The sequence below is a fragment of the Nicotiana tabacum genome, chromosome 7 (genome assembly GCF_000715075.1).
Source record: "Nicotiana tabacum cultivar K326 chromosome 7, ASM71507v2, whole genome shotgun sequence".
Classification (NCBI taxonomy): domain Eukaryota; kingdom Viridiplantae; phylum Streptophyta; class Magnoliopsida; order Solanales; family Solanaceae; genus Nicotiana; species Nicotiana tabacum.
The window spans coordinates 146998999-147071087 of NC_134086.1; the positions used below are offsets into that span (position 1 = coordinate 146998999).

Below are 72089 nucleotides of genomic sequence, written 5' to 3' on the forward strand. Positions count from 1 at the left end.
GTGTTATATATATAACACCCATATATATATATAATTATATTATATTATATATATATATATATATATATATATCAGAAAAGTAAGAAAAACTTAGTCAAGAGGTAATTTAATAAATATTAATTGTCCTTGAATTCTTTTTCCAATTTACTGACTTAAAAAGATGGAAATGGAGTTCCCGAAAAATATAAGTCCACCTATATATAGTAATATTTTTCATATTAAAAAGTTTACCCATTTTGCTAAAACTAAATTCTACCTTGTGGGGCACCATCTATCAACGTGATCACTAATGTGTGTTTTGCATAAGAGAAAGTACTTATGAGAAAATGTGTCAAAGAAAATAACTTATATTGGTGTCTGATTGTAAAAATAATTTTAAGAAAATATTTATTGATAGTGTAACAAAATATTAACCGATTAGTATAAACTAAATATTATTGATAGCGTAAAAAATCTTTATATTATCAAGGTATGTAATATGAATTCCTTTTCATTTTCTTTGTATTCATTAATTTGCAGGAGTTGATTGAATAACAATATCCTACACTCACTTAATTCAAACCCAAACCATAAATTACGATTAGGATTCTCCGATTGGCGGTTGAAAGTGTAGAGATGTACACACATTGCTGTCGACGAGACCATTTATATAATTGATGATGAAAGAACCTCTTTAAATATTTATTTATACTAAATTTGTACTTATTGTCATGAACGAATAAATTTTACAAGGATGATTGTTTTCCAATTTAAAACACGTGCTTTTATTCACTTCCACCCTTTTGTATTATTCCATTTCGCATTTCCCTTTCATAATACATACTATATCTCTTTTGTTTGGTGCTGAATTTAGAATATTAAGTCAAGTTGTGTAGATCTACTCTATTAGATTCATCATTCTCTGGTGATAATTGGTGCAAATAATAGGAGGTAACCGTCTTTCTCTTTTTTACCCTTCGCTCGATATCTTTACTTGGACACTCAATTTACCGGCGGTGAAAATATTCATCAACTATTACAACTCACTCCTCAAAACAATATTCTTTACTAATTTAAAATTATTTATCCACCACCTCCGCTTACAATTTAGGACTTAAGAGTTAGTGTCACATGTTGTCCTAATTTTCTTCTCATATTTAATTTTTCTATTTGTTGAAGAAAAGAATGACATATTTGTCATAATTGAATTTTCCTTATTTTAGAACGAAATTATAAATTTATCGTATTTGGCTAGTCCTTTTTCTTGTAGGAAAAGGTTTGGACTTCCATAAATTGAGGATCATTCTTTCTCATTTAATAGTATCCACAATGTAGCATGTCATATGGGGTTTGAGAGTCGTGTTTAGGGGGAGAACTTTACGGGACAAGTGTTAGTGTGTCACTTGTGTTTGCCTCTTCGTGAGGTTGTTCTCTCGATATTCTGTATTCTCTTTTTATATAGTGGATTGCTCATTTCCGCCGTAGATGTGAGCTAGTTGACCGAACCACATTATATATGTTTGCGTCTCTTTTGGTATATTTCTCTTTTGTTGTCTGATTTATCGTCGTTCAAGTTTGCTTTGCTACCTTCCGCATAACACCTGATTATTTTGGTCCTAACAGTTAGGACCACTTAATTTAACTGAAAGATCCAAAAATATTACTCCCATGTTTTAATTTACATGACACACTTTTCTAAGTAATCCGTTCAAAAAAGAATGACATAGTTCTACAATTGAAAATAATTAAATTTTAAACTTTTATTTTTACTCATTTTACCCTTAATAAAAAGTTTTTATAGCTACACAAATGTCATGCCGCATAAATTAAGATTTTATCCCTTAAATTTTTAAGATCATAAATTTTAAAAGTTCTTTTTTTCTTAAATTTTATGCCGAGTCAAAGTATCTTATCTAAATTAAAACAGGAAGAGTATAAATCTTCCTAAGTCCCACCAATATTTATAGTGTTGTAGCACAATATCCTCCACTACTCATGGGTATTATCGAATATCCATTGGCAAACATAGAAAACTTCCCGGCCCCATTATTGACTATTTTTTTATAGAGTATATACATTGTTTTTGGGTTTACATATGATGCTACTTGTTTTTGGGTCCTGACCAAGTCGATTTCATGTTACAAAGTCCCATTTTATTGCTGGAGGAAGGGATATTTCATCCGAAACAATTCAATATCCAAAGCTCGAACTCGAAATCGAAATACTTACCACTAGTACCAGAACCTTGATGGACATTTTCTCTTCGTTACTCCATCTATATATATTTTCTCCTAGCGTACATAATCTTACACCTCATCACACAGTCATATTACACAAAGTCATTTCCTCTCTCATTGTTTGCATCATTTCCTAGAGAATAGAGAGGGAAACAGGAGGGGAAATATACAAAGAGAATAGACTGTCGTGTTATTGTGTGCTTATCTCTTGCTCATAGCTCTAGTGCTCGATAGTGCCGAAATTCAAAATCACTTTTCCTTTCCGTCTTGTCATATAGTGATTGATACCTTAACGAAAAACCGTTACTTTAAATTCCCCGCTGATTTGAGCAGCCTTTTTTTCGTTTTTAGCCACTGTTCATATATTACAGGTACTGTATTTTGAAATACCCATAGATTGTTTTACTTTTTTTTTTTTGTCGGCAAAGATAGAGTCTTTTTTCATGTTTGTTATGACCCTTTTTTGGTCGGAATTTGAGCTGTTGGCCGGAGAGCTAGCCGCTTCTGTTTTTCAATGATTTTTGACTTGATAGTTCATATTTGTCATAAACTTTCTTTGATTCTTCTTTGGCTTTTCTTGGATTCTGAAACCCCTTTTTCCCTTTCTCTATATTTTCCATATTTTGAAAATTCTTTTGCTGGACCTTTCTTTAAGTAGCTTTTGGAGTTGGTGTGATTTTCGTGGTTCTATTTTTTTTTTCTTTCCAATTTTCCTTCTTATTTCGAAAAGAAAATCTTATATGTAGATCTTATGTCGTGTGACTGATTATACGTGTAGCTGATGATTCCATATGTTCCTAGTGGAATTAATGTATGCTACAAAAGAAATATTCATATTTTGTTCAATTTGAGTCTAGCAGTACGAATATAGATGATTCTTGTAACCAATTTCAGCTAGTTTGAGATTGAGAAGAAATTTTAATTGTTGTTGTACGGTTAGTTGGGGTAGTCAGTTGCTTTCATTTCATTTTATCTTAACTTTTCACCTTTATACATGTATCTTCTTGTTTTTTGTGTCTTTGGATATGTAGTTGCGAAATTCCATGGAGACTTTTATGAGAACATCAAATTGATGTGTTCTTATTTTATTTTATTTTAATTTTTTTTGTCTTTTTTGACTAAGTTCTACGTGCTGACCAAGTGGACCAATGTCAATGATGTGGCATTTTCCGTCCATGGGATTGGGATATAGGAGAGCTATATATTATTCAAAAAAAATCTTCAACAGCTTCCATGAACTTTCTCCTTTTCATATTGGCCAATCTTATGGGTTGTTATTACCATGAGGTCACATGTTCGAACTGTGAAAATAATCTCTTGTAAAAATATAAGATAAGGCGATATAAAATAAATCTTTGTGATCCGATAATTTAGTGCACGAGAATGCCCTTTATCTGGGCCAATCCTGCTCAACTTTGAACTTATTTGTGTTCTATCCTATACGCATACTACACCTCTTTCTCTCTCCCCCAAGTTACATCCTTTATTTTACAGTAAGTTAATCTTCATGATTAATCTTAAACAAGTACTAATAGATTGATATTACCCTGTTGAAATTGCCCTTTCCTTCTTTTTGATTGGTTTTTCTTTTCTCTTTTGGAAGTGGTCAACCCTACTAGTTTGGGATTAAAGGAGCTTAATTTATGTTATATATGCTTATGAATATTGCTGATTGTTACAGGAAGAGACAGTGAAGACGGTGGAGAAGACAGATATGAAATTTGATCCAGAAGAAGTAATTGAGGAATTTGAAGCGTTGACCAAAGAAGCCGGTAAAGTTCAAGAAGAGACTCTTAAAAAGATTCTAAAAGAGAATGGAGGCACAGTTTATCTACAGCAATGGGGTCTAAATGGAAGAACTGACGCTGAGTCTTTCACAGCTCGTGTTCCTCTTGTCACTCACAAAGATTTAGAGCCTTACATTCAAAGAATTGCTGATGGGGATCTTTCCCCTGTTCTCACTGGAAAACCCATTACAACCATCTCATTAAGGTATCAGATCTTAACTATTTTCTCCATTTTATGGACCAATATTGCACCTTATTCACAAACTGTCGTCCGTCCTCTCTATAACAACATACTTGTATAACAGACATTCACTATAAAAGTCAAATTTTTCTCGGAACCGATTTTCATGTTACGTTATAATATATATCTTCTATAACAACACTTCACTGTAGCAATCAGAAAATATCGGAACAAACAAAATTGTTATAAAGAGATTTGAGTTAGTTGCAATCAACTCTGTGAAAAAAGAAAGGAGGATTCTTGGTACTTGCATGAAAGATTTTTCTTGGAGGTGGGATGCCATAAAGTTGACAATTTTTAGAAAGTTTAACAGAATTTTTTTTTTTGTTGCAGTTCGGGTACAACACAGGGAAGGCCAAAGTTTGTACCTTTCAATGATGAATTGATGGAATCCACATTGCAGATATACAAAACATCTTTTGCCTTTAGGAATAAGTAATGTAGTTTTTGTGTATTACCTTAATAATGCTTTGCTGTGTCATTTGTCATACGTGTTGTCTTTTTCCATTTTTGCTTCTCGGTACTATATGCAAAAGTGGGCCTGATTCAGGAAATTATGTTTTTCAACCCTTCTACATCTTCTTGAAAGTGAATTCATTTTGGTTTTCACCTTGTCTGTCCATCTGGAGTTCTAAAATTCACAACTTTTTGTTATTGGTTATCTCATACTCCGATCCATTTTAATTTATATGACACACTTTCTTTATTGGTCTGTTCCAAAAAACAATGGCATATTTTTATAGTTGGAAATAAATTAGCTTTAAACTTTTCATTTTACCTATTTTTGGCCCCACAAAGCTTTACCCTTTATACTTTAAGACCATAAGTTTTAAAAATCTTTTTTTTTTAAACTCCGTGTGGAGTCAAAGATTGAAATGAAGGAAGTACTACCTTTATTCTTAGCTAGCGTTTGGATATAGATTTGATTGAAACTTGAAAAAAGTATTTTTGAAGTTGTGTTGAAAAATAATTTTGAAAGTTGAAGTTGTGTTTGGACATACATTTTATTTGAAAAAAATTTGAAGTTTTGTGAGTGGAAGAAAAAGTTTCACTCAAAAACTGTCCTAAACCAATTTTTTGGAACTTGAAATTTTTTGAATTTTTTTTCCCAAAAACATGATCATATTTCATAAATAAACAATATTTTCAATTTTTTTTTGAAAAAATAAGCCAAATTCTATGACCAACGGGAGCTTAGTATTGATAATTCGAGTTTAATCAACAACAATAACAACCAAAGATAATTAGAGTTTAATCCTGAAGGGTAAAAGTTCACATGATGATGTATGTGGGGACATATTCCCAACTTTTGTCACATTTTCTGGTAACTAACCAGGAGGGAAAATTGTTCGAGAAATAGGACGCCATGTTCCTTTTATTAGTAATTAGTAATTTGTACTCGTTGGTTTCTTGTTGCTTTGCCTAATGTTATGACTAATCATTTCTCCTTTTTTAAATTATTATTTGTATTTTTGCAGAGAATTCCCAATTGGGAATGGGAAAGCTTTGCAGTTCATTTACAGCAGCAAACAGTTCAAGACAAAGGGAGGTTTAGCAGCAGGAACTGCAACTACCAATGTATATCGTAATGCACAATTCAAGAAAACAATGAAGGCAATGCAAACCCCATGTTGTAGCCCTGACGAAGTTATATTTGGTCCTGATTTTCACCAATCTTTATACTGCCATCTTTTGTGTGGCCTCATTTTTCGAGACGAAGTGCAAGTTATCTCCTCTACATTTGCTCACAGCATTGTCCAAGCTTTTAGAACTTTCGAACAAGTATGGGAAGAACTTGTTGTAGACATAAGAGAAGGAGTCCTGTCTAGCCGAATCACGGTCCCTTCCACGAGATCAGCAATGTCGAAATTGCTGAAACCTGATCCAGAACAGGCTGATACCATTTTTAGAAAGTGTTCGGGATTAAGCAATTGGTATGGTTTGATTCCTGCGCTCTTTCCAAATGCCAAGTACATATACGGAATCATGACGGGGTCCATGGAACCTTACCTCAAGAAATTGAGGCACTATGCAGCGGAGCTACCATTACAAAGTGCAGATTATGGGTCTTCTGAAGGATGGATTGGAGCAAATGTCAATCCTAAGCTGCCTCCTGAACTAGTTACTTATGCAGTGCTTCCTAATATTGGTTATTTTGAATTCATTCCTCTTAGGGGGAATTTAGACGGCCTTGAGCCTACACCAGTGGGTCTTGCTGAAGTTAAACTTGGTGAAGAGTATGAAATTGTTGTCACCAATTTTGCAGGTACTATTTTCTTCCTCCTACTATCTCTATTTGATCAAATTAGTTTTTTTGTCAGTGACTTCTATGAATTTATGATCCATACATAATTTTGTTATCATGATACCATTATTGAGTCATAGGGTCAGTGATAGGTCCAGAGCCTGACACTTACTGACTTATTTATTGCCCACCATGATACAGTTAAGATAGTACAGTAGGTTCTTAGTAGGATATTTTATACTCCATATATTTGAGAAGTGGTAGCTCAATCTTGGTATCCGTTTTCTGGAACTATTTTAGGAAAATATGATTATATGAGAAGTGGTAGCTTAATATAAAAGTATGGTTTTAGAAACTTTTTTTTATAACTATATACATGTATGCTGCCCTGCTCATCTTTCGCTGTACATATTTGTGCTTATCCACATGCCTGCATGTGGGTGCCGTTCATATTCTCGTCCTCTTCCTCAATGTTGTTAAGCAGGTTTATGAGAGAAGTGCTAATTAATTAGCAGTACTTAATATTTTACACTTGTTGAAGGAATAGAAAATTTAAAATGGTACTGCATTCTGCCTTCAAATATTAGTTGTTTTAGGTGCTTCATCACTTGTAAATCGTAATATATATATACATTTATTAATGCACGTTACTTGGTCTTTCTTTTGTCTTACTCTTATGTATTCTACTAAGAGTAGGTGATTACCGTTGAGAGCAATTTTATTAATCTGTTAACTTTAAAGAAGGGAAGTGTGACTTTGAAGGAAAAGTAGTGAGGAGTTTCATCTATTTTCATGGCTTTAAATTCTTGATTTTTTCAAGTATTGGCCAAAATTTGAACAAGTTTTTACATGTAATATGCAGGGTTGTATCGTTACAGACTTGGTGATGTTGTGAAAATAAAAGGATTCCACAATGCCACACCAGAACTGCAGTTCATTTGCCGCAGAAATCTTTTGCTAAGCATTAATATTGACAAGAACACTGAGAAAGATTTACAGCTGGCCGTGGAAGCAGCAGCTAAGCTCTTAGTAGATGAAAAGTCAGAGGTAGTCGATTTCACGAGCCACGTGAATGTTGCAGCTGATCCAGGGCACTACGTGGTTTTCTGGGAACTCAGTGGTGAAGCAAGTGATGAAACATTGCAAGAATGCTGCAATTGTTTGGATAAATCGTTTGTCGATGCAGGCTACCTGGGCTCGAGGAAGGCTAATGCCATTGGAGCACTTGAGCTTAGAGTTGTGAAGAGAGGAACATTCCATAAGATATTAGATCATTTTGTTGGATTAGGAGGTGCTGTTAGCCAGTTCAAGACCCCAAGATGTGTTGGTCCAAACAATAGCACACTGCTGCAAATACTGTGTAATGATGTTGTTAAGAGCTACTTTAGTACTGCCTTCTGTTGATGCTGAACCTAAATTTTAGCTTTTAGCGATGTATCATTAATAATTGTACAAAATTGAAGATTTTTATAGAAAAGAAAATGAAGCTTAGTTGTTGGTTTTGGTTAATGAAGCTTATGCATTGTTTGGACTGACAAAAGAAGTTAGCTATGGAAAGTGTACCGCTTATGCCGGTATAAGTTATGTCGGGATAAGTTATGGTGGGATTGTGTTTTTTCAATGTTTGGTATGTTGTATTAAGAATGACAATTGCATAATTTCTAAGAAGAATGTATAAGTTACACCGATGCTAATTACCCCACCCTCTATAAGGTATAAGTTATCCCGGTGTTAAAATTAACACCGGGATAACTTATACCTAGTTTGCTAACCAAACAGAGTATTAAGGTGATATTAAATTTTTATATCACATATATACCTTCTTATACCTCATACCAAACGACCCCTTACACTCTTAGCCAAGGACCAATATACTCTAAGGGCTCGTTTGGTATGAGAGATAAGGGATAATTAATCCTAGGATTAAATTTGAGATGAGTTTATCCCTCGTTTCGTTGGGATAAAATCGTGGTATAACGGGTATAACTAATAGCGGGATTAGTTATCTCGAAATTGTAGTGTTTTTTTATTCTTATGAGAGGGTGAGATAATTAATTATGCAGTAATGCATTGAAACATCTAAACTATCAAATTACAGTTGGCATTTAAAGTTTTTTAACATTGCCAGTACTTAATAAAACTATTAGGTAAATGCTGGTGCATATGGGTGATTCACTTCTGGGACAAATATGATGGCATAGGAGCATAAGTTAGACTACACATAAATTGTAGGCCAAGAAAAAAATAGGGAACGATGATGCTAGTGATTCCACACAAGCTGCGGGACCTTTGCACTATAAGTCGTAGATCTCCTCATGGCGGCTAGTGCTTTATGCCGTTTTTATTAGTTTAGTGCCAACTTTGCTAGGTATAAGTAGGGAGTCTACTTTAACTTAAATATCTTAGTGTGACCTCATATAAAAATTGAGAAAGACTGAAAATATGATTTATTTGTATTTAATATTGGAATTACATATATAGGCATGCATGCTACTTTTTGTAAATGTACAACCATGTATTTAAGAGAACAAGACCATAATAAGAAAAATAAATTATTTTTAGGAAAGGAGTTCTTGGTCTAGTTGGATATATAACGCGTTACAAAGGTAAAAAGTTGAAATAAAGCAAATAACTGATGTTCCAAAGATCAATAAGTTAAGAAATCTTACTCAATAGGCTTTCGCGGAATTTTCCTTGTTTTGAACCCGAAAATTGTCAGTGGCTCGACGATCTTTGTTCTAAAGGTTTACGAGGTGAAGCTTTTGCCAGATATTCTTTTATTATCTGTAGATAGTAATAGTCAAAAGGATAAACTTCAACAAACTGCCAAACAAAGATTAGTATGATGTGGTAGGAAGGTAAAAAGGTGAAATAAAGTACTAATTAATGATAGGTGTTGGCGTGTTGCAGATCAACAAGCAAAAAAAATGTGACAGTAATAGTAAAAAGGATAAGCTTCAACAATCTGCGCAGGCAAAGATTAGTACTTAGCTGATATGGTTGCTAAAAGAAACAATCTAAACATTCATATCTATTTTATTATAGTAATCCATTATAAAATTAGCAGATCTGTCATTTTTCACAACAAACATTTAGCACCTAAGATTCGGGCAAGTTCATTGTTGCATAATAATAAATTAATGTAAATAGGTGCACCTATTCTTTTAAAGCACAATATAAAGCACTGTATTTTGGGCAATTTAGGTATTTAATCCTCCAAGTTAAGCAAAAATAACTCTTAATCCAAATCCAAATTACGTAATTCCCATATAAATAATAAGTATGTGGCAAGGTTCATAGCTTTAAACTGTCACAGAATCTGAACAGAAATTGTTCAACATGCCAGCAGATAATGGTACTCTCTCAAATAAAAACTCCAAAATAGAAGAAGAATTTGATGAAGGGAAAGAAGATGAAAAAGAAGAAGAAGGTATGAAGACATGGGATTGTGGGAGTCCCTTATATGACTCCTATGAATTGGTAGCTCTCAGCCATTTGATTGATAGGCATCTTATGGCATTACCATATCTTAGTGGATCAAGAAAAGAGACTTATGAATCTTTTCAAAAGGCAAAATCAAGAATTGAAGAGGTTACTGCTTCTAAGAATAAGCTGATCAAAGGGTCTTTAATGGTGAGGTTTCACAATGGTTCAATGGAGAAGATTAAAGAGAGAGATGTTGATAATGGAGAAAGAAGAAAGAAGATGAAATGGGGGATTGTTAAAATTTGCAGCAGGATTATTTCATGGAAAAAAGTTAAATAAAGATCAGTGAATTAGGTATATGCTTAATCTATGATCATTCTCTTTTATTATGTTATTTCTGTTATAAAGGGCAGTCTGATTTTAATTAATCAACATGGAGCAAACTTATCAATTGAGAATTGGTTTTTCCTAAAATGATCTGATTTTTATTTCGCTTTTATGAGCATGAATATGGTATGTCTGTTATGTTCGGAATTTGTGGGTATCTCAAAAGGAAGTGTCTTTTTATTTTCCTGTACTTTCTCTCATCTTGAAATAGTTAAACTAGCCGTTGGAAACTAACCGTAATTAGCCGTTGGAAACTAACCATAATTAGCCGTTCGAAACTAGTTATTGGAGTAACACCTATATAAACATAGTCTTTGGAAAGCTAAAGACATACTTTCTAACATAACTTTCTGAATCTTCTTCCTCCTCCTATATATACGCTGAGTTTCTTTCTTGAATTTTTTGATAATAATTCTTTTCTCAGTTTAGTAACTGGAAGAACCTGTTGAATCTGGGGGCATAAGCCTAATTTTATTCTTTAATATGTGGGAGAAATATCTTAAAGACATAATTCTTGACATACCTCAAGCTTTGATAACTCCTATTCTCCCTAATCAAATTTCTCCAACATGTTATATCTTACAATAGTATTTTAGTTCAATGTCTTACATATAAAATCTTGGGCTTGCAAATTTGAAAGAGGCTTAAGTAAATTGTTACTCCATGTTGTTTGGTATATGGGATAAGGATAATAATCCCGGAATAAAATTTGAGATTAACTTTATCCCATATTTAGTTTGGGTATTAGCTAATTCTGGAATAACTTTTACACTAAAATGGTGGAATTAGAGCCCGTTTGGATTAGCTAATTTGAAGTAGCTGATAAGCATTAGGTGCTGAAAAGCACTTTTAAGTGCTGAAACTGATTTAATAAATAAGCAGTTACGTGTTCGGGTACAAGTGCTGAAATTGATAATAAGTTGTTGCAGTTTTTGATAAAAAAGTGTTGATAAGCTCTTTTTCTGTTAAAATGACTTAAAACCCCTTAGAATTGTTTACACTTATAAGGGCGTAATTGCTTTAAAATTTTAGATTCCGATTCAAATACAAAATATTCTATTTGTCATTTTATTTTTAATACAACTGTGCTTAGATAAGATAATTTTTATGATAAATATAATTTATTTTATAATAAGCATATAATCATAAGTTATAATAATTAATAAATTGACAAAAGTTTCTCAGTAAAAAATAAACCTAAATACGAAAAAATATTTGGGGCAATGAGTATCGATGTAGGAGTTTTGTTCTTAAAAGGAATGTTTTAAGGATAAAATAATAAAAAATTTGATCAAACTTAAAGTGTTTATAAGCTAAAAATTCATAAGCTGGGGTGACCAGCTTTTGACTTTTGGCTTATTTTTTACTAATAAGCACTTTTAACTTTACCAAATGTGTAGATAAGCCAAAAAGTACTTATAAGCTAGTTTGATCAGCTTATAAGCTTAGCCAAACACCCTCTTAGTTATTCTATATAAAAGATGGATAACTAATCCCATAGAATATCCCACAATTGTACCAAACGAATCCTAAATATATAATTAAACAACTACTAGGTTGAAGTGCTAAATTTATATCAATTTCGAACTAGATTAATAAGATTACATGAATTTGTTGCTGATCCTAAAGTTCCCAAGTAGAGCCTAACTCAAAGTTCTTCAGTTTATTGTCAAAGCTTTTTGGGGTTGACACGTGTTTTTCATTTTCTCTTTTTTGGTACTAAAAAAAGTTCTTATTTCCGATTCATGCAACAGTGCATATTTTTTCAGTGTCTTAGGCTGCTTATATAATTACAAAATGTCGGTGCTTAATTATGATATACATAATAAATGATTTGATTGATCACTAACGGGAAATAGACTAGTTTTGGCTAATATTGACCCCATCTGATAATCCAGATACCTTGTTTTCCACAGAGTTCCATTGATCAATTATAGTTCAATGAAAGATGAGAAGCAGGCAAAAGTGCTTAGTTTTGTAGTAAACATTTGAGACAAAACAGATTGCAAGTTGAAATGTCTAGATAAGGAACACACTTTCATGTGTTCATATGTGTTTTGTTCTTTGGGGTAACATGGGTCCAATGTGGATAACATGGTCCAATGTGGTCAATTAGGATTTCAACAACTCAACACTTCCACTACTTCGTTTCAAGATCTCCAAGATATGAAGAAAAAAACATATCAATAGTAAGTTATAACTCTGGTAAAAAATATTTGAGCAAGCGGTATGATTTTCTCGATTAGATTCCTCCTCCTTCCCCAATATTTACTGTATCCATTTAAGAAACAGGTCAAAAAGAAGTATAGAATTAGAGACGTGTACACAATTTTTGGGACATATCTGAAAACGATATGTTTACTTAGGTATGTATGGAAGCAACTTATGCGACAAAATGAACATTTATGGCCAGTAAAAGCATCGCCTGGCGAGGTTCCTACATTTTTCCAGCATGGGTGTTGCGACCAAAAACACTCACGCAAGTGCACGTGATCGTCAAGTAATAAAGTAATGAGTAGAGTATCGTTCATTCAAACTCAGTTAACTTATCGATTCAAGAGATTTTTCACAAAATATAGAAGTAACTAATTTACTACCTAAAACTATCAAGCAATGAATTAACTAGAGATCAACCGAACAAATAACAATTTTGAGTAACAATCAGTAGAAGAGAATATTCCAGGGTCACGGGTTAGCTAACAATCATGTTGCGTTCTTGGCTTAAGAAAACTAATTGATTTATCTGGATTGTTGATTGACATGGTTGATATTACTCATAAGAATCTGTTGAGTCTTTACTCGTCTATTCAAGTTAACTTAATGCCTATATGTCTATGGAATTAAGATTAATAAGAATGCATTTATAATTCATGTATTTCAATTAAGCAAGGCAATTAGGTATATGTCTATCCTAATTGCGAATCTGTTCCCCGATGCCCAGGTTCAAGAACTTGCTCTGCTTAATTCTATATGCAATCTAGAGTTCCCACTTTCGAGTTCAACTCTAAATTCGTAGATAGTATCTCACTGTTAGCTACTCAGCAAAATAATTAAAAACAGAATTAAATAAACAACCCAATATGATAAAATCAACTTCGTTAAATTAAACCTCAAACAACAACATTCATGTTTCACCCATGACCCTAGAACAATAGGTTTTTAGCCACTCATAATACTAGCAAACAATTACATAAGTTTTGAATAATTGAAAATATTAGAAAAGATGAAGAAATCTGAGATGTTCTTGCTCCCATATGTTTCTTGTGTGTATTTTTCCTCCAAAGTGGCGTCTCATCTCCAAAGTGGCGTCTCATCTCCAAAGTGGCGTCTCATCTCCAAAGTAGCGTCTCTCCCTTCAAAAATAGGCTTAGTCTTTCTTTTATACATGCTGGATAGGTCTAGGGGTAAATAAATTGAGTCCCGGGCAAAATAGGACAAAAATCACGTCAACGGTGCCCAGCCCGGTGCCAGGCGCCCACCAAGGCGCTGCCCAATTTTCAGTTCTTTTTCCAGTGCCACAGGTGGCGCCAGGCGCTGCCTGTGGCACCCAAATACACATTTTCCCGGTTTTGTTCGTTTTGGCTCAAATCTTGTGCTTTTCGTCCCCAATTGCTCCCGAATCATTCCTACAAGTAAAAACACTTCAAATTAATATAAATCATAGCATTTAACATCCCAAATTCATGAAACAAAAGTAAAATATGAGGCGATATATATAGAAATATATATACTTTAAGCTTAACATCAACACCCCACACTTAGACTCGTGCTCGTCCTTGAGCAATGGGACTATCTAATAAACCCCCAACTATGTACAAGTCTCAATCATAGAGGAGCACCTTAACTTTTTATCACACATTATACCCTTGACTATTATCAATACCGGCACACATGCATGAACACACAAAATTTCATATTCTTCCCGTTTAAGCATGCCCAAGTATAACATTTCAATTCAATCAATTCCAACAACTTATTTGTCACCACCCAACCTAAAAAGCCGACTTGTAACTACTAAGCACCCTCAATTTATGTACTCACCCAACAAGAAAGTTTACAACATTACCAATCATTCATGAGATCATGTGCCTTCACCAACAAACAAAGAGTGAAGATAGATTAGTCCACACACTCAAATATACTTTTGAATGTAGATTAAGGACATCACACAATTGAACAAAATTCGCTCACTCGCACAAAGAATTCATATGCATCTCATGGCCGTACCATAAGCTTGCCCGTAGTGTATATCTCTACTAATTTAAGCTAGCCAAATCTAGGATCAATTAAGACTTTAAGGTTGTAATATAGGCTAAGGGACGGGTATGATACATTTAGAAATAGTGGCTAACCCTCCTAGGGACTTTAATTCACTACATTCATGATTCAAGCACATATTCTTCTCAACCAATACACTTGCCATATACAATATAGCCCTCTTTTCAATTAAGCACTTCTATATTTCTACTAGCACAAATCAATAAGAATTGGAGGTGTGTATTTTCTCCATTATTTGAACTATCATATTTTTTTCCTCTTTTCTTGCAATTTTTCTTTTCCTTTTTCACCTTTGTTCTTTTCTTCACACACTCCATACATTAAAGTTCATCGGCTAGTGAATTTTAATTTCAACCTTAGTGCACCAACGATCCCTTCCATGGTTCCACTCGAAAACTACTCCCCAATTTCTCACCTTACTTTTTTTAGCGACTAAGTTCCTTAGGAGGTAAAGGTTCAATCAATATCAAATTAAGAACAAAATAGGGGTATGACTTGTAATATGAGTGCCAAAAGAAAGGCTTATAGGCTCAAAGGGGCTAGCAACGGAAATTTTATTTTTATGTGACAAGCACATTTAAAATCAAGCAAGAAAATGCCTACGTCATCTCCTAGATTAGCACAACTTACAATTTCGCTTCAAGTAACACACGGGGCAAGTTCTAGACTACACAGGATAGCACAAAAATCACAAATCCTCGCACAGACATTGCACATGACTCAATTAAAACGATTATGTTCAACTCTCAAGTCAAGCAAGCACACATAATTGATAAATTTAAGTAATATTGCACTATGTGGCATACGAGTCAAACAAATGAGAAAAGGCGTTACAAAATAGGCAATTTACTTTACTTAGGCTTCACAATTCAAACCAAATACATGGGAAAATAGAATGTATGTCATAGCCTATGTGCCAGCATCAGTTATGTCAATGAGTATCTCATAGCGACTCGGTTTCTTCCTACACTAATCCTAAAAAAAAAAATAAAGTACCCGGTTCGAGATACATCCTTGGAAAAGAACCGGTGCTCAAAGAAAAATCAAGGAATACTACCTAACTATTCTAAAAAACAAAAATTTGGTGTTTTTAAATCGGACTTTTATCCCTCAAGAAAATTGTCCAAAAGATCCATCGTCGGGAAAAGTTCGGGCTTTTTAAATTTTTTTTCTTTTGTATTTTTTAGGCTTTTTTTTCTATTGATTTAAAGCAACTAAACTACACTAGACTAACTACACTAGAACTACTAAAATAAACAAATTAAAATAAGTTGATACAAAATATACAACTACAGCACAGGTAGTATTCATCTCACCCAACACTTAAACTATGCATAGCCCTCGATGCAAGTAAAAATGAAAAACAGAGTAGGGTGGAAAAAAAACTCCCTGTTAATCAGAGTCCACCTCCCCCAGCAGCTCTAGGCTCATCATCATCCGGTCCTAGAAGCACCAAAGTCATGGGCCCTGTAACACCATTCCCATCCTCAGTGTCTAAGCCCTTGACAGAGTTGACGTCCTCCGATGAGTGAATGGGGTTGCCAGGTGCAATTTCCAACATCTCCTTGGACGTGCTGGACAAGTCATCGCGTAAATGCATACGCTCCTCATCAGAAATACCTGCCCTGCTCATTAGTAAGTTCAACGAGTTATAAATGTACCTGTTGAAGTTCTCCTCTCGCTTCATCCTGGCTGTGGGGGTGAGTTTTGACGATGTCTCCATCGGAGATGTGATGTCCATAAGCCCAGACGGAGCCTCCACCACCTCATCATGTTTCGGGGTACTCCGGCACTCCTCGAAATAGCATATACCGAGTAACTAAATTTCCAAAGAAGAACCGCCTAATTTGTCGCCCAAATCTCGTGTGGGCCATCTCACTAAGTGTGAGCACGTGATTTTTGCTTCACGAAAACTACTCTAAAAGAAATCAAAGATAAAACAAAATTCTCTTAGTGTGCAATTTTTAGGATTTATGTGGCATTTATGGATAATTATTTGTGTTTTGTCCATAAAATGTTTACCTTGTTGTAGATAATTGAAAAAATACAAAAAAAAAATACATGTTGCATGCATATTTAGGATTTAATTATGCATTTAGGAATTTATTAAACCATCATTTGGCTCTAAAAGGAAAATCACAAAAATATGCGTTTATTTCTATTTGTTGTCATTGGTTGATTTTTATTTTAAGGTTTTAATTTGTGTGTTAATTGTTGTAAGTGTTAATTAATATTTGTGTAGTTTTATTTTTGATTTTACAATTTAATTAGGAATTGTTTTTAAATTAAATTAAAGAAGGAAAAGGAAAAAGAGTTGAAAATATAAGAAAACCGAACTGGGCCAATTCTGGACCATTTCAGGCCCAAAATCACACCCCATGCCTAGGTCCAATCCAACCCGTCCCCAGCCTCTATCAAACGACGTCGTTTCAAGCATCTCAATCTGGACCGTTGATCTCAGATGATCAAACGGTCCCAAAGCTGTGACCAAACCCGACCCCTGACCCATTACCCGGTTAAGCCCGACCCCCCCTATTTAAACCAAATGACGCTGTATAGTTTAACCCCTTTTATCCTGGTCGTTGATCTTAATTGATCTAAAGGCTAAGATCGAAACAACCCCTCCGTATATAAGGCCAATCCTTACCCCACACCCCCAAAGTCATACCCACCCTTTCCACCTTCGTCTCTGATCTTCAGAGACCAGACATGTCTGCCACCTCTAGCCACCGTGCACCGCCCACCGGAAATCGCCTCATGACGGTTCCGGTGGTCCAAACGATCCCAAAATTACACCATAGCTTCCCCACGACATCCTCTTTCCAAATATGGTATTAGTTTCCCTCGAATCCATACCTGATGTCTCGAATCTTCAATCAAAGAGTCCGTCTGAGACCTCACTTGTTCTGATGACTACCAAATTAATACCCCTAAGCTATTTGACCACCCTCATTACAGATCCAGTACCCGTTGGCTTCGAATCTTCCTGAAACTCCTCGAATCTTCGTTTGAAGATTCGAGCCAAACATGAACCTACCCCGATCTGTTCCAAATTCATACCAGGTGACCCCCAGACCTCCCTCATACCATAAATGACTTTGGTTCCATTCAAATCTGCCTAGAAATGTTCGAACCCTAAATCGAAAAAAAACGGAACCCTAGAAATTCCAAATCATGGAATCCGTCCAAATTAAGTAAGGATTTGGGGTTTAATCGACATTAATCGAAGTGTTCTTAGTTGAGAACACTTCGACTAAGGTTTGTTCAACCTCAAAGTGTCCAAATCCGAGTTCGAGCCTGGGTCCGTATAGTTCTGAGGTTTTGAGGTATTTTTCTTTTCCCTTTATTCTGTATTTATGATTTTTCTATCTATGTATCTGTTTAGTTTAGTTTTATTGATTTTCCATGCTTTTTCAATTCATCTTCTCATCTCCAATAGACCTTTTTATTTGGTCCAAATCTGTCATTCATTTATGTTTGCTGTAATTATTATGTGTGTAATCGATTAATAAGTTGCGTCGATTAGTTAGTTTCCAGTTAATCCATGATTCTGTCAATAACACTGAAATTACCCGAATTGCCTATTTCTTTGTTGCTGATTTGCTCAGTGTCAGTTGTAATACGTAATCGACTAATTAAGTTTCGTTGATTAGTTCGTTCTTATAGTTTGAATCATTCGGCATTCTGTTGTTTATAGTTTTCAAATTAGTTATCCGATTAATTCATATTCTATTTTGATTAGGAGCATTGTTCTGAATCCCTGGAACCTATATATTTGATGTATTTTCTGCCTTAAAGTACTAGCTGAATTGGTTATAGCTGTAATCAAATCAGTTTTGGGTTAATTGTTAGTTAAACAGATTTCAGAATTAAGATTCTAATACAGTTGAATAGTTGTATTAGGAGGCAGTAATATTAAGGGATTTTCAGGGCTGATTTGGGAATGAAATAGTAAGGTTTATATTTTAGTGTTAATGCTTTGTTAGTGGGGTATTAATTAATACACTAATGGGGAACCAAAGGGAATGGGGGGGCTGATAATAAGGAAAAGTTTGCCTTAGTGGGATTTAAAGTGAAAAATCAGATTTTAGTGGAAAAAAATCTGATTTGAATAAGGAAAAGGGTCGGGTAATATATTTGAACAGGGGGCAGATTTGTATAAAAGGGGTTGGTGTAAGCACGTGATTTTTGCCCTATATGAGAATTACTCCCAAAAAAAATCAAAAATAAAATGATTTTTCTTTGGTGTGCAATTTTGTGATATTTTGAATAATTATTTGTATTTGTCTGTGCATGTTTATTTGCTAAATTAATAAAAAATACAAAAATATGTCGAATTTTGCATGTAGGATTTAATTCTACAATTGTTAGTAATTAAATTTGTTTTACAAAAATTAAAAATTACAAAAATAGGCATCGTTTGCATTTTTAGCATTTAATGTCCAAATATACAATTTTATGCTTAATTAATACTTAATTGTGCGTTAATTGTTATTGGGAGTTAATTTGCGCTTTTATAACTTAATTTAGTTCTCAATAATAGTTTAAGTATTTTTATAATTTAGTTTTAGAAAAATAAAAGAAGAAAAGAAAGCGAAAATATAAAGAAAGTCGGAATTAGGCCTCTTCTTCAATTTCAAGCCACAGGCCCAAAAAATGGCCCAATATTCCCTACGACCCAGTCCAATTCGAACTGGGTTGACCCAGTCCATAACCCAAAAGACCAAACCCCTTTGTCTTACCTTTTACAACACAAAACAAAAGAAAAAAGAACAAAAAACCCTAAAAAATAAGAAAAGACCCGCCCCCCTATCTTCCTTCTTCTTCTATTCTTCATCTTCCCAAAAGCTCCAAACTCCATCAATGGCTGCCCTCAACCAACTGCTTTCGCCTTCTTCTTCCTCGACCAAACGACACAAGTCCCTCGATCTCCAACGACCCACCATAACACCGTCGCTACCATAGCTTCATCTCTTTTGTCAAGCTCAAAGATTGATCGACCATGGCTGCCCTTGCATCGTCTTCTTCAACCACCCAGCTGCGTTGGTGATCCAAACAAAAGCTAACGAACAGCTCGTCGCCATTGTTGCTCCTTCTGCTTCACCATCCATCGCGACTTCATCTTCGTCGTTCGACGTCAAGCTCGAGTTTGAGCTCGACGTCCATGGCAGCCCTCAACCGCACGTCCAAAAGACCAGTTGTTCAAGCTTTTCCTTCTCCGACCATGGATGACCCTAGCTGCCTCGTCTGCTGCTGCCCGCGCTAGCTTCTTGACGTAACCAAACACGTCGCCGCTACTTCTCCTCCTTCCTCCGAGCTGCTGCTGTCGCGGTGCTGCTTCCCGTTCCACCTTCTTCTTCACTTCCGGCTGCTGCTACTTCTGTGTCAACCTCGCCGTCCAGCTGCTGCCTAATCGAACAACCATGGCCAGTCTCCATCGTTGCTTCTTTTGCATTCAGTTTTCTCGCAAACAAATTAACTGCTTTCGTTCATCACTTCTGCCGTCGTTTGGTGGAGTTCTAGTCGAGGTCGTCGAGCGTAGTTTTGAGTTCGTCAAGTTTACAAGGAAGGTGAGTTCGTCGTTGAGTCCGGACAGACTTATGCCCATTCGAGGTTTGTCAAAACAGTCCAATTCGTCGTTGTTCATCTCCGGTTAGTAGTTTTTTGCGTTTTATTTTGTCCGTATTTGGTTTTGATATTTTCGAATCTAAAATCGACAAATGTTTGTTTTGTTTATCGTTTGAATTAATTTTTAGTTCATGTTCATGTGTTGTTTGTTAAATTAATTTTTCAGATTCCAAATGAAAGATTAATTAATTGTTTTTCATGTTTATTTCGTGTTCGTATTGTTGTTTAAGTGAATATTTGTTGTTGTTTAAGTGAATATTTGTTAGTTTAATATTTGTTAGATTCAAATTGAAATTTAATTAATTGTTTCTTCAATTTGTTTCATGTATTTGATGTATTTTCCGGAAATTGTTAATATTGTTAAGTTCAAGTTTAAATTCATAATTGTTTCTTCTTAGTTTTTGTTTTGTCATTTGCCTAAAAGAATTTAGTTGTAATAAGGGAAGTATGTTGGTTTTAGTCATTTGAATCCGTCGTTTTTATTTTTAGATTTAATTCATGTTCATATTATGTTTGTTTGATTTTGAATCCGAAATGATTATAGTTTGATTTCTTGTTTACCATTTGTGATTATTTCTTGAATTGGTCTCATAATCTTGTTTAAAGTTTAATATAAGAATTGTTTGTTGTAATGTTGTTAGAGTGTATTTTAAGTTCAATATGATTGAATTTAGAAATATAAATATACTTGTTTGTTGTTGTTGTTGAATCCGAAAATAGGATTGTTTGTTGCTAAAATATTGTTCAATCAAATTTTAGTTGTTCTTTGTTGTTCAATTTGTATTCATGTGATTTGTTGTTGAAATGTTGAAGAAATCATGTTCATGTGATTTGTTGTTGAAATGTTGAAGAATTCATGTTCATGAAATTTGTTGTTTGAACATTGTTAGAAATTAATCATATTGTCCATATTTTGGTTAAGTTTGATTAATTGATGTGTTATAGCTGATGGGTAGTTTGGTAATTTATAGTACTTTCGGGGGTAAAATAGTAATTTGCAATAGGGTCGGAGGGGTAGTTTAGGAATTGTACATTTTGTAATTGTTTATTTGAAGCATGGGGGACAAAATGAAATGGGGTGGGTTGTGATATGGTTATTTAATATAAAGGGGGGACAAGACAAAATTTAGTGGGGGGAATCTTGCATTATTTTATGTTAGGCATGGGGGACAAAATATAATGGGGTGGTGTGATATATTTATTTAATGTAATGGGGATGAGTGAGAAGATAATGGGTTTGGTAGAGAAAGGGATTGATTTTAATTGATTAAAGGGTAAGGATTATATATAGAGGTCTTAAAAATCAGATAGGGGGACAGAGAAAAAAAGGAGAGATTAGAGAAAAAAAGAGCTGAACATTTATTCCGAAAAAATATTGAAACTCTCAAGAAAAGAAAAAACATACAAAGAAAATAAAAAATAAAAAGTTGAAAATTAGAAGAGAAAGTAGTACACACCTGATAAATATTCTGGTATACAGGTGTAGAAATTAAGGGTTGATGATTAACTAGCCTTTCAAAAATCTGAAAATTTCCCTTGGTTTCTGTCCGTTATTTTCGGCATTCCTGGATTTATTTTGAATTTTTCAAATCTGTCACTGGGATTTTCGTTGACTGGTTATTGCTGGTTATTGTTGTTGTTGCTGTGTTATGTATTACGTTGCTGACTTTCTTCTTCTTATATTGACGATATCAGGTACACAACTGTAATTTTGGCATTTTGTAAGCTGAAATGAAGAATGGAGTGTTAAATTTTTAATTTAGTTTTTTTTTTTTTTTTTGTATTGTATTTAGGTTATTCATGTATTATTATTCTGTAAATCACTGTCATTTGGCATAACTAGGCATATTATAGCGACATATTAAATAACGCCTTAACCAGATTATTAGGAAATATATTTAAGTCTGATTACTAATTAAAACTGTTTGATAATAAAAATAGAAGAAATAACGTAAAAAATGGCATTATTGAATCAGTTTGACAAAAATTGACTAAGTTCCTTATTCATAAGGTTTTTCGTCAACGATAAGTTAATCAGAATCATGTAGTTAATTTCAGTTAAAACATGAATTAGTTTGCGAATCAAGTATTAGGACATGATGTGAATTAAAACGAAGTTAGTTAATGTTAAATTGTTTAATTTTTTAGAAATATGGTTTAGTAATCAAGTTTTTTTTTTCTTTCAATTTTCAGTATTTGTAAATAATTAGTTTCAATAAGCTTAATTCTTACTAACAATTTGAATTTTAATCCAACTATGGGATAATTAGTTTTTTTTTTTAATTGTATTTTTTGACAATTCCATGTTGTATTTATGATTATAATTTTTATTACTTTCTTTTAATATTTGTTTTTCTCTTCTATTTAATATGTTATTTTCAAGAATGTAGATATTGATTTTATATTTATAGACAAACTTAGTAATAATAAAAAGGTAGTCATTAAAGGATATTCTTAAAATAAGGAAGGATTTCGCTAAAAATAAATAGATGTAAATAATACAAAAATTTACAGGATTCTCCAATCTCATTTATTTATTTAATTATTTTAAAAAAAATTACTTAGAATTTGGGATGGATTGTTTAGTGAATTTCACTTCCTTCCCCAAAGATAATGACGCGCTAAACTCTTTAGGCGCGATTTAATTAATTTACCTTCTTAAACTCGGATGCGCATTTCATGCGACCCAAATCTAAATCCTAAAACATTGAATAAAAATGTGTTCCGGATTGCGGGTGCATTTCATGTGACATAATCCAAAGACATGTTTTAAACGATGTTCACAATTTATTTTTTAAAAATAATAATAATAATAAAGTGGTAAAAAGTTAAAATTGGCACATCGGTTCATAATTGTATAAAAATCAGATAAATAAGCCAAATATGACAATTGAGCGACCGTGCTAGAACCACGGAACTCGGGAATGCCTAACACCTTCTCCCGGGTTAACAGAATTCCTTATCCGGATTTCTGGTACGCAGACTGTAATATGGAGTCATTCTTTTCCTCGATTAGGGATTAAAATTGGTGACTTGGGACACCCTATATCTCCCAAGTGGCGACTCTGAAATAAATAAATAAATCCCGTTTCGATTGTCCTTTAATTGGAAAAAACTCCTATGCCCTTCGCGGGGTCGGAAAAAGGAGGTGTGACAGCTCTGGCGACTCTGCTGGGGAAACGGACCCAGAATCTCTGGTTCAGGGTTCAGAATTCGAGCTTGGAATAATTGTTGTATTTGGCTTCGTTTGATTTTGTTACATGATCTGTGCTTAATGTGCTAATTAACTGCTTTTACCGCTTTGATCTTATGTGAACTGTATATAAGTTGTGCCGAAACCCATCTCCTCTCTGAGTCTTCTAAATCATGAAGAAGGGTGCACTTCGTGTGACTTCTTTTCTGTATAGTGTCTAAATTCTCAATTTAGAACGAGGTTGGATAAGTTGCAAAGCCGGTGAAACTTCTGTTTTCCCGGTACGCTGCCTCCCCCTCAGCTCGAGCTGTCCGCTCGGGTAAGCCAGGTCTAGAACAAACACCCAAGTTCTGAACCTAGAATAACTCAGCTTCATGCCGGATCCCTAATAGGAACGCTTATTTGCATCATGTGCATTTTGACTTAGGGGACTCAACACAGGGGTTGAGTCCGTCTAGGGCTAGCAACCTGAAATAAAGACCATCCTGATGCATCTTATTTGTTTTATGTGCATTTATTTGCTCGGTCTTGCATGTTGACCGGCTTCTGAGTCTCGGGAGTGTAAAATAATAATAATAATAATAATTTAAAATAAAATAAAATAAAAATAGCAAGTGGAGAGTTAGATGATTAATTTAGAAAAATCAGTGTCCAAGTACTGTCGAAATGCTTTAAAAAAACATATATATTTTTACTTTTAGAATTGTTTGTTTGCCTAGAAAGCACAAATTGTGTAGGAATAAGTCTTTTATTTTAATTTGCTTTATTTTCAAAAAAAAAATGAAAAAGGAAAATAGTTTTTTTTTTTGCTATAAAAGAAAAAGGAAAAATTTGTTTGTTTTCAAAAATTAGTTAGTTTATAGCCTGAACTACGCGGGTCTGATTCTCACCGGATGTGAGATCAGAGGCAAACCTCTTTGGTTTCGGCTCACCGTATTCAAAAAAAAAATCCAAAAATATTTAACATTACTCACTTCTTTAGAAAGTTTTTCTTTTAGACCTCAATTTTTTTTAAAAAATAATAATAATAATATTTCCTTTTAATCTCAAAATCCCAATTATTTGTTTAAAAGATATTCAAAAGAAAATTCAAAAATATTTTTTTCTGTAGTATTTCTTTCATAAATTCAGAATAATAGTTCAAAAATATTTCCTTTCTCCTTAAAAGTTTTTTCAAAAAAAGAAAAAAATTAAAATCCAAAAAAATATTTCTTTAGAATATAGATAGTTTTTAAGTCAAATAAAAGTTTTTCCTTCTTTAATCACTATAATAAATGTGCAGGATGAGCACAAGTCAAAACGAACCATTCTCAGTCTGTAGCGAGGTCCCTTTGCAACTCCACATGGTGTGGAATGATATGGGAAAAGATAGTATAAAGATAGTGGAAAGAGTTTTGGGAGGTTTTGTCGATCTGTTGAATATCAAGCCAAGGACAGATATCATCGAGGCTCTAATACCGTTCTGGGACCCAACCCGCAACGTGTTCCGTTTTGCTGACTTTGAACTTTCACCTACACTAGAGGAAGTCGCCGGATATGCGGGGTTGAATGGGAAACTAAGAGGGCAGTATTTACTTTCACCAAGACCAGTATCTCCGCACGCGTTCTTGGATTTGCTAAGCATTAGTCGGAAGGTGCAGAATGATGATTTGTCGAAGGGATGTTGTACTCTCCAATTCTTGTATCAACGGTACGGAATTCCTCAGGGTTTGGAAGAACCAAACCTCGGATTAATTCACACTGGGAACAGAATCAAGTGGGAAGCAAGACGTACTTTGGCATTTATCACAGCATTTCTGGGAGTTGTGGTCTGTCCCCGCAAAGATAAAAAAATAGAGATAGGCCTTGTAGGGATGGCCGATGTTGCAATCAAAAGAACCGACAGTACTGTGGTTCCTTTGATTTTGTCCGAAATCTACCGAGCTTTAACTATATGCCGAGAAGGAGGCAAGTTCTTTCAGGGATGCAATCTGTTACTCCAGCTGTGGATGCAAGAACACCTCCATCACCGAGTGGGATACATGAACCACGGGTTGACTAAGAGAAACTGCATTAGCGGCTTTGAGAAACGAATGACAGGCGTCATATTTCCTGAAGGCGTCGAAGCATGGCTTGCACAATTGAGGTCAACAACAGCCGACCAAGTTGAATGGGCATTTGGGTGGTTGAATGATACTGAGGTAATATACATGGCGGCCGAGGAATGCCATGTTCTTTTGATGGGACTTCGTAGCATCCAGCCATATGCTCCTCATCGGGTACTGCGCCAACTAGGAAGATTTCAGGTAATTCCCACTGATGAGGATCTAAGCAAGCACGCCATTGAGTTGAGTCCAGGAGTCGTGTTCCCCGAAGGAAAAATTAGAAAGCTGTGGCACGAATGTAGATTCCTTGAACCCAAGACTATGGTTCGAGAGCTGGCTAAGGGTGAGGTAGACCCAAAATACGATGTTTGGTTCGGGAAAAGGTTCCAGATTCGTCAGAGGCTTGCTAAAAGAGCTCACGTCCAACAATTTACGGATGATTCGCAGGAACAGTGGGGCTGGTTAGTGAGAGAGGAAGGCTACCGGGTTGAAATCGGGAAGCTGAAGCGACAAATTGAAAGGCTTATGTTTGAAAACAACGTTCAAGTAGCCTCAGAGCAGGGTGAGAAGAACAAATTAGCCAAAGAAAACCAAGCACTGAAAGCCTGAATTCGCCAAGTCGGTAAGAGTGATAGCGACCGACAGAAACGTCGCTCTGATGAAAGGTTGATAGTGGAATTGAGAAATCAAGTCAGTCAAAGCTGAGAAGACTTGGAGAGATCCCAGGCTTGTATAACAAGAATGCGGGTCAGGTGGGCCACAGTTACAACATCACGGAGAGAACACCTATGGAAAGTAAAAAGGGACTACGAAATGAGTGTTGCGACATTGAGAGAGATAAACTCCATTCTCAATAATCGGGTCCTCAAACAAGCCCAGGATGCTAGAACAGATAGAGAACGCTGCTATGAGTCGATAGCCCGGATGGAAGAACAAATGGAGAGGTTCCAAGAGCAGCTCATTGACAATACTCGAATATTGGGACTAAAGAATCAACGGATAGAACAGCTGTGCATAGAGAGGGATAGAATCAGGGGTAGGATCAATGATATAGGGCGCTATATCACCACGAAGTGCCTAACATGTGAAGAGATGCCTCGTGATATCCTTTTTGCCTCAGTCATGGGTTATGTCCATCAGATCATGGAGGAACTAAAAAGCTTGCAAAGAAGCCTGGCCCCCAAGCCCGCGGAAAGGCCGAATGATGCCTCGCGGGCACCAAAATTCAAAGCTTTAATGTATCCCTAGTTCAATCTTGCACTTGTTTGTTTTTCGAGTCTGTTGTCTACCCATATGTTTTTTTTCAAACATTCTCAAAAAAAAAAAAATATATATATATATATATGAAGTCTGTATTTTTTTTGTGATGGCTTGTAATAGCATTATTTTGAGTAATAAAAAAAAATATTTTGTCTTATAGCACGAACTACGCTTGGTCTGATTCGTGCGGGGTCACGATACGTAGGCAATATCTATAGGATTCGACCGTAATTATAAAAAAAAAAAAAGGAAGAATATATATTTATATATATATATATATATATATTTGTCAGAGCAAAAATAAGCCGGGATGATGCATGCGGTCAGAGCAAAAGCATGTTAGAAATGATTAACTGCCTAGGAGCATTGCATCCCCATAACGTGCAATTACAATATCTGTTAAGACTCTAACACTGACAAGTTTGTTGTTTTTCCAATCAATATTCAGTTAGTTGTTAGAGCGTACTGGCACCGTACCATTATCAAACAAGATCAAAAGGTCCTATACCAGAAAGCATGACTGGGTCAGACAACAGCGTTGAGTCAGAAAAAACGGCCAATCAGATGCTGAAGGAAGCCCTGGAGAAAATGGAAAAAATGAGGCTAGAAATGAATGAAATGCAGATAGCCTTAGCTAGAGCCCAGAAGGGGCAAGAACTACCCGTTACTCCTACCCTCCAACCAGTACACACGCCGGAATACCCCTCTCCCGGTCCTTCAACAAGTTTCCCAAGCCATCACTATTATCAGGGAAGAGAGGCTTATGATTCCCAAGCTCCACCACCCACTCAAAACCCTCCTCCACCAAATGTTCCCGTCTTTGTGGCACCTCCCCCAGCCCCATTGCACAGATCATCTAGTGAGCCACTATTTCAGGCTCACGATACACAATATTACCCCCTTGAACTCACATTCAAAGCACCCGAGCCACATACCTATAATCCCCACTTTGAGGTCCCGGCGGAGATTGAAAAGCTGGCTAAGAGCCTAGAGCAGGACGAGGTGATGCGGAAATTTAAAAGCCTGGAGCAATCCTTCAGGAACATACACGGGTTAGGTAACCAGGTCAGCGTGGCTTACAAGGATCTATGCCCTTTCCCTGACGTTCAATTACCAGCAGGGTTCAAGATGCCCAAGTTCGATTTATACGAAGGGCATGGCGATCCTATGGCACATCTACGGGGTGGTTTTTGTAGCAAAATGAGGGGAGCAGGGGGCAAAGATGAGCTATTGATAGCTTACTTTGGCCAGAGTTTGAGCGGGTCGGCATTAGAGTGGTATACAAGACAAGATCTGAGCAGGTGGTACACCTGGGATGACTTGGCACAGGCTTTCGCAGGACATTTCCAATACAACCTTGAGATAGTCCCAGACCGTCTCACATTGCTAAAGCTCGAGAAGAAACCCGGAGAGAGCTTCCGGGAATTTGGGTTCCGATGGAGAGAACAGGCAGCCAGAGTTGATCCCCCAATGAGAGAAGGAGAAATGGTGGATTACTTCTTACAAACTCTCGAGCCAACTTACTTTGGTCACTTTGTGACGTCAGTTGGCAAATCATTTAATGAAGTGGTGAAAATGGGAGGTATGATAGAAGAGGGACTTAAGTCCAACAAGATCCTGAGTTATTCGGCAATTAAGGCAACAACTCAGGCCATTCAGAGCGGCACGGGAGGTGCGCTAGGGAAGAAAAGGAGAGAGGAGGTCACGATATTAGAGGCCGACAATTGGTCCAGATCTAGAGGTCATTCCCCTCATTACCAACCCAGACCCCATCGTCTAAACTACCCACACATTCCAAATTACCCTCCACAACCCTACTACCAACCACAAGAACAACATTTCACCGTCCATCAAGCCCAGACATACACCCAACCTCCGGTTCGCCCACAATGGCGCGCGCCGGTTCCCCACAATACATACCCACCTCCACATAACACATACCCACCACCACAAAACACCTATCCACCACCAAGAGCCTACAGGAACCCTCCAGGGATGGGTTTCAGGGGAAATCCGGCCGCCAGAAATGAAAGATTGCAGAGGCAAAGAACTTTTACTGAGTTGGGGGAAACTTATATTGCCTTGTTCCACAAATTGAGGCAGTTGGGTTTATTAAATCCTGTTGAGCCTAGATTACCAAATCCCTTACCCCAAAATATGGATCACTCGGTAAGATGTGAATATTGTTCGGGAGCTCCCGGACATGATACCGAGAAATGTTGGAGGATGAAACATGCAATACAAGATCTTATTGATACCAACAAGATCGAGGTACAGGCACCGGAGGCACCCAACATTAACCAGAACCCATTGCCAAAGCACCCTGAAGCCCACATGATCGAGCTTGTGCACGAAGGAGGGGAGCCGAAGAAACCCTCACAGACAGTGATGATGATCCGTGCCACTCCGAAAGAAAAATCGATCGATGAGGAAGCAGGGGTACAGTTGAAGGGGGAAGATGTCAAGCCAGTGGTGATATTGGGGAAGAATCCATCTGCCGCTACAAGGAAACCAGAACCAGCCAAGTTGGTAATAACGGGAGCATCATCTGCACCCGTGGTTGTTGTGAAGGGGGTCTGCAGGGAACCGGTCATCATAAAACCAGTAGTCCAAACACCAGTGATTGATAGCAAGGCTGTGCCTTGGAAGTATGAGAAGGCAGTGGTGATGTACAAGGGACAACAAGTGGAGGAGAATAGTTGTGAGGCGCAGGGACTGACTCGATCAGGACGGTGTTTTGCTCCGGCGGAGTTGAGAAGACCCAATCCAGCTGCAACAAAGAAACCTGTGTCAGAAGAAGAAGCTGAGGATTTCTTAAAGAAGATGAAAGTGCAGGATTACTCCGTGGTCAAACAGTTGAAGAAAACACCGGCCCAGATCTCACTGCTATCATTACTAATCCATTCGGATGAACATCGTCGGGCCCTGATGAAGATACTGAATGAAGCTCATGTGCCCAATGAGATTTCTGTAAATCACCTGGAAACGATTGCCAACAAAATTTTCGAGGTGAACAGGGTAACATTTTCAGATGATGATCTGCCAGTGGAGGGCACGGAGCATAATAAAGCTCTCTACCTAATTGTCAAATGTGAAGATTCGGCAGTTACTCGGGCATTGGTGGATAACGGCTCAAGTGCCAATATTTTTCCATTATCCACCCTGAACCAATTGAAGATCGACCACGGAAGAATCCACAAGAATAGCATTTGCGTCCGAGGATTTGACGGAAATGGAACAGCCACCGTGGGGGATATTGTACTTGAGTTGACCATCGGTCCAGTCCAGTTTACCATGGAATTCCAGGTATTAGATGCTACGGTATCTTATAACCTTCTGTTGGGACGACCGTGGATCCATGCAGCCAAAGCAGTGCCATCCACCTTGCATCAGATGGTCAAGTTCGAGTGGGATAGACAAGAGGTCGTGTTGCACGGCGAGGACACTGCGTGCACCGTAGGAGGCGCCATTGTACCCTTCATAGAGACCAATGATGACAAAGGTCCCTGGGTCTACCAGATTTTTGATGCAGTGTCGGCAAACAAGATCCCCGAGGGTGAAATCATTCAGCATCCTAGGATAGCTTCCGCAACGGTTATGATGGTTTCAGAAATGCTGGGTAATGGGTTTATGCCAGGAAAAGGCTTGGGTGCTGAACTTCAGGGAATTGTTCAACCTGTTTCCTTGCCAAAGAATTTGGAGACCTTTGGGTTGGGGTTCAAACCGACTGCGGCAGATGTAAAGCGAGCGCGGAAAATGAAGAAGAAAGTTTGGTTTCTTCCCAAACCTGTGCCACGTCTCTCAAGATCTTTTGTTAGAGCAAGCGCCAAGGGGTCACCGGTCCCGAAAGTTCTCGGGCCATTGATTGGGATTGACGGGGATCTGAATCAGAGCTTCGAAAGATTGTTCACTGATGTCAATATGGTAGAAGTCGGAGAGGGTTCCAGCGGAACAGACATACAGTTTATGGGGCCTGAGGCCAAAACCAACAATTGGACGATTACTCTTCTTCCTACTCGGGGAGAGTCCTGGTAGTAGGCTTTGATTTTTGCTTTCTTATTTTTCGGATTATTCAGGGTATAATCCAAATCTTATTTTGTCTTGTAAAAGTGTGAACCCTGTTACCCCGCATTTTAATAAAATTCTTTTCTTGTCTCATTTTAATTTTGTTTTATTCTTTTCTCTTTCTGAACAGTTCTCTTTTTACTGGTTCTAATGACATGGCATGCACGACGGATCTTCGACCTAGTCTAATAAATCAATCTGACTCTGATTTAATGATACAAGGATCGATTATGACGATGAGTCTGAATATGATGAGGATAAAGCCTTCGAAGAAATAAACCGAGAACTATGCCAATTTGAAGAGAAACCCAAGCCTAATCTGAATGACACCGAGGCTGTAAATCTAGGGGATGCGGATAATGTCCGAGAAACCAAAATCAGCATCCACATTGAGCCTGGCATCAGGGAAGAATTAATCAAAGCACTCACTGAGTTTAAAGATGTTTTTGCATGGTCGTATGACGACATGCCGGGTTTAAGCACCAAGCTAGTGGTTCACAAATTGCCCATTGACCCGGCATGCCTTCCCGTCAAGCAGAAACTGAGGAAGTTCAAGACAGATATGAGTGTGAAGATTAAAGAAGAAGTAACCAAGCAGCTGCAAGCAAAGGTTATTCGGGTCTCTCGATATCCTGATTGGTTGGCTAATGTGGTGCCAGTACCAAAGAAAGATGGGAAGATCAGGGTATGCGTCGACTACCGTAATCTGAACAGGGAAAGCCCAAAGGATAACTTTCCATTGCCCAATATCCATATCTTGATCAATAATTGCGCCGGGCGAGAAATCGACTCCTTTGTGGATTGCTACGCTAGGTATCATCAGATTTTGATGGATGAAGAAGATGCAGAGAAAACAGCTTTCATTACGCCATGGGGGACTTATTGTTATCGGGTAATGCCATTCGGTTTGAAGAACGCTGGGGAAACGTACATGAGAGCAATGACTACTGTGTTCCATGATATGATACACAAAGAGATCGAAGTGTACGTAGATGATGTGATCATCAAATCCAAGCGTCAGGAAGACCACGTAGCAGACCTTAGGAAGTTTTTCCAAAGACTTCGAAGGTACGACATTAAGCTCAATCCAGCCAAATGTGCATTTGGTGTTCCATCTGGAAAGCTGTTAGGATTTATCGTCAGTCGGCGAGGCATTGAGTTGGATCCATCAAAGATCAAATCCATCCAGGAATTGCCGCCACCGAGGAACAAAACAGAAGTAATGAGTCTGTTGGGAAGGTTGAACTATATCAGCAGATTCATCGCTCAGCTCACAACAACTTGTGAACCCATCTTTCGATTGTTGAGGAAAGATGCCGCGATAGAATGGACGGCAGAATGTCAGGAGGCATTTGACCAGATCAAAGGTTATTTATCCAATCCACCTGTATTGGTTCCACCTGAGTCGGGGAGGCCATTAATCCTTTATCTAACGGTCCTGGATCATTCGTTTGGTTGCGTGTTGGGTCAACACGACATCACAGGAAGAAAAGAGCAAGCCATCTATTATCTTAGCAAGAAGTTTACAGTCTATGAGAATAAGTACACTCAACTTGAGAAGACATGTTGTGCTCTAACTTGGGTAGCACAGAAGTTTAAGCATTATCTGTCGTCACATATTACTTACCTTATTTCACGTCTGGATCCATTAAAGTATATTTTCCAGAAGCCTATGTCCACAGGAAGATTGGCAAAATGGCAGATATTACTCACAGAGTTCGACATTGTCTATGTGACGAGGACGGCCATGAAAGCCCAAGCATTGGCCGATCACTTGGCTGAGAATCCTATTGATGAAGAATACGATCCTTTGAGGACGTATTTTCCAGATGAAGAAGTGATACATATACAGGAGTTAGAACTGAATGAAGAACCAGGGTGGAAGCTTTTCTTTGACGGGGCTGCTAATGCAAAAGGAGTTGGAGTAGGAGCAGTACTTATTTCAGAAACAGGACATCACTATCCTGTTACAGCTCAGCTACGTTTCTATTGTACCAACAACATGGCTGAATATGAGGCATGTATTTTGGGCCTACGATTGGCTGCAGACATGGATGTTCAGGACGTCTTGGTCTTGGGAGACTCGGACCTCCTAGTACATCAGATCCAGGGTGAATGGGAAACACGGGATTTGAAGCTTATACCATATCCACAATGTTTGCACGATCTGAGCAAGCGATTTCGATCAGTGGAGTTCAGACACATCCCGAGAGTTCACAATGAGGTTGCCGATGCTTTGGCCACTTTAGCATCGATGTTGCACCATCCAGACAAAATCCATGTTGACCCATTGTATATTCAGGTTCGTAATCAGCATGCCTACTACAACATAATAGAAGAAGAAATGGATGGCGAGCCATGGTTTTATGATATCAAGGAATACCTCAGGATGGGAATATACCCGGAGCAGGCAACCGGAGATCAAAAGAGAGCCATTCGACGACTGGCAAATGGATTTTTCCTCAGTGGAGGAATGTTGTACAAAAGAACCCCAGATCTGGGATTGTTGAGATGTATTGATGCAGGTCAAGCCACGATAGTGATGACAGAGGTACATGCTGGAGTCTGTGGGCCCCATATGAGCGGATATGTGTTGGCAAAGAAGATTCTGCGAGCGGGATATTATTGGCTCACTATGGAGCATGATTGTATCAGTTTCGTACGAAAATGCCATCAGTGTCAGATACACGGAGATCTGATTCATTCTCCACCAACGGAATTGCACACAATGTCCGCACCATGGCCATTTGTAGCATGGGGCATGGATGTCATTGGGCCTATCGAGCCGGCAGCTTCGAACGGTCACAGGTTCATTCTGGTAGCCATCGATTATTTCACTAAGTGGGTTGAAGCCAAAACTTTCAAGTCTGTAACCAAGAAGGCAGTGGCGGATTTCGTCCATTCACATATCATTTGTAGATTTGGGATCCCAAAATAATAATCACGGACAATGGTGCTAATCTTAACAGCAACTTGATGAGAGAAGTATGTGAACAGTTTAAGATTACACACCGTAATTTCACCCCGTATCGGCCCAAGGCGAATGGAGCAGTTGAGGCAGCCAACAAAAATATAAAGAAGATATTGAGGAAAATGATTGAAGGATCCAGACAATGGCATGAAAAGCTACCATTTGCGTTGTTAGGATACCGCACTACTGTTCGTACTTCAATAGGTGCGACTCCTTATTTGTTGGTATACGGAACCGAAGCAGTAATACCAGCAGAAGTTGAAATTCCTTCCCTTCGAATTATCGCTGAGGCCGGGATTGACGATGATGAATGAGTCAAAGCCCGACTAGAGCAGCTGAGTTTAATGGATGAAAAAAGATTGGCAGCAGTATGTCATGGCCAGTTATATCAGAAGAGAATGGCAAGAGCATACAATAAGAAGGTGCGTCCCAGGAAATTTGAAGTAGGGCAACAAGTATTGAAACGGATCCTCCCACATCAGATTGAGGCAAAAGGCAAGTTCGCCCCGAATTGGCAAGGGCCGTATATTGTGACCAGAATATTATCCAACGGCGCTTTGCGTCTGACAGATGTTGAAGGAAGATGCGTCGACATGGCTATCAATTCTAATGCAGTCAAAAGATATTATGTGTAATTTCTTTTGTTGTTTATTTGTTTGTTTGTACTTAGTGCTTATCGGATAATGAAATGACGGAGGCAATTCTTTCTTCTATCCAAACACTTTTAACCTTTGCTTTACCCCTTTGAGCCATACTTATCTTTTTATACCCCTCTCTTGGAATCATTAATGAAAAAATATGAAAAAATATATGAAAAAAAAAATTTTGAAGGTCGCAAGAAAACAAAGGAGTCAGTGAACTGCGTTCGACCTGATTCCTCAAAGAGGATACGTAGGCGCCTCATGTCTCGGTCAAAAGGTAACAAAAAAAAAGGAAAAAAAAATCAAAAGAAAAATCCCCCAAGCAAGAAAACTGGGGCAGAAATTATGTTTCTAAATTTTGAAAAAAAAAAAGAATTTGATTCCAAGAGTTGTAATACTTTACCCATCGAAGTTATTTTGAATTTTATATCCTTTTCTTCTAAAACCTATATTGATGTCCAAAAAAAAAGACCTCCCGATCAGTATCCGAGAGGTGTTAAGACAGGCAAATGAAAACCAAGAATAAAACGTCGATCCTCCACTGCATGAGGATCATGAGTTGAAAAAATTGATAGCCATAAGAATTCCCAGCAGAGAAAAATCTTATCGGCAACACTCCAATTCCAAACTGAGAAAATAAGATAAGAGAGTCTTATCGGCGAAAACCTTCACAGGCGCCATAAGGCGACGTAAGCTGAGAAATAAAAAATGAGAGAGTCTTATCGGTGAAAACCTTCACAGGCACCATAAGGCGACGGGAGTTGTGAGAAATGAGAGAGCCTTGTTAGTGAAAACCCCGCGAAGGGCACTATAAGGCGACAAGATAGATTGACGGAAAAGATCCGCATTTTGCGAAGAATTGGGCACCTATTTATCCCCAGCAAGTGAAGACATCAGAAAGTTTGATAGACACAAATAGACTGGGTTGATTAATCCGGAATGCACAACATGATCGTTGGAATCGGTTATATCACCCAGATAAGTTCATTTTTTTCCATCATTTGTTCAGAAAGATTTTCTCATTTTTCTATCTTTTTATTTCTTTGTTTAAAAGAATTTTTCTAGAAATTTATGTTTTAAGGAAGGTCTTTCAGAGCTTACTACCAGTTGCCAAAATGGTACAACATAAAATGTGAAAAGGGCAATCCAGAGACAAGGCAATAAGACAAAAGACGTTGGTTGCCAGGCCGAATAATACTGTCCTAAAATGGCAAGGAAAGTACGGGGAAGAGCCGGAAAAAAAACATGTTGAGGAAATTGTGGGCCAAGTTCCAAGACGATCCCCAGAGGACTCCAACCGAATATCGACCAAGCTCCGAGGTGGTCGGACAACACAAAATGGGAAGGGAAGAAAGGAAAATCCATCTTCGGCAAAATAACCTCCAGAAATTTTTGAGATACAAAATGGTGAAGGGATAAATGGAAAAACCATCCCCAGCAGAATGTTATCCCCAGCAAATAACATCATCCCCAACAAGTTTTGAGAACGCCGAACAGGAATAAGGGAAAGGGAACAATCATCCCCATCAGGAGTGACATGACCACTTGCCATATTTCAAAAAAAAAAAAACTAACTAAATTTTCTTTGATTTGAACTGGAAAATAAAGTGTTGATGATGGCCTAAAGATACGCCATAAGAAAGATCGCCAGAATTGGGGCAGAAAATTTTCTGCCACAAGTGGAAATTTTCTCGGAGAATCGAGGAAACAAATTCAAATTATTCTTTACCAATTAGGCGCCCACCAGTATAATGCGGGAATACATTTTATGTTTTCATTTCATGTTCTAGGTCGCCCACCAGTATAATGCGGGTATGCATTTATGTTTTCATTTCATGTTCTAGGTCGCCCACCAGTATAATGCGGGTATGCATTTCTCTTTTCATTTCATGTTCTAGGTCGCCCACCAGTATAATGCGGGTATGCATTTATGTTTTCATTTCATGTTCTAGGTCGCCCACCAGTATAATGCGGGTATGCATTTATGTTTTCATTTCATGTTCTAGGTCGCCCACCAGTATAATGCGGGTATGCATTTATGTTTTCATTTTATGTTCTAGGTCGCCCACCAGTATAATGCGGGTATACATTTATGTTTTCATTTCATGTTCTAGGTCGCCCACCAGTATAATGCGGGTATGCATTTATGTTTTCATTTCATGTTCTAGGTCGCCCACCAGTATAATGCGGGTATTCATTTCTCTTTTCATTTCATGTTCTAGGTCGCCCACCAGTATAATGCGGGTATGCATTTCTCTTTTCATTTCATGTTCTAGGTCGCCCACCAGTATAATGCGGGTATGCATTTATGTTTTCATTTCATGTTCTAGGTCGCCCACCAGTATAATGCGGGTATGCATTTATGTTTTCATTTCATGTTCTAGGTCGCCCACCAGTATAATGCGGGTATGCATTTCTCTTTTCATTTCATGTTCTAGGTCGCCCACCAGTATAATGCGGGTATGCATTTATGTTTTCATTTCATGTTCTAGGTCGCCCACCAGTATAATGCGGGTATGCATTTATGTTTTCATTTCATGTTCTAGGTCGCCCACCAGTATAATGCGGGTATGCATTTATGTTTTCATTTCATGTTCTAGGTCGCCCACCAGTATAATGCGGGTATGCATTTATGTTTTCATTTCATGTTCTAGGTCGCCCACCAGTATAATGCGGGTATGCATTTATGTTTTCATTTCATGTTCTAGGTCGCCCACCAGTATAATGCGGGTATGCATTTATGTTTTCATTTCATGTTCTAGGTCGCCCACCAGTATAATGCGGGTATTGCATTTCTCTTTTCATTTCATGTTCTAGGTCGCCCACCAGTATAATGCGGGTATGCATTTCTCTTTTCATTTCATGTTCTAGGTCGCCCACCAGTATAATGCGGGTATGCATTTATGTTTTCATTTCATGTTCTAGGTCGCCCACCAGTATATGCGGGTATGCATTTATGTTTTCATTTCATGTTCTAGGTCGCCCACCAGTATAATGCGGGTATGCATTTCTCTTTTCATTTCATGTTCTAGGTCGCCCACCAGTATAATGCGGGTATGCATTTCTCTTTTCATTTCATGTTCTAGGTCGCCCACCAGTATAATGCGGGTATGCATTTCTCTTTTCATTTCATGTTCTAGGTCGCCCACCAGTATAATGCGGGTATGCATTTCTCTTTTCATTTCATGTTCTAGGTCGCCCACCAGTATAATGCGGGTATGCATTTATGTTTTCATTTCATGTTCTAGGTCGCCCACCAGTATAATGCGGGAATACATTTCTGTCTTTTCATTTCTGTTCTAGGTCGCCCACCAGTATAATGCGGGCATACATTTCAGTTTTTCATTTCCAGGTCGCCCACCAGTATAATGCGGGTATACATTTTCATTTCATGTCCAGGCGCCCACCTGTATAACGAGAGGAATACTTTTCAGTCTTATACTGCAGATTTTGAAGTCAGTAACCCCACCGGAAGGCAGAAGGTTACAACACGAATCCCCAGCAGGAAACAATAAAAATCCCAACACCGGAAGGCAGAAGGTGTCAACAAGAAGTCCCAACGCAAATTCAAGCGCATGAGTCAAAAGAAAGAAAAGACGCGTCTTGAAAAATGGTGTGTGTACATTAAATCATGCCCAACCTAATAAATCTGATGAAGATAATCGTGTCCCCGGAGGAACCGCCAAAAAGCTTAATGAAGAAAGCCATGTCCCCAGCGGACCGAACAAAATGATAAAAACTGGTATTCAAAAAAGCCAAGGGCCAGAAGTCTTGGTAAAAAGGCACCAGAGGAAACACAAAATGACAAAAAGCAAGGCAACCGGAGCAAGGGGGAAAACAGATAAGATTCTGTAATTTCTAGCTTAGTCTAGCTTCTTATTTTTTAAAGCATGGTGTAATAAGGAGGTCAGTAAACAGTAAAAGTAGCATGCAACAGCAGTAACATTGCAGTCCCATGGTAGTCCCAGCTACCAAAGCTTCCTGAACTACATTGACCTGATTCCTGTTTAGCCCAGGATATGTAGGAAACCTTTGAAGCAAAGGTTCGGTCAAATCTTTTTAAAAAAAAATGCTTCAACGGAGTACTCGGAAGGGCAAAAATCGCTCGCTTTATCTTTGCACGAAAACCCTTCGTGTCTTCGGGCAAAGAGGGGCAGCTGTAAGCACGTGATTTTTGCCCTATATGAGAATTACTCCCAAAAAAATCAAAAATAAAATTGATTTTTCTTTGGTGTGCAATTTTGTGATATTTTGAATAATTATTTGTATTTGTCTGTGCATGTTTATTTGCTAAATTAATAAAAAATACAAAAATATGTCGCATTTTGCATGTAGGATTTAATTCTACAATTGTTAGTAATTAAATTTGTTTTACAAAAATTAAAAATTACAAAAATAGGCATCGTTTGCATTTTTAGCATTTAATGTCCAAATATATAATTTTATGCTTAATTAATACTTAATTGTGCGTTAATTGTTATTGGGAGTTAATTTGCGCTTTTATAACTTAATTTAGTTCTCAATAATAGTTTAAGTATTTTTATAATTTAGTTTTAGAAAAATAAAAGAAGAAAAGAAAGCGAAAATATAAAGAAAGTCGGAATTAAGCCTCTTCTTCAATTTCAAGCCACAGGCCCAAAAAATGGCCCAATCTTCCCTACGACCCAGTCCAATTCGAACTGGGTCGACCCAGTCCATAACCCAAAAGACCCAAACCCCTTTGTCTTACCTTTTACAACACAAAACAAAAGAAAAAAGAACAAAAAACCCTAAAAAATAAGAAAAAGACCCGCCCCCTATCTTCCTTCTTCTTCTATTCTTCATCTTCCCAAAAGCTCCAAACTCCATCAATGGCTGCCCTCAACCAACTGCTTTCGCCTTCTTCTTCCTCGACCAAACGACACAAGTCCCTCGATCTCCAACGACCCACCATAACACCGTCGCTACCATAGCTTCATCTCTTTTGTCAAGCTCAAAGCTTGATCGACCATGGCTGCCCTTGCATCGTCTTCTTCAACCACCCAACTGCGTTGGTGATCCAAACAAAAGCTAACGAACAGCTCGTCGCCACTGTTGCTCCTTCTGCTTCACCATACATCGCGACTTCATCTTCGTCGTTCGACGTCAAGCTCGAGTTTGAGCTCGACGTCCATGGCAACCCTCAACCGCACGTCCAAAAGACCAGTTGTTCAAGCTTTTCCTTCTCCGACCATGGATGACCCTAGCTGCCTCGTCTGCTGCTGCCCGCGCCAGCTTCTTGACGTAACCAAACACGTCGCCGCTACTTCTCCTCCTTCCTCCGAGTTGCTGCTGTCGCGGTGCTGCTTCCCGTTCCACCTTCTTCTTCACTTCCGGCTGCTGCTACTTCTGTGTCACCTCGCCGTCCAGCTGCTGCCTCATCGAACAACCATGGCCAGTCTCCATCATTGCTTCTTCTGCATTCAATTTTCTCGCAAACAAATTAACTGCTTCCGTTCATCACTTCTGCCATCGTTTGGTCGAGTTCTAGTCGAGGTCGTCGAGCGTAGTTTTGAGTTCGTCAAGTTTACAAGGAAGGTGAGTTCATCGTTGAGTCCGGACAGACTTATGCCCATTCGAGGTTTGTCGAAATAGTCCAATTCGTCGTTGTTCATCTCCGGTTAGTAGTTTTTGCGTTTTATTTTGTCCGTATTTGGTTTTGATATTTTCGAATCTAAAATCGGCAAATGTTTGTTTTGTTTATCGTTTGAATTAATTTTTAGTTCATGTTCATGTGTTGTTTGTTAAATTAATTTTTCAGATTCCAAATGAAAGATTAATTAATTGATTTCATGTTTATTTCGTGTTCGTATTGTTGTTTAAGTGAATATTTGTTGTTGTTTAAGTGAATATTTGTTAGTTTGATATTTGTTAGATTCAAATTGAAATTTAATTAATGTTTTCTTCAATTTGTTTCATGTATTTGATGTATTTTCCGGAAATTGTTAATATTGTTAAGTTCAAGTTTAAATTCATAATTGTTTCTTCTTAGTTTTTGTTTTGTCATTTGCCTAAAAGAATTTAGTTGTAATAAGGGAAGTATGTTGGTTTTAGTCATTTGAATCCGTCGTTTTTATTTTTAGATTTAATTCATGTTCATATTATGTTTGTTTGATTTTGAATCCGAAATGATTATAGTTTGATTTCTTGTTTACCATTTGTGATTATTTCTTGAATTGGTCTCATAATCTTGTTTAAAGTTTAATATAAGAATTGTTTGTTGTAATGTTGTTAGAGTGTATTTTAAGTTCAATATGATTGAATTTAGAAATATAAATATACTTGTTTGTTGTTGTTGTTGAATCCGAAAATAGGATTGTTTGTTGCTAAAATATTGTTCAATCAAATTTTAGTTGTTCTTTGTTGTTCAATTTGTATTCATGTGATTTGTTGTTGAAATGTTGAAGAAATCATGTTCATGTGATTTGTTGTTGAAATGTTGAAGAATTCATGTTCATGAAATTTGTTGTTTGAACATTGTTAGAAATTAATCATATTGTCCATATTTTGGTTAAGTTTGATTAATTGATGTGTTATAGCTGATGGGTAGTTTGGTAATTTATAGTACTTTCGGGGGTAAAATAGTAATTTGCAATAGGGTCGGAGGGGTAGTTTAGGAATTGTACATTTTGTAATTGTTTATTTGAAGCATGGGGGACAAAATGAAATGGGGTGGGTTGTGATATGGTTATTTAATATAAAGGGGGGACAAGACAAAATTTAGTGGGGGAATCTTGCATTATTTTATGTTAAGCATGGGGGACAAAATATAATGGGGTGGTGTGATATATTTATTTAATGTAATGGGGATGAGTGGGAAGATAATGGGTTTGGTAGAGAAAGGGATTGATTTTAATTGATTAAAGGGTGGAGATTATATATAGAGGTCTTAAAAATCAGATAGGGGGACAGAGAAAAAAAGGAGAGATTAGAGAAAAAAAGAGCTGAACATTTATTCCGAAAAAACATTGAAACTCTCAAGAAAAGAAAAAACAAACAAAGAAAATAAAAAAAAAAGTTGAAAATTAGAAGAGAAAGTAGTACACACCTGATAAATATTCTGGTATACAGGTGTAGAAATTAAGGGTTGATGATTAACTAGCCTTTCAAAAATCTGAAAATTTCCCTTGGTTTCTGTCCGTTATTTTCGGCATTCCTGGATTTATTTTGAATTTTTCAAATCTGTCACTGGGATTTTCGTTGACTGGTTATTGCTGGTTATTGTTGCTGTTGCTGTGTTACGTATTACGTTGCTGACTTTCTTCTTCTTATATTGACGATATCAGGTACACAACTGTAATTTTGGCATTTTGTAAGATGAAATGAAGAATGGAGTGTTAAATTTTTAATTTAGTTTAATTTTTTTTTGTATTGTATTTAGGTTATTCATGTATTATTATTCTGTAAATCACTGTCATTTGGCATAACTAGGCATATTATAGCGACATATTAAATAACGCCTTAACCAGATTATTAGGAAATATATTTAAGTCTGATTACTAATTAAAACTGTTTGATAATAAAAATAGAAGAAATAACGTAAAAAATGACGTTATTGAATCAGTTTGGCAAAAATTGACTAAGTTCCTTATTCATAAGGTTTTTCGTCAACGATAAGTTAATCGGAATGTAGTTAATTTCAGTTAAAACATGAATTAGTTTGCGAATCAAGTATTAGGACATGATATGAATTAAAACGAAGTTAGTTAATGTTAAATTGTTTAATTTTTTAGAAATATGGTTTAGTAATCAAGTTTTTTTTTCTTTCAATTTTCAGTATTTGTAAATAATTAGTTTCAATAAGCTTAAGTCTTACTAACAATTTGAATTTTAATCCAACTATGGGATAATTAGTTTTTTTTTATTGTATTTTTTGACAATTCCATGTTGTATTTATGATTATAATTTTTATTACTTTCTGTTAATATTTGTTTTTCTCTTCTATTTAATATGTTATTTTCAAGAATGTAGATATTGATTTTATATTTATAGACAAACTTAGAAATAATAAAAGGTTGTCATTAAAGGATATTCTTAAAATAAGGAAGGATTTCGCTAAAAATAAATAGATGTAAATAATACAAAAATTTACAGGATTCTCCAATCTCAATTATTTATTTAATTATTTTAAAAAAAAATTACTTAGAATTTGGGATGGATTGTTTAGTGAATTTCACTTCCTTCCCCAAAGATAATGACGCGCTAAACTCTTTAGGCGCGATTTAATTAATTTACCTTCTTAAACTCGGATGCGCATTTCATGCGACCCAAATCTAAATCCTAAAACATTGAATAAAAATGTGTTCTGGATTGCGGGTGCATTTCATGTGACATAATCCAAAGACTTGTTTTAAACGATGTTCACAATTTATTTATTTTTAAAAAAATAATAATAATAATAATAAAGTGGTAAAAAGTTAAAATTGGCACATCGGTTCATAATTGTATAAAAATCAGATAAATAAGCCAAATATGACAATTGAGCGACCGTGCTAGAACCACGGAACTCGGGAATGCCTAACACCTTCTCCCGGGTTAACAGAATTCCTTATCCGGATTTCTGGTACAAAGACTGTAATATGGAGTCATTCTTTTCCTCGATTCGGGATTAAAATTGGTGACTTGGGACACCCTAAATCTCCCAAGTGGCGACTCTGAAATAAATAAATAAATCCCGTTTCGATTGTCCTTTAATTGGAAAAAACTCCTACGCCCTTCGCGGGGTCGGAAAAAGGAGGTGTGACAGCTCTGGCGACTCTGCTGGGGAAACGGACCCAGAATCTCTGGTTCAGGGTTCAGAATTCGAGCTTGGAATAATTGTTGTATTTGGCTTCGTTTGATTTTGTTACATGATCTGTGCTTAATGTGGTAATTAACTGCTTTTACCGCTTTGATCTTATGTGAACTGTATATAAGCTGTGCCGAAACCCATCTCCTCTCTGAGTCTTCTAAATCATGAAGAAGGGTGCACTTCGTATGACTTCTTTTCTGTATAGTGTCTAAATTCCCAATTTAGAACGAGGTTGGATAAGTTGCAAAGCCGGTGAAACTTCTGTATTCCCGGTACGCTGCCTCCCCCTCGGCTCGAGCTGTCCACTCGGGTAAGCCAGGTCTAGAACAACACCCAAGTTCTGAACCTAGAATAACTCAGCTTCATGCCGGATCCCTAATAGGAACTCTTATTTGCATCATGTGCATTTTGACTTAGGGTACTCAACACATGGGTTGAGTCCGTCTAGGGCTAGCAACCTGAAATAAAGACCATCCTGATGCATCTTATTTGTTTTATGTGCATTTATTTGCTCGGTCTTGCATGTTGACCGGCTTCTGAGTCTCAGGAGTGTAAAATAATAATAATAATAATTTAAAATAAAATAAAATAAAAATAGCAAGTGGAGAGTTAGATGATTAATTTAGAAAAATCAGTGTCCAAGTACTGTCGAAATGCTTTAAAAAAACATATATATTTTTACTTTTAGAATTGTTTGTTTGCCTAGAAAGCACAAATTGTGTAGGAATAAGTCTTTTATTTTAATTTGCTTTATTTTCAAAAAAAAAATGAAAAAGGAAAATAGTTTTTTTTTGCTATAAAAGAAAAAGGAAAAATTTGTTTGTTTTCAAAAATTAGTTAGTTTATAGCCTGAACTACGCGGGTCTGATTCTCACCGGATGTGAGATCAGAGGCAAACCTCTTTGGTTTCGGCTCACCGTATTCAAAAAAAAAAAATCCAAAAATATTTAACATTACTCACTTCTTTAGAAAGTTTTTCTTTTAGACCTCAATTTTTTTTTAAAAAAAAATAATAATATTAATATTTCCTTTTAATCTCAAAATCCCAATTATTTGTTTAAAAGATATTCAAAAGAAAATTCAAAAATATTTTTTTTCTGTAGTATTTCTTTCATAAATTCAGAATAATAGTTCAAAAATATTTCCTTTCTCCTTAAAAGTTTTTTCAAAAAAAAGAAAAAAATTAAAATCCAAAAAAATATTTCTTTAGAATATAGATAGTTTTTAAGTCAAATAAAAGTTTTTCCTTCTTTAATCACTATAATAAATGTGCAGGATGAGCACAAGTCAAAATGAACCATTCTCAGTCTGTAGTGAGGTCCCTTTGCAACTCCACATGTGGTGGAATGATATGGGAAAAGATAGTATAAAGATAGTGGAAAGAGTTTTGGGAGGTTTTGTCGATCTGTTGAATATCAAGCCAAGGACAGATATCATCGAGGCTCTAATACCGTGCCCAGGATGCTAGAACAGATAGAGAACGCTTCTATGAGTCGATAGCCCGGATGGAAGAACAAATGGAGAGGTTCCAAGAGCAGCTCATTGACAATACTCGAATATTGGGACTAAAGAATCAACGGATAGAACAGCTGTGCATAGAGAGGGATAGAATCAGGGGTAGGATCAATGATATAGGGCGCTATATCACCACGAAGTGCCTAACATGTGAAGAGATGCCTCGTGATATCCTTTTTGCCTCAATCATGGGTTATGTCCATCAGATCATGGAGGAACTAAAAAGCTTGCAAAGAAGCCTGGCCCCCAAGCCCGCGGAAAGGCCGAATGATGCCTCGCGAGCACCAAAATTCAAAGCTTTAATGTATCCCTAGTTCAATCTTGCACTTGTTTGTTGTTCGAGTCTGTTGTCTACCCATATGTTTTTTTTCAAACATTCTCAAAATATATATATATATATATATATGAAGTCTGTATTTTTTTTGTGATGGCTTGTAATAGCATTATTTTGAGTAATAAAAAAAAATTGTCTTATAGCACGAACTACGCTTGGTCTGATTCGTGCGGGGTCACGATACGTAGGCAATCTCTATAGGATTCGACCGTAATTATAAAATATATATATATATATATATATATTTCAGAGCAGAGCAAAAATAAGCCGGGATGATGCATGCGGTCAGAGCAAAAGCATGTTAGAAATGATTAACTGCCTAGGAGCATTGCATCCCCATAACGTGCAATTACAATATCTGTTAAGACTCTAACACTGACAAGTTTGTTGTTTTTCCAATCAATATCAGTTAGTTGTTAGAGCGTACTGGCACCGTACCATTATCAAACAAGATCAAAAGGTCCTATACCAGAAAGCATGACTGGGTCAGACAACAACGTTGAGTCAGAAAAAACGGCCAATCAGATGCTGAAGGAAGCCCTGGAGAAAATGGAAAAAATGAGGCTAGAAATGAATGAAATGCAGATAGCCTTAGCTAGAGCCCAGAAGGGGCAAGAACTACCCGTTACTCCTACCCTCCAACCAGTACACACGCCGGAATACCCCTCTCCCGGTCCTTCAACAAGTTTCCCAAGCCATCACTATTATCAGGGAAGAGAGGCTTATGATTCCCAAGCTCCACCACCCACTCAAAACCCTCCTCCACCAAATGTTCCCGTCTTTGTGGCACCTCCCCCAGCCCCATTGCACAGATCATCTAGTGAGCCACTATTTCAGGCTCACAATACACAATATTACCCCCCTGAACTCACATTTAAAGCACCCGAGCCACATACCTATAATCCCCACTTTGAGGTCCCGGCGGAGATTGAAAAGCCGGCTAAGAGCCTAGAGCAGGACGAGGTGATGCGGAAATTTAAAAGCCTGGAGCAATCCTTCAGGAACATACACGGGTTAGGTAACCAGGTCAGCGTGGCTTACAAGGATCTATGCCCTTTCCCTGACGTTCAATTACCAGCAGGGTTCAAGATGCCCAAGTTTGATTTATACGAAGGGCATGGCGATCCTATGGCACATCTATGGGGTTTTTGTAGCAAAATGAGGGGAGCAGGGGGAAAAGATGAGCTATTGATAGCTTACTTTGGCCAGAGTTTGAGCGGGTCGGCATTAGAGTGGTATACAAGACAAGATCCGAGCAGGTGGTACACCTGGGATAACTTGGCACAAGCTTTCGCAGGACATTTCCAATACAACCTTGAGATAGTCCCAGACCGTCTCACATTGCTAAAGCTCGAGAAGAAACCCGGAGAGAGCTTCCGGGAATTTGGGTTCCGATGGAGAGAACAGGCAGCCAGAGTTGATCCCCCAATGAGAGAAGGAGAAATGGTGGATTACTTCTTACAAACTCTCGAGCCAACTTACTTTGGTCACTTGGTGACGTCAGTTGGCAAATCATTTAATGAAGTGGTGAAAATGGGAGGTATGATAGAAGAGGGACTTAAGTCCAACAAGATCCTGAGTTATTCGGCAATTAAGGCAACAACTCAGGCCATTCAGAGCGGCACGGGAGGTGCACTAGGGAAGAAAAGGAGAGAGGAGGTCACGACATTAGAGGCCGACAATTGGTCCAGATCTAGAGGTCCTTACCCTCATTACCAACCCAGACCCCATCGTCTAAACTACCCACACATTCCAAATTACCCTCCACAACCCTACTACCAACCACAAGAACAACATTTCACCGTCCATCAAGCCCATACATACACCCAACCTCCGGTTCGCCCACAATGGCGCGCGCCGGTTCCCCACAATACATACCCACCTCCACATAACACATACCCACCACCACAAAACACATATCCACCACCAAGAGCCTACAGGAACCCTCCAGAGATGGGTTTCAGGGGAAATCGGCCGCCAGAAATGAAAGATTGCAGAGGCAAAGAACTTTTACTGAGTTGGGGGAAACTTATATTGCCTTGTTCCACAAATTGAGGCAGTTGGGTTTATTAAATCCTGTTGAGCCTAGATTACCAAATCCCTTACCCCAAAATATGGATCACTCGGTAAGATGTGAATATTGTTCGGGAGCTCCCGGACATGATACCGAGAAATGTTGGAGGCTGAAACATGCAATACAAGATCTTATTGATACCAACAAGATCGAGGTACAGGCACCGGAGGCACCCAACATTAACCAGAACCCATTGCCAAAGCACCCTGAAGCCCACATGATCAAGCTTGTGCACGAAGGAGGGGAGCCGAAGAAACTCTCACAGACAGTGATGATGATCCGTGCCACTCCGAAAGAAAAATCGATCGATGAGGAAGCAGGGGTACAGTTGAAGGGGGGAAGATGTCAAGGCAGTGGTGATATTGGGGAAGAATCCATCTGCCGCTACAAGGAAACCAGAACCAGCCAAGTTGGTAATACCGGGAGCATCATCTGCACCCGTGGTTGTTGTGAAGGGGGTCTGCAGGGAACCGGTCATCATAAAACCAGTAGTCCAAACACCAGTGATTGATAGCAAGGCTGTGCCTTGGAAGTATGAGAAGGCAGTGGTGATGTACAAGGGACAACAAGTGGAGGAGAATAGTTGTGAGGCGCAGGGACTGACTCGATCAGGACGGTGTTTTGCTCCGGCGGAGTTGAGAAGACCCAATCCAGCTGCAACAAAGAAACCTGTGTCAGAAGAAGAAGCTGAGGATTTCTTAAAGAAGATGAAAGTGTAGGATTACTCCGTGGTCGAACAGTTGAAGAAAACACCGGCCCAGATCTCACTGCTATCATTACTAATCCATTCGGATGAACATCGTCGGGCCCTGATGAAGATACTGAATGAAGCTCATGTTCCCAATGAGATTTTTGTAAATCACCTGGAAACGATTGCCAACAAAATTTTCGAGGTGAACAGGGTAACATTTTCAGATGATGATCTGCCAGTGGAGGGCATGGAGCATAATAAAGCTCTCTACCTAACTGTCAAATGTGAAGATTCGGCAGTTACTCGGGCATTGGTGGATAACGGCTCAAGTGCCAATATTTGTCCATTATCCACCCTGAACCAATTGAAGATCGACCACGGAAGAATCCACAAGAATAGCATTTGCGTCCGAGGATTTGACGGAAATGGAACAGCCACCGTGGGGGATATTGTACTTGAGTTGACCATCGGTCCAGTCCAGTTTACCATGGAATTCCAGGTATTAGATGCTACGGTATCTTATAACCTTCTGTTGGGACGACCGTGGATCCATGCAGCCAAAGCAGTGCCATCCACCTTGCATCAGATGGTCAAGTTCGAGTGGGATAGACAAGAGGTCGTGTTGCACGGCGAGGACACTGCGTGCACCGTAGGAGGCGCCATTGTACCCTTCATAGAGACCAATGATGACAAAGGTCCCTGGGTCTAATAGATTTTTGATGCAGTGTCGGCAAACAAGATCCCCGAGGGTGAAATCATTCAGCATCCTAGGATAGCTTCCGCAACGGTTACGATGGTTTCAGAAATGCTGGGTAATGGGTTTATGCCAGGAAAAGGCTTGGGTGCTGAACTTCAGGGAATTGTTCAACCTGTTTCCTTGCCCAAGAATTTGGAGACCTTTGGATTGAGGTTCAAACCGACTACGGCAGATGTAAAGCGAGCGCGGAAAATGAAGAAGAAAGTTTGGTTTCTTCCCAAACCTGTGCCACGTCTCTCAAGATCTTTTGTTAGAGCAAGCGCCAAGGGGTCACCGGTCCCGAAAGTTCTCGGGCCATTGATTGGGATTGACGGGGATCTGAATCAGAGCTTCGAAAGATTGTTCACTGATGTCAATATGGTAGAAGTCGGAGAGGGTTCCAGCGGAACATACATACAGTTTATGGGGCCTGAGGCCAAAACCAACAATTGGACGGTTACTCTTCTTCCTACTCGGGGAGAGTCCTGGTAGTAGGCTTTGATTTTTGCTTTCTTATTTTTCGGATTATTCAGGGTGTAATCCAAATCTTATTTTGTCTTGTAAAAGTGTGAACCCTGTTACCCCGCATTTTAATAAAATTCTTTTCTTGTCTCATTTTAATTTTGTTTTATTCTTTTCTCTTTCTGAACAGTTCTCTTTTTACTGGTTCTAATGACATGGCATGCACGACGGATCTTCGACCTAGTCTAATAAATCAATCTGACTCTGATTTAATGATACAAGAGATCGATTATGACGATGAGTCTGAATATGATGAGGATAAAGCCTTCGAAGAAATAAACCGAGATTTATGCCAATTTGAAGAGAAACCCAAGCCTAATCTGAATGACACCGAGGCTGTAAATCTAGGGGATGCGAATAATGTCCGAGAAACCAAAATCAGCATCCACATTGAGCCTGGCATCAGGGAAGAATTAATCAAAGCACTCATTGAGTTTAAAGATGTTTTTGCATGGTCGTATGACGACATGCCGGGTTTAAGCACCAAGCTAGTGGTTCACAAATTGCCCATTGACCCGGCATGCCTTCCCGTCAAGCAGAAACTGAGGAAGTTCAAGACAGATATGAGTGTGAAGATTAAAGAAGAAGTAACCAAGCAGCTGCAAGCAAAGGTTATTCGGGTCTCTCGATATCCTGATTGGTTGGCTAATGTGGTGCCAGTACCAAAGAAAGATGGGAAGATCAGGGTATGCGTCGACTACCGTAATCTGAACAGGGCAAGCCCAAAGGATAACTTTCCATTACCCAATATCCATATCTTGATCGACAATTGCGCCGGGCGAGAAATCGGCTCCTTTGTGGATTGCTACGCTGGGTATCATCAGATTTTGATGGATGAAGAAGATGCAGAGAAAACAACTTTCATTACGCCATGGGGGACTTATTGTTATCGGGTAATGCCATTCGGTTTGAAGAACGCTGGGGCAACGTACATGAGAGCAATGACTACTGTGTTCCATGATATGATACACAAAGAGATCGAAGTGTACGTAGATGATGTGATCATCAAATCCAAGCGTCAGGAAGACCACGTAGCAGACCTTAGGAAGTTTTTCCAAAGACTTCGAAGGTACGACATTAAGCTCAACCCAGCCAAATGTGCATTTGGTGTTCCATCTGGAAAGCTGTTAGGATTTATCGTCAGTCGGCGAGGCATTGAGTTGGATCCGTCAAAGATCAAATCCATCCAGGAATTGCCGCCACCGAGGAACAAAACAGAAGTAATGAGTCTGTTGGGAAGGTTGAACTATATCAGCAGATTCATCGCTCAGCTCACAACAACTTGTGAACCCATCTTTCGATTGCTGAGGAAAGATGCCGCGATAGAATGGACGGCAGAATGTCAGGAGGCATTTGACCAAATCAAAGGTTATTTATCCAATCCACTTGTATTGGTTCCACCTGAGTCGGGGAGGCCATTAATCCTTTATCTAACGGTCCTAGATCATTCGTTTGGTTGCGTGTTGGGTCAACACGACATCACAGGAAGAAAAGAGCAAGCCATCTATTATCTCAGCAAGAAGTTTACAGTCTATGAGAATAAGTACACTCAACTTGAGAAGACATGTTGTGCTCTAACTTAGGTAGCATAGAAGTTTAAGCATTATCTGTCGTCACATACTACTTACCTTATTTCACGTCTGGATCCATTAAAGTATATTTTCCAGAAGCCTATGCCCACATGAAGATTGGCAAAATGGCAGATATTACTCACAGAGTTCGACATTGTCTATATGACGAGGACGGCCATGAAAGCCCAAGCATTGGCCGATCACTTGGCTGAGAATCCTATTGATAAAGAATACGAGCCTTTGAGGACGTATTTTCCAGATGAAGAAGTGATACATATAGAGGAGTTAGAACTGAATGAAGAACCAGGGTGGAAGCTTTTCTTTGACGGGGCTGCTAATGCAAAAGGAGTTGGAGTAGGAGCAGTACTTATTTCAAAAACAGGACATCACTATCCTGTTACAGCTCAGCTACGTTTCTATTGTACCAACAACATGGCTGAATATGAGGCATGTATTTTGGGCCTACGCTTGGCTGCAGACATGGATGTTCAGGACGTCTTGGTCTTGGGAGACTCGGACCTCCTAGTACACCAGATCCAGGGTGAATGGGAAACACGAGATTTGAAGCTTATACCATATCCACAATGTTTGCATGATCTGAGCAAGCGATTTCGATCAGTGGAGTTTAGACACATCCCGAGAGTTCACAATGAGGTTGCCGATGCTTTGGCCACTTTAGCATCGATGTTGCACCATCCAGACAAAATCCATGTTGACCCATTGTATATTCAGGTTCGTAATCAGCATGCCTACTGCAACATAATAGAAGAAGAAATGGATGGCGAGCCATGGTTTTATGATATCAAGGAATACCTCAGGATGGGAATATACCCGGAGCAGGCAACCGGAGATCAAAAGAGAGCCATTCGACGACTGGAAAATGGATTTTTCCTCAGTGGAGGAATGTTGTACAAAAGAACCCCAGATCTGGGATTGTTGAGATGTATTGATGCAGGTCAAGCCACGATAGTGATGACAGAGGTACATGCTGGAGTCTGTGGGGCCCATATGAGCGGATATGTGTTGGCAAAGAAGATTCTGCGAGCGGGATATTATTGGCTCACTATGGAACATGATTGTATCAGTTTCGTACGAAAATGCCATCAGTGTCAGATACACGGAGATCTGATTCATTCTCCACCAACGGAATTGCACACAATGTCCGCACCATGGCCATTTGTAGCATGGGGCATGGATGTCATTGGGCCTATCGAGCCGGCAGCTTCGAACGGTCATAGGTTCATTCTGGTAGCCATCGATTATTTCACTAAGTGGGTTGAAGCCAAAACTTTCAAGTCTGTAACCAAGAAGGCAGTGGTGGATTTCGTCCATTCCCATATCATTTGTAGATTTGGGATCCCAAAATAATAATCACGGACAATGGTGCTAATCTTAACAACAACTTGATGAGAGAAGTATGTGAACAGTTTAAGATTACACACCGTAATTCCACCCCGTATCGGCCCAAGGCGAATGGAGCAGTTGAGGCAGCCAACAAAAATATAAAGAAGATATTGAGGAAAATGATTGAAGGATCCAGATAATGGCATGAAAAGCTACCATTTGCGTTGTTAGGATACCGCACTACTGTTCGTACTTCAATAGGTGCGACTCCTTATTTGTTGGTATACGGAACCGAAGCAGTAATACCAGCAGAAGTTGAAATTCCTTCCCTTCGAATTATCGCTGAGGCCGGGATTGACGATGATGAATGGGTCAAAGCCCGACTAGAGCAGCTGAGTTTAATGGATGAAAAAAGATTGGCAGCAGTATGTCATGGCCAGTTATATCAGAAGAGAATGGCAAGAGCATACAATAAGAAGGTGCGCCCCAGGAAATTTGAAGTAGGGCAACAAGTATTGAAACGGATCCTCCCACATCAGATTGAGGCAAAAGGCAAGTTCGCCCCGAATTGGCAAGGGCCGTATATTGTGACCAGAGTATTATCCAACGGCGCTTTGCGTCTGACAGATGTTGAAGGAAGATGCGTCGACATGGCTATCAATTCTGATGCAGTCAAAAGATATTATGTGTAATTTCTTTTGTTGTTTATTTGTTTGTTTGTACTTAGTGCTTATCGGATAATGAAATGACGGAGGCAATTATTTCTTCTATCCAAACACTTTTAACCTTTGCTTTACCCCTTTGAGACATACTTATCTTTTTATACCCCTCTCTTGGAATCATTAATGAAAAAATATGAAAAAATATATGAAAAACATTTTTTTGAAGGTCGCAAGAAAACAAAGGAATCAGTGAACTACGTTCGACCTGATTCCTCAAAGAGGATACGTAGGCGCCTCACGGCTCGGTCATAAGGTAACAAAAAAAAAAGGAAAAAAAAATCAAAAGAAAAATCCCCCAAGCAAGAAAACTGGGGCAGAAATTATGTTTCTAAATTTTGAAAAAAAAAGAGTTTGATTCCAAGAGTTGTAATACTTTACCCATCAAAGTTATTTTGAATTTTATATCCTTTTCTTCTAAAACCTATATTGATGTCCAAAAAAAAAAGACCTCCCGATCAGTATCCGAGAGGTGTTAAGACAGGCAAATGAAAACCAAGAATAAAACGCCGATCCTCGACTGCATGAGGATCATGAGTTGAAAGAATTGATAGCCATAAGAATTCCCAGCAGAGAAAAATCTTATCGGCAACACTCCAATTCCAAACTGAGAAAATAAGATAAGAGAGTCTTATCGGCGAAAACCTTCACAGGCGCCATAAGGCGACGTAAGCTGAGAAATAAAAAATGAGAGAGTCTTATCGGTGAAAACCTTCACAGGCACCATAAGGCGACGGGAGTTGTGAGAAATGAGAGAGCCTTGTTAGTGAAAACCCCGCGAAGGGCACTATAAGGCGACAAGATAGATTGACGGAAAAGATCCGCATTTTGCGAAGAATTGGGCACCTATTTATCCCCAGCAAGTGAAGACATCAGAAAGTTTGATCGACACAAATAGACTGGGTTGATTAATCCGGAATGCACAACATGATCGTTGGAATCGGTTATATCACCCAGATAAGTTCATTTTTTTCCATCATTTGTTCAGAAAGATTTTCTCATTTTTCTATCTTTTCATTTCTATGTTTAAAAGAATTTTTCTAGAAATTTATGTTTTAAGGAAGGTCTTTCAGATCTTACTACCAGTTGCCAAAATGGTACAACATAAAATGTGAAAAGGGCAATCCAGAGACAAGGCAATAAGACAAAAGACGTTGGTTGTCAGGCCGAATAATACTGTCCTAAAATGGCAAGGAAAGTACGGGGAAGAGCCGGAAAAAAAAACATGTTGAGGAAATTGAGGGCCAAGTTCCAAGACGATCCCCAGAGGACTCCAACCGAATATCGACCAAGCTCCGAGGTGGTCGGACAACACAAAATGGGAAGGGAAGAAAGGAAAATCCATCTTCGGCAAAATAACCTCCAGAAATTTTTGAGATACAAAATGGTGAAGGGATAAATGGAAAAACCATCCCCAGCAGAATGTTATCCCCAGCAAATAACATCATCCCCAACAAGTTTTGAGAACGCCGAACAGGAATAAGGGAAAGGGAATAATCATCCCCATCAGGAGTGACATGACCACTCGCCATATTTCAAAAAAAAAAAACTAACTAAATTTTCTTTGATTTGAACAGGAAAATAAAGTGTTGATGATGGCCTAAAGATACGCCATAAGAAAGATCGCCAGAATTGGGGCAGAAAATTTTCTGCCACAAGTGGAAATTTTCTCGGAGAATCGAGGAAACAAATTCAAATTATTCTTTACCAATTAGGCGCCCACCAGTATAATGCGGGAATACATTTTATGTTTTCATTTCATGTTCTAGGTCGCCCACCAGTATAATGCGGGTATGCATTTATGTTTTCATTTCATGTTCTAGGTCGCCCACCAGTATAATGCGGGTATGCATTTATGTTTTCATTTCATGTTCTAGGTCGCCCACCAGTATAATGCGGGTATGCATTTATGTTTTCATTTCATGTTCTAGGTCGCCCACCAGTATAATGCAGGTATGCATTTATGTTTTCATTTCATGTTCTAGGTCGCCCACCAGTATAATGCGGGTATACATTTATGTTTTCATTTCATGTTCTAGGTCGCCCACCAGTATAATGCGGGTATGCATTTCTCTTTTCATTTCATGTTCTAGGTCGCCCACCAGTATAATGCGGGTATGCATTTCTCTTTTCATTTCATGTTCTAGGTCGCCCACCAGTATAATGCGGGTATGCATTTCTCTTTTCATTTCATGTTCTAGGTCGCCCACCAGTATAATGCGGGTATGCATTTATGTTTTCATTTCATGTTCTAGGTCGCCCACCAGTATAATGCGGGTATGCATTTCTCTTTTCATTTCATGTTCTAGGTCGCCCACCAGTATAATGCGGGTATGCATTTATGTTTTCATTTCATGTTCTAGGTCGCCCACCAGTATAATGCGGGTATGCATTTCTCTTTTCATTTCATGTTCTAGGTCGCCCACCAGTATAATGCGGGTATGCATTTATGTTTTCATTTCATGTTCTAGGTCGCCCACCAGTATAATGCGGGTATGCATTTATGTTTTCATTTCATGTTCTAGGTCGCCCACCAGTATAATGTGGGTATTCATTTCTCTTTTCATTTCATGTTCTAGGTCGCCCACCAGTATAATGCGGGTATGCATTTCTCTTTTTATTTCATGTTCTAGGTCGCCCACCTGTATAATGCGGGTATGCATTTATGTTTTCATTTCATGTTCTAGGTCGCCCACCAGTATAATGCGGGTATGCATTTCTCTTTTCATTTCATGTTCTAGGTCGCCCACCAGTATAATGCGGGTATGCATTTCTCTTTTCATTTCATGTTTTAGGTCGCCCACCAGTATAATGCGGGTATGAATTTCTCTTTTCATTTCATGTTCTAGGTCGCCCACCAGTATAATGCGGGTATGCATTTATGTTTTCATTTCATGTTCTAGGTCGCCCACCAATATAATGCGGGAATACATTTCTGTCTTTTCATTTCTGTTCTAGGTCGCCCACCAGTATAATGCGGGCATACATTTCAGATTTTCATTTACAGGTCGCCCACCAGTATAATGCGGGTATACATTTTCATTTCATGTCCAGGCGCCCACCTGTATAACGATAGGAATACTTTTCAGTCTTATACTGCAGATTTTGAAGTCAGTAACCCCACCGGAAGGCAGAAGGTTACAACAAGAATCCCCAGCAGGAAACAATAAAAATCCCAACACCGGAAGGCAGAAGGTGGCAACAAGAAGTCCCAGCGCAAATTCAAGCGCATGAGTCAAAAGAAAGAAAAGACGCGTCTTGAAAAATGGTGTGTGAACATTAAATCATGCCCAACCTAATGAATCTGATGAAGATAATCGTGTCCCCGGAGGAACCGCCAAAAAGCTTAATGAAGAAAGCCATGTCCCCAGCGGACCGAACAAAATGATGAAAACTGGTATTCAAAAAAGCCAAGGGCCAGAAGTCTTGGTAAAAAGGCACTAGGGGAAACACAAAACGACAAAAAGCAAGGCAACCGGAGCAAGGGGGAAAACAGATAAGATTCTGTAATTTCTAGCTTAGTCTAGCTTCTTATTTTTTAAAGCATGGTGTAATAAGGAGGTCAGTAAACAGTAAAAGTAGCATGCAACAGCAGTAACATTGCAGTCTCATGGTAGTCCCAGCTACCAAAGCTTCCTGAACTACATTGACCTGATTCCTGTTTAGCCCAGGATATGTAGGAAACCTTTGAAGCAAAGGTTCGGTCAAATCTTTTTCAAAAAAAAAAATGCTTCAACGGAGTACTCGGAAGGGCAAAAATCGCTCGCTTTATCTTTGCACGAAAACCCTTCGTGTCTTCGGGCAAAGAGGGGCAGCTGTAAGCACGTGATTTTTGCCCTATATGAGAATTACTCCCAAAAAAATCAAAAATAAAATGATTTTTCTTTGGTGTGCAATTTTGTGATATTTTGAATAATTATTTGTATTTGTCTGTGCATGTTTATTTGCCAAATTAATAAAAAATACAAAAATATGTCGCATTTTGCATGTAGGATTTAATTCTACAATTGTTAGTAATTAAATTTGTTTTACAAAAATTAAAAATTACAAAAATAGGCATCGTTTGCATTTTTAGCATTTAATGTCCAAATATACAATTTTATGCTTAATTAATACTTAATTGTGCGTTAATTGTTATTGGGAGTTAATTTGCGCTTTTATAACTTAATTTAGTTCTCAATAATAGTTTAAGTATTTTTATAATTTAGTTTTAGAAAAATAAAAGAAGAAAAGAAAGCGAAAATATAAAGAAAGTCGGAATTAGGCCTCTTCTTCAATTTCAAGCCACAGGCCCAAAAAATGGCCCAATCTTCCCTACGACCCAGTCCAATTCGAACTGGGTCGACCCAGTCCATAACCCAAAAGACCCAAACCCCTTTGTCTTACCTTTTACAACACAAAACAAAAGAAAAAAGAACAAAAAACCCTAAAAAATAAGAAAAAGACCCGCCCCCCTATCTTCCTTCTTCTTCTATTCTTCATCTTCCCAAAAGCTCCAAACTCCATCAATGGCTGCCCCTCAACCAACTGCTTTCGCCTTCTTCTTCCTCGACCAAACGACACAAGTCCCTCGATCTCCAACGACCCACCATAACACCGTCGCTACCATAGCTTCATCTCTTTTGTCAAGCTCAAAGCTTGATCGACCATGGCTGCCCTTGCATCGTCTTCTTCAACCACCCAGCTGCATTGGTGATCCAAACAAAAGCTAACGAACAGCTCGTCTCCACTGTTGCTCCTTCTGCTTCACCATCCATCGCGACTTCATCTTTGTCGTTCGACGTCAAGCTCGAGTTTGAGCTCGACGTCCATGGCAGCCCTCAACCGCACGTCCAAAAGACTAGTTGTTCAAGCTTTTCCTTCTCCGACCATGGATGACCCTAGCTGCCTCGTCTGCTGCTGCCCGCGCTAGCTTCTTGACGTAACCAAACACGTCGCCGCTACTTCTCCTCCTTCCTCCGAGCTGCTGCTGTCGCGGTGCTGCTTCCCGTTCCACCTTCTTCTTCACTTCCGGCTGCTGCTACTTCTGTGTCAACCTCGCCGTCTAGCTGCTGCCTCATCGAACAACCATGGCCAGTCTCCATCGTTGCTTCTTCTGCATTCAGTTTTCTCGCAAACAAATTAACTGCTTCCGTTCATCACTTCTGCCGTCGTTTGGTCAAGTTCTAGTCGAGGTCGTCGAGCGTAGTTTTGAGTTCGTCAATTTTACAAGGAAGGTGAGTTCGTCGTTGAGTCTGGACAGACTTATGCCCATTCGAGGTTTGTCGAAACAGTCCAATTCGTCGTTGTTCATCTCCGGTTAGTAGTTTTTGCGTTTTATTTTGTCCGTATTTGGTTTTGATATTTTCGAATCTAAAATCGGCAAATGTTTGTTTTGTTTATCGTTTGAATTAATTTTTAGTTCATGTTCATGTGTTGTTTGTTAAATTAATTTTTCAGATTCCAAATTAAAGATTAATTAATTGTTTTTCATGTTTATTTCGTGTTCGTATTGTTGTTTAAGTGAATATTTGTTGTTGTTTAAGTGAATATTTGTTGTTGTTTAAGTGAATATTTGTTAGATTCAAATTGAAATTTAATTAATTGTTTCTTCAATTTGTTTCATGTATTTGATGTATTTTCCGGAAATTGTTAATATTGTTAAGTTCAAGTTTAAATTCATAATTGTTTCTTCTTAGTTTTTGTTTTGTCATTTGCCTAAAAGAATTTAGTTGTAATAAGGGAAGTATGTTGGTTTTAGTCATTTGAATCCGTCGTTTTTATTTTTAGATTTAATTCATGTTCATATTATGTTTGTTTGATTTTGAATCCGAAATGATTATAGTTTGATTTCTTGTTTACCATTTGTGATTATTTCTTGAATTGGTCTCATAATCTTGTTTAAAGTTTAATATAAGAATTGTTTGTTGTAATGTTGTTAGAGTGTATTTTAAGTTCAATATGATTGAATTTAGAAATCTAAATATACTTGTTTGTTGTTGTTGTTGAATCCGAAAATAGGATTGTTTGTTGCTAAAATATTGTTCAATCAAATTTTAGTTGTTCTTTGTTGTTCAATTTGTATTCATGTGATTTGTTGTTGAAATGTTGAAGAAATCATGTTCATGTGATTTGTTGTTGAAATGTTGAAGAATTCATGTTCATGAAATTTGTTGTTTGAACATTGTTAGAAATTAATCATATTGTCTATATTTTGGTTAAGTTTGATTAATTGATGTGTTATAGCTGATGGGTAGTTTGGTAATTTATAGTACTTTCGGGGGTAAAATAGTAATTTGCAATAGGGTCGGAGGGGTAGTTTAGGAATTGTACATTTTGTAATTGTTTATTTGAAGCATGGGGGACAAAATGAAATGGGGTGGGTTGTGATATGGTTATTTAATATAAAGGGGGACAAGACAAAATTTAGTGGGGGGAATTTTGCATTATTTTATGTTAGGCATGGGGACAAAATATAATGGGGTGATGTGATATATTTATTTAATGTAATGTGGATGAGTGGGAAGATAATGGGTTTGGTAGAGAAAGGGATTGATTTTAACTGATTAAAGGGTGGGGATTATATATAGAGGTCTTAAAAATCAGATAGGGGGACAGAGAAAAAAAGGAGAGATTAGAGAAAAAAAGAGCTGAACATTTATTCCGAAAAAACATTGAAACTCTCAAGAAAAGAAAAAACATACAAAGAAAATAAAAAATAAAAAAGTTGAAAATTAGAAGAGAAAGTAGTACACACCTGATAAATATTCTGGTATACAGGTGTAGAAATTAAGGGTTGATGATTAACTAGCCTTTCAAAAATCTGAAAATTTCCCTTGGTTTCTGTCCGTTATTTTCGGCATTCCTGGATTTATTTTGAATTTTTCAAATCTGTCACTGGGATTTTCGTTGACTGGTTATTGCTGGTTATTGTTGCTGTTGCTGTGTTACGTATTACGTTGCTGACTTTCTTCTTCTTATATTGACGATATCAGGTACACAACTGTAATTTTGGCATTTTGTAAGCTGAAATGAAGAATGAAGTGTTAAATTTTTAATTTAGTTTAATTTTTTTTTGTATTGTATTTAGGTTATTCATGTATTATTATTCTGTAAATCACTGTCATTTGGCATAACTAGGCATATTATAGTGACATATTAAATAACGCCTTAACCAGATTATTAGGAAATATATTTAAGTCTGATTACTAATTAAAACTGTTTGATAATAAAAATAGAAGAAATAACGCAAAAAATGGCGTTATTGAATCAGTTTGGCAAAAATTGACTAAGTTCCTTATTCATAAGGTTTTTCGTCAACGATAAGTTAATCGGAATCATGTAGTTAATTTCAGTTAAAACATGAATTAGTTTGCGAATCAAGTATTAGGACATGATGTGAATTAAAACGAAGTTAGTTAATGTTAAATTGTTTAATTTTTTAGAAATATGGTTTAGTAATCAAGTTTTTTTTTCTTTCAATTTTCAGTATTTGTAAATAATTAGTTTCAATAAGCTTAAGTCTTACTAACAATTTGAATTTTAATCCAACTATGGGATAATTAGTTTTTTTTATTGTATTTTTTGACAATTCCATGTTGTATTTATGATTATAATTTTTATTACTTTCTGTTAATATTTGTTTTTCTCTTCTATTTAATATATTATTTTCAAGAATGTAGATATTGATTTTATATTTATAGACAAACTTAGTAATAATAAAAAGTAGTCATTAAAGGATATTCTTAAAATAAGGAAGGATTTCGCTAAAAATAAATAGATGTAAATAATACAAAAATTTACAGGATTCTCCAATCTCATTTATTTATTTAATTATTTTAAAAAAATTACTTAGAATTTGGGATGGATTGTTTAGTGAATTTCACTTCCTTCCCCAAAGATAATGACGCGCTAAACTCTTTAGGCGCGATTTAATTAATTTACCTTCTTAAACTCGGATGCGCATTTCATGCGACCCAAATCTAAATCCTAAAACATTGAATAAAAATGTGTTCCGGATTGCGGGTGCATTTCATGTGACATAATCCAAAGACATGTTTTAAACGATGTTCACAATTTATTTATTTTTAAAATAATAATAATAATAATAATAAAGTGGTAAAAAGTTAAAATTGGCACATCGGTTCATAATTGTATAAAAATCAGATAAATAAGCCAAATATGACAATTGAGCGACCGTGCTAGAACCACGGAACTCGGGAATGCCTAACACCTTCTCCCGGGTTAACAGAATTCCTTATCCGGATTTCTAGTACGCAGACTGTAATATGGAGTCATTCTTTTCCTCGATTTGGGATTAAAATTGGTGACTTGGGACACCCTAAATCTCCCAAGTGGCGACTCTGAAATAAATAAATAAATCCCGTTTCGATTGTCCTTTAATTGGAAAAAACTCCTACGCCCTTCGCGGGGTCGGAAAAAGGAGGTGTGACAGCTCTGGCGACTCTGCTGGGGAAACGGACCCAGAATCTCTGGTTCAGGGTTCAGAATTCGAGCTTGGAATAATTGTTGTATTTGGCTTTGTTTGATTTTGTTACATGATCTGTGCTTAATGTGCTAATTAACTGCTTTTACCGCTTTGATCTTATGTGAACTGTATATAAGCTGTGCCGAAACCCATCTCCTCTCTGAGTCTTCTAAATCATGAAGAAGGGTGCACTTCGTATGATTTCTTTTCTGTATAGTGTCTAAATTCCCAATTTAGAACGAGGTTGGATAAGTTGCAAAGCCGGTGAAACTTCTGTATTCCCGGTACGCTGCCTCCCCCTCGGCTCGAGCTGTCCACTCGGGTAAGCCAGGTCTAGAACAAACACCCAAGTTCTGAACCTAGAATAACTCAGCTTCATGCCGGATCCCTAATAGGAACGCTTATTTGCATCATGTGCATTTTGACTTAGGGGACTCAACACAGGGGTTGAGTCCGTCTAGGGCTAGCAACCTGAAATAAAGACCATCCTGATGCATCTTATTTGTTTTATGTGCATTTATTTGCTCGGTCTTGCATGTTGACCGGCTTCTGAGTCTCGGGAGTGTAAAATAATAATAATAATAATAATAATTTAAAATAAAATAAAATAAAAATAGCAAGTGGAGAGTTAGATGATTAATTTAGAAAAATCAGTGTCCAAGTACTGTCGAAATGCTTTAAAAAAACATATATATTTTTACTTTTAGAATTGTTTGTTTGCCTAGAAAGCACAAATTGTGTAGGAATAAGTCTTTTATTTTAATTTGCTTTATTTTCAAAAAAAAAATGAAAAAGGAAAATAGTTTTTTTTTGCTATAAAAGAAAAAGGAAAAATTTGTTTGTTTTCAAAAATTAGTTAGTTTATAGCCTGAACTACGCGGGTCTGATTCTCACCGGATGTGAGATCAGAGGCAAACCTCTTTGGTTTCGGCTCACCGTATTCAAAAAAAAATCCAAAAATATTTAACATTACTCACTTCTTTAGAAAGTTTTTCTTTTAGACCTCAATTTTTTTTTATTTAAATAATAATAATAATATTTCCTTTTAATCTCAAAATCCCAATTATTTGTTTAAAAGATATTCAAAAGAAAATTCAAAAATATTTTTTTTTTCTGTAGTATTTCTTTCATAAATTCAGAATAATAGTTCAAATATATTTCCTTTCTCCTTAAAAGTTTTTTCAAAAAAAAGAAAAAAATTAAAATTCAAAAAAATATTTCTTTAGAATATAGATAGTTTTTAAGTCAAATAAAAGTTTTTCCTTCTTTAATCACTATAATAAATGTGCAGGATGAGCACAAGTCAAAATGAACCATTCTCAGTCTGTAGCGAGGTCCCTTTGCAACTCCACATGTGGTGGAATGATATGGGAAAAGATAGTATAAAGATAGTGGAAAGAGTTTTGGGAGGTTTTGTCGATCTGTTGAATATCAAGCCAAGGACAGATATCATCGAGGCTCTAATACCGTTCTGGGACCCAACCCGCAACGTGTTCCGTTTTGCTGACTTTGAACTTTCACCTACACTAGAGGAAGTCGCCGGATATGCGGGGTTGAATGGGAAACTAAGAGGGCAGTATTTACTTTCACCAAGACCAGTATCTCCGCACGCGTTCTTGGATTTGCTAAGCATTAGTTGGAAGGTGCAGAATGATGATTTGTCGAAGGGATGTTGTACTCTCCAATTCTTGTATCAACGGTACGGAATTCCTCAGGGTTTGGAAGAACCAAACCTCGGATTAGTTCACACTGGGAACAGAATCAAGTGGGAAGCAAGACGTACTGTGGCATTTATCACAGCATTTCTGGGAGTTGTGGTCTGTCCCCGCAAAGATAAAAAAATAGAGATAGGCCTTGTAGGGATGGCCGATGTTGCAATCAAAAGAACCGACAGTACTGTGGTTCCTTTGATTTTGTCCGAAATCTACCGAGCTTTAACTATATGCCGAGAAGGAGGCAAGTTCTTTCAGGGATGCAATCTGTTACTCCAGCTGTGGATGCAAGAACACCTCCATCACCGAGTGGGATACATGAACCACGGGTTGACTGAGAGAAACTGCATTAGCGGCTTTGAGAAACGAATGACAGGCGTCATATTTCCTGAAGGCGTCGAAGCATGGCTTGCACAATTGAGGTCAACAACAGCCGACCAAGTTGAATGGGCATTTGGGTGGTTGAATGATACTGAGGTAATATACATGGCGGCCGAGGAATGTCATGTTCTTTTGATGGGACTTCGTAGCATCCAGCCATATGCTCCTCATCGGGTACTGCGCCAACTAGGAAGATTTCAGGTAATTCCCACTGATGAGGATCTAAGCAAGCACGCCATTGAGTTGAGTCCAGGAGTCGTGTTCCCCGAAGGAAAAATTAGAAAGTTGTGGCACGAATGTAGATTCCTTGAACCCAAGACTATGGTTCGAGAGCTGGCTAAGGGTGAGGTAGACCCAAAATACGATGTTTGGTTCGGGAAAAGGTTCCAGATTCGTCAGAGGCCTGCTAAAAGAGCTCACGTCCAACAATTTACGGATGATTCGCAGGAACAGTGGGGCTGGTTAGTGAGAGAGGAAGGCTACCGGGTTGAAATCGGGAAGCTGAAGCGACAAATTGAAAGGCTTATGTTTGAAAACAACGTTCAAGTAGCCTCAGAGCAGGGTGAGAAGAACAAATTAGCCAAAGAAAACCAGGCACTGAAAGCCCGAATTCGCCAAGTCGGTAAGAGTGATAGCGACCGACAGAAACGTCGCTCTGATGAAAGGTTGATAGTGGAATTGAGAAATCAAGTCAGCCAAAGCCGAGAAGACTTGGAGAGATCCCAGGCTTGTATAACAAGAATGCGGGTCAGGTGGGCCACAGTTACAACATCATGGAGAGAGCACCTATGGCAAGTAAAAAGGGACTACGAAATGAGTGTTGCGACATTGAGAGAGATAAACTCCATTCTCAATAATCGGGTCCTCAAACAAGCCCAGGATGCTAGAACAGATAGAGAACGCTACTATGAGTCGATAACCCGGATGGAAGAACAAATGGAGAGGTTCCAAGAGTAGCTCATTGACAATACTCGAATATTGGGACTAAAGAATCAACGGATAGAACAGCTGTGCATAGAGAGGGATAGAATCAGGGGTAGTATCAATGATATAGGGCGCTATATCACCACGAAGTGCCTAACATGTGAAGAGATGCCTCGTGATATCCTTTTTGCCTCAATCATGGGTTATGTCCATCAGATCATGGAGGAACTAAAAAGCTTGCAAAGAAGCCTGGCCCCCAAGCCCGCGGAAAGGCCGAATGATGCCTCGCGGGCACCAAAATTCAAAGCTTTAATGTATCCCTAGTTCAATCTTGCACTTGTTTGTTGTTCGAGTCTGTTGTCTACCCATATGTTTTTTTTCAAACATTCTCAAAATATATATATATATATATATATATATATATATATATATATATATATATATATATATATATATATGAAGTCTGTATTTTTTTTGTGATGGCTTGTAATAGCATTATTTTGAGTAATAAAAAAAAATTGTCTTATAGCACGAACTACGCTTGGTCTGATTCGTGCGGGGTCACAATACGTAGGCAATCTCTATAGGATTCGACCGTAATTAAAAAAAATATATATATATATATATTTGTCAGAGCAAAAATAAGCCGGGATGATACATGCGGTCAGAGCAAAAGCATGTTAGAAATGATTAACTGCTTAGGAGCATTGCATCCCCATAACGTGCAATTACAATATCTGTTAAGACTCTAACACTGACAAGTTTGTTGTTTTTCCAATCAATATCAGTTAGTTGTTAGAGCGTACTGGCACCGTACCATTATCAAACAAGATCAAAAGGTCCTATACCAGAAAGCATGACTGGGTCAGACAACAACGTTGAATCAGAAAAAACGGCCAATCAGATGCTGAAGGAAGCCCTGGAGAAAATGGAAAAAATGAGGCTAGAAATGAATGAAATGCAGATAGCCTTAGCTAGAGCCCAGAAGGGGCAAGAACTACCCGTTACTCCTACCCTCCAACCAGTACACACGCCGGAATACCCCTCTCCCGGTCCTTCAACAAGTTTCCCAAGCCATCACTATTATCAGGGAAGAGAGGCTTATGATTCCCAAGCTCCACCACCCACTCAAAACCCTCCTCCACCAAATGTTCCCGTCTTTGTGGCACCTCCCCCAGCCCCATTGCACAGATCATCTAGTGAGCCACTATTTCAGGATCACGATACACAATATTACCCCCTGAACTCACATTCAAAGCACCCGAGCCACATACCTATAATCCCCACTTTGAGGTCCCGGCGGAGATTGAAAAGCCGGCTAAGAGCCTAGAGCAGGACGAGGTGATGCGGAAATTTAAAAGCCTGGAGCAATCCTTCAGGAACATACACGGGTTAGGTAACCAGGTCAGCGTGGCTTACAAGGATCTATGCCCTTTCCCTGACGTTCAATTACCAGCAGGGTTCAAGATGCCCAAGTTTGATTTATACGAAGGGCATGGCGATCCTATGGCACATCTATGGGGTTTTTGTAGCAAAATGAGGGGAGCAGGGGGAAAAGATGAGCTATTGATAGCTTACTTTGGCCAGAGTTTGAGCGGGTCGGCATTAGAGTGGTATACAAGACAAGATCCGAGCAGGTGGTACACCTGGGATAACTTGGCACAAGCTTTCGCAGGACATTTCCAATACAACCTTGAGATAGTCCCAGACCGTCTCACATTGCTAAAGCTCGAGAAGAAACCCGGAGAGAGCTTCCGGGAATTTGGGTTCCGATGGAGAGAACAGGCAGCCAGAGTTGATCCCCCAATGAGAGAAGGAGAAATGGTGGATTACTTCTTACAAACTCTCGAGCCAACTTACTTTGGTCACTTGGTGACGTCAGTTGGCAAATCATTTAATGAAGTGGTGAAAATGGGAGGTATGATAGAAGAGGGACTTAAGTCCAACAAGATCCTGAGTTATTCGGCAATTAAGGCAACAACTCAGGCCATTCAGAGCGGCACGGGAGGTGCACTAGGGAAGAAAAGGAGAGAGGAGGTCACGACATTAGAGGCCGACAATTGGTCCAGATCTAGAGGTCCTTACCCTCATTACCAACCCAGACCCCATCGTCTAAACTACCCACACATTCCAAATTACCCTCCACAACCCTACTACCAACCACAAGAACAACATTTCACCGTCCATCAAGCCCATACATACACCCAACCTCCGGTTCGCCCACAATGGCGCGCGCCGGTTCCCCACAATACATACCCACCTCCACATAACACATACCCACCACCACAAAACACATATCCACCACCAAGAGCCTACAGGAACCCTCCAGAGATGGGTTTCAGGGGAAATCCGGCCGCCAGAAATGAAAGATTGCAGAGGCAAAGAACTTTTACTGAGTTGGGGGAAACTTATATTGCCTTGTTCCACAAATTGAGGTAGTTGGGTTTATTAAATCCTGTTGAGCCTAGATTACCAAATCCCTTACCCCAAAATATGGATCACTCGGTAAGATGTGAATATTGTTCGGGAGCTCCCGGACATGATACCGAGAAATGTTGGAGGCTGAAACATGCAATACAAGATCTTATTGATACCAACAAGATCGAGGTACAGGCACCGGAGGCACCCAACATTAACCAGAACCCATTGCCAAAGCACCCTGAAGCCCACATGATCAAGCTTGTGCACGAAGGAGGGGAGCCGAAGAAACTCTCACAGACAGTGATGATGATCCGTGCCACTCCGAAAGAAAAATCGATCGATGAGGAAGCAGGGGTACAGTTGAAGGGGGGAAGATGTCAAGGCAGTGGTGATATTGGGGAAGAATCCATCTGCCGCTACAAGGAAACCAGAACCAGCCAAGTTGGTAATACCGGGAGCATCATCTGCACCCGTGGTTGTTGTGAAGGGGGTCTGCAGGGAACCGGTCATCATAAAACCAGTAGTCCAAACACCAGTGATTGATAGCAAGGCTGTGCCTTGGAAGTATGAGAAGGCAGTGGTGATGTACAAGGGACAACAAGTGGAGGAGAATAGTTGTGAGGCGCAGGGACTGACTCGATCAGGACGGTGTTTTGCTCCGGCGGAGTTGAGAAGACCCAATCCAGCTGCAACAAAGAAACCTGTGTCAGAAGAAGAAGCTGAGGATTTCTTAAAGAAGATGAAAGTGTAGGATTACTCCGTGGTCGAACAGTTGAAGAAAACACCGGCCCAGATATCACTGCTATCATTACTAATCCATTCGGATGAACATCGCCGGGCCCTGATGAAGATACTAAATGAAGCTCATGTGCCCAATGAGATTTCTGTAAATCACCTGGAAACGATTGCCAACAAAATTTTCGAGGTGAACAGGGTAACATTTTCAGATGATGATCTGCCAGTGGAGGGCACGGAGCATAATAAAGCTCTCTACCTAACTGTCAAATGTAAAGATTCGGCAGTTACTCGGGCATTGGTGGATAACGGCTCAAGTGCTAATATTTGTCCATTATCCACCCTGAACCAATTGAAGATCGACCACGGAAGAATCCACAAGAATAGCATTTGCGTCCGAGGATTTGACGGAAATGGAACAGCCACCGTGGGGGATATTGTACTTGAGTTGACCATCGGTCCAGTCCAGTTTACCATGGAATTCCAGGTATTAGATGCTACGGTATCTTATAACCTTCTGTTGGGACGACCGTGGATCCATGCAGCCAAAGCAGTGCTATCCACCTTGCATCAGATGGTCAAGTTCGAGTGGGATAAACAAGAGGTCGTGTTGCACGGTGAGGACACTGCGTGCACCGTAGGAGGCGCCATTGTACCCTTCATAGAGACCAATGATGACAAAGGTCCCTGGGTCTACCAGATTGTTTATGCAGTATCGGCAAACAAGATCCCCGAGGGTGAAATCATTCAGCATCCTAGGATAGCTTCCGCAACGGTTATGATGGTTTCAGAAATGTTGGGTAATGGGTTTATGCCAGGAAAAGGCTTGGGAGCTGAACTTCAGGGAATTGTTCAACCTGTTTCCTTGCCTAAGAATTTGGAGACCTTTGGGTTGAGGTTCAAACCGACTGTGGCAGATGTAAAGCGAGCGCGGAAAATGAAGAAGAAAGTTTGGTTTCTTCCCAAACCTGTGCCACGTCTCTCAAGATCTTTTGTTAGAGCAAGCGCCAAGGGGTCACCGGTCCCGAAAGTTCTCGGGCCATTGATTGGGATTGACGGGGATCTGAATCAGAGCTTCGAAAGATTGTTCACTGATGTCAATATGGTAGAAGTCGGAGAGGGTTCCAGCGGAACAGACATACAGTTTATGGGGCCTGAGGCCAAAACCAACAATTGGACGGTTACTCTTCTTCCTACTCGGGGAGAGTCCTGGTAGTAGGCTTTGATTTTTGCTTTCTTATTTTTCGGATTATTCAGGGTGTAATCCAAATCTTATTTTGTCTTGTAAAAGTGTGAACCCTGTTACCCCGCATTTTAATAAAATTCTTTTCTTGTCTCATTTTAATTTTGTTTTATTCTTTTCTCTTTCTGAACAGTTCTCTTTTTACTGGTTCTAATGACATGGCATGCACGACGGATCTTCGACCTAGTCTAATAAATCAATCTGACTCTGATTTAATGATACAAGAGATCGATTATGACGATGAGTCTGAATATGATGAGGATAAAGCCTTCGAAGAAATAAACCGAGAACTATGCCAATTTGAAGAGAAACCCAAGCCTAATCTGAATGACACCGAGGCTGTAAATCTAGGGGATGCGGATAATGTCCGAGAAACCAAAATCAGCATCCACATTGAGCCTGGCATCAGGGAAGAATTAATCAAAGCACTCATTGAGTTTAAAGATGTTTTTGCATGGTCGTATGACGACATGCCGGGTTTAAGCACCAAGCTAGTGGTTCACAAATTGCCCATTGACCCGGCATGCCTTCCCGTCAAGCAGAAACTAAGGAAGTTCAAGACAGATATGAGTGTGAAGATTAAAGAAGAAGTAACCAAGCAGCTGCAAGCAAAGGTTATTCGGGTCTCTCGATATCCTGATTGGTTGGCTAATGTGGTGCCAGTACCAAAGAAAGATGGGAAGATCAGGGTATGCGTCGACTACCGTAATCTGAACAGGGCAAGCCCAAAGGATAACTTTCCATTGCCCAATATCCATATCTTGATCGACAATTGCGCCGGGCGAGAAATCGGCTCCTTTGTGGATTGCTACGCTGGGTATCATCAGATTTTGATGGATGAAGAAGATGCAGAGAAAACAACTTTCATTACGCCATGGGGGACTTATTGTTATCGGGTAATGCCATTCGGTTTGAAGAACGCTGGGGCAACGTACATGAGAGCAATGACTACTGTGTTCCATGATATGATACACAAAGAGATCGAAGTGTACGTAGATGATGTGATCATCAAATCCAAGCGTCAGGAAGACCACGTAGCAGACCTTAGGAAGTTTTTCCAAAGACTTCGAAGGTACGACATTAAGCTCAACCCAGCCAAATGTGCATTTGGTGTTCCATCTGGAAAGCTGTTAGGATTTATCGTCAGTCGGCGAGGCATTGAGTTGGATCCGTCAAAGAGCAAATCCATCCAGGAATTGCCGCCACCGAGGAACCAAACAGAAGTAATGAGTCTGTTGGGAAGGTTGAACTATATCAGCAGATTCATCGCTCAGCTCACAACAACTTGTGAACCCATCTTTCGATTGTTGAGGAAAGATGCCGCGATAGAATGGACGGCAGAATGTCAGGAGGCATTTGACCAGATCAAAGGTTATTTATCCAATCCACCTGTATTGGTTCCACCTGAGTCGGGGAGGCCATTAATCCTTTATCTAACGGTCCTGGATCATTCGTTTGGTTGCGTGTTGGGTCAACACGACATCATAGGAAGAAAAGAGCAAGCCATCTATTATCTCAGCAAGAAGTTTACAGTCTATGAGAATAAGTACACTCAACTTGAGAAGACATGTTGTGCTCTAACTTGGGTAGCACAGAAGTTTAAGAATTATCTGTCGTCACATACTACTTACCTTATTTCACGTCTGGATCCATTAAAGTATATTTTCCAGAAGCCTATGCCCACAGGAAGATTGGCAAAATGGCAGATATTACTCACAGAGTTCGACATTGTCTATGTGACGAGGACGGCCATGAAAGCCCAAGCATTGGACGATCACTTGGCTGAGAATCTTATTGATGAAGAATATGAGCCTTTGAGGACGTATTTTCCAGATGAAGAAGTGATACATATAGAGGAGTTAGAACTGAATGAAGAACCAGGGTGGAAGCTTTTCTTTGACGGGGCTGCTAATGCAAAAGGAGTTGGAGTAGGAGCAGTACTTATTTCAGAAACAGGACATCACTATCCTGTTACAGCTCAGCTACGTTTCTATTGTACCAACAACATGGCTGAATATGAGGCATGTATTTTGGGCCTACGATTAGCTGCAAACATGGATGTTCAGGACGTCTTGGTCTTGGGAGACTCGGACCTCCTAGTACACCAGATCCAGGGTGAATGGGAAACACGGGATTTGAAGCTTATACCATATCGACAATGTTTGCACGATCTGAGCAAGCGATTTCGATCAGTGGAGTTTAGACACATCCCGAGAGTTCACAATGAGGTTGCCGATGCTTTGGCCACTTTAGCATCGATGTTGCACCATCCAGACAAAATCCATGTTGACCCATTGTATATTCAGGTTCGTAATCAGCATGCCTACTGTAACATAATAGAAGAAGAAATGGATGGCGAGCCATGGTTTTATGATATCAAGGAATACCTCAGGATGGGAATATACCCGGAGCAGGCAACCGAAGATCAAAAGAGAGCCATTCGACGACTGGCAAATGGATTTTTCCTCAGTGGAGGAATGTTGTACAAAAGAACCCCAGATCTGGGATTGTTGAGATGTATTGATGCAGGTCAAGCCACGATAGTGATGACAGAGGTACATGCTGGAGTCTGTGGGCCCCATATGAGTGGATATGTGTTGGCAAAGAAGATTCTGCGAGCGGGATATTATTGGCTCACTATGGAGCATGATTGTATCAGTTTCGTACGAAAATGCCATCAGTGTCAGATACACGGAGATCTGATTCATTCTCCACCAACGGAATTGCACACAATGTCCGCACCATGGTCATTTGTAGCATGGGGCATGGATGTCATTGGGCCTATCGAGCCGGTAGCTTCAAACGGTCACAGGTTCATTCTGGTAGCCATCGATTATTTTACTAAGTGGGTTGAAGCCAAAACTTTCAAGTCTGTAACCAAGAAGGAAGTGGTGGATTTCGTCCATTCCCATATCATTTGTAGATTTGGGATCCCAAAAATAATAATCACGGACAATGGTGCTAATCTTAACAGCAACTTGATGAGAGAAGTATGTGAACAGTTTAAGATTACACACCGTAATTCCACCCCGTATCGGCCCAAGGCGAATGGAGCAGTTGAGGCAGCCAACAAAAATATAAAGAAGATATTGAGGAAAATGATTGAAGGATCCAGACAATGGCATGAAAAGCTACCATTTGCGTTGTTAGGATACCGCACTACTGTTCGTACTTCAATAGGTGCGACTCCTTATTTGTTGGTATACGAAACCGAAGCAGTAATACCAGCAGAAGTTGAAATTCCTTCCCTTCGAATTATCGCTGAGGCCGGGATTGACGATGATGAATGGGTCAAAGCCCGACTAGAGCAGCTGAGTTTAATGGATGAAAAAAGATTGGCAGCAGTATGTCATGGCCAGTTATATCAGAAGAGAATGGCAAGAGCATACAATAAGAAGGTGCGCCTCAGGAAATTTGAAGTAGGGCAACAAGTATTGAAACGGATCCTCCCACATCAGATTGAGGCAAA

General features: G+C 38.6%; 1 protein-coding gene and 1 long non-coding RNA gene across 3 annotated transcripts; both read left to right on the forward strand.

Annotated features, from left to right (window-relative positions):
• Nucleotides 1-2190: 2190 nt before the first annotated feature.
• LOC107772988 (jasmonoyl--L-amino acid synthetase JAR4) lies at nucleotides 2191-7998 on the forward strand. 2 transcript variants are annotated; one of them, XM_016592448.2, is made up of 5 exons: nucleotides 2191-2587; nucleotides 3898-4208; nucleotides 4578-4679; nucleotides 5723-6510; nucleotides 7352-7998. In XM_016592448.2, exons 2-5 carry the CDS (start codon nucleotides 3931-3933, stop codon nucleotides 7891-7893), a joined length of 1710 nt encoding a protein of 569 aa, XP_016447934.1. In that variant the 5' UTR covers nucleotides 2191-2587; nucleotides 3898-3930; the 3' UTR covers nucleotides 7894-7998. The 2 variants fall into 2 exon arrangements, with proteins under 2 accessions (XP_016447934.1, XP_016447929.1); XM_016592443.2 differs by lacking the exon at nucleotides 2191-2587 and adding an exon at nucleotides 3457-3709.
• Nucleotides 7999-19350: 11352 nt separating this feature from the next.
• Nucleotides 19351-21966, forward strand: LOC142161875 (uncharacterized). The gene is made up of 2 exons (XR_012693587.1): nucleotides 19351-20232; nucleotides 21904-21966. It is a non-coding gene; the product is annotated as an uncharacterized LOC142161875 (long non-coding RNA).
• Nucleotides 21967-72089: the final 50123 nt, after the last annotated feature.

What these genes read in the sequence shown, in the direction of transcription:
- LOC107772988 (XM_016592448.2), top strand. Translation starts at nt 3,931, where the DNA reads ATGAAATTTGATCCAGAAGAAGTAATTGAGGAATTTGAAGCGTTGACC. An exon ending in ATTACAACCATCTCATTAAG is followed by an intron (nt 4,209 to 4,577) that starts GTATCAGATCTT and finishes TTTTTGTTGCAG; the next exon opens with TTCGGGTACAACACAGGGAA. An exon ending in TGTTGTCACCAATTTTGCAG is followed by an intron (nt 6,511 to 7,351) that starts GTACTATTTTCT and finishes TGTAATATGCAG; the next exon opens with GGTTGTATCGTTACAGACTT.